Genomic DNA, 72089 nt, shown 5'->3' on the forward strand with positions numbered 1-72089 from the left:
TCTTTGAAGGTGGACAAGCAAGGTTTTCTCAAGTCATAACCAATGTCCTTGTTAACGTTTTGGGTGAACATTTCTACCATTTGTTTATGTGGAATTTCACAAGAGCATCTGCTAGCTAGATTCCTCCATCTTTGTAAAAATGATGAAAAAGATTCTCCATCCTTTTGCTTGGTGTTGTACAAGGTAGTGATTGATATGTTTGTCTCTATGTTATGAGAAATGTTGTATAAATGCCTCAGCTATGTCACCCCATGACTTAATTCCAGGTGGAAGTTGGGAGAACCATTCCATAGCTTGATCACCTAAGCTTTGTGGGAATAATCTCATCAAATATGTCTCTTCTGTTGCTACTTCAATGCAAGCTATGAAAAATTGTCTTATGTGTGCCTTAGGATCCCCTTTTCCTCTATACTTATCAAACTTAGGTGTCATGAAATGTGTATGAAAAGGAGGCATTGGAATGCTCTTGTCAAATGGATATGGACATATGTCTCTCATTGTGTAAGTTGGCTTCGGTGTATTTATGTCCTCCATTTTCTTTTGTAAGTCCTTGATTTGTTGTTCCAAATTGTTCTTAGGTGGAGACCGACTTCTTGTACCATACCCCATGCCTGAACCACCGGGTGGAGGAGGAGCATGTTGCATATATGGATGATATTGATCATACACATGTTCATATGGAGGAGGTCTATAGTGATGCTACGCATATGGATCACTTGGTATAGAGTCATGGTGAGGAATGGAATATCTGCTTTTTCCATGTATACTATACTCTATAGGCATGTCATGAGCTTGTTCTAGTGTGTTGCCCCCAAATTTGACACGGGGTTTCCTTGTGTCTAAATTTTGAGCATGCCTTTGAATATCCAATTGCTTTGGTGGTTGGTCCTTAGCATTGGTATGTGATTGAGTATATTTTTCTGCATAAGACTTCCATAATGGTCTGCGAAGGTGAGTATCATATGCTTGACCATGTGCATGTTGAACCTCCGGTTTTTGAAATAAAGATGATGGTGATTCAGGCACAAGATGTGGTCCTCTATTGCCTCCACTATTAGGCCTCCTTTGATCCATGTTGAGGTGAGGTTGTTGCAAAGGTCGATTTTCCATTATTTGAGTCATGTCAAAATCATGAGGGATCTTGACTCCACTTTGTGCCATCACTTGTAGAAAATATTGTCCATCTCTCCTCATTATTTCCTCAACCAATTGATTAAAATGGGGATCCATAATGGAGTCTTCCACTTCTACTGAATGTAAGAAAATGTTGTCCATATTGTCATTGTATGTATCATTGTTGTTTGTATTGTCCATGTTCTCAACATTTGGAATGTTTCTATAAGCATCCATGTCAGGTAATGTGTTATGATCAGAATTGAAAAAGATATCATTGTCATACTCATAGACACTCATGTTTGCGGACTCTTGAGCCTCTTTAGTTTCTCTCCTAGATTTTTGGGAACAGGTTTCAACCATGAACTAGGTATTGACCAAGATATGTGAAAGTAGATGAAAATGGAAAGAGTATGGAAGACTAAGATTTGGATGGAATGTAAATGAATCTGAGGTTTACTTGCAATGTCCAAAGTGTAAGACCAGGTATGTATGTAGTAGAGTAGGTGTGACTTCCAAAGAGATGATAGTTTCTCTTGATGAGGTAAGTTGACCTTGACTCTAAGTAAGACCAAATGAGACCCAAAGGCGAGTGACCTTGATGAGGGACCACTTAGCAAAATATTGTTGTATGTAGTGTTTTGACAAATTAAGATGAGGACAAGCAAGTGACCTTTTGACTCAAGTTTAGACAAATGTGAATGTAATGCAGGGTGTAAAAAAATGATGGATTTTGTGAGACCCAAAGACAGGTTGAATGCTAGATGAAAATCTAGAGAGATAACCTAGGAAGCTCAATAAGTCTGAAACTGATTGTTCTTGTTTGCTGAATTATGAAAGTTTTCAATCCTGAACACAGACGTGCCTGTATACTTCATAGACACGCCTAAATGACACAGACACTATTCTGTCAGACACAAACGCGTTTCTGAGATGTTGTAAATGCAATGTTTCTCAAAAGACACAGACACGTTTCTGCCCTTCACAGACATGGTTTTGTTAGACATAGACGCATTTCTGCAAACTGAGTGCGATTTTTCCAATCTGTGAAGTTGTTTGTTGTGACCAAATCTGAATGTTTGACTATTTTTCATGACAAGAGGACACAGTGTTGATGAAGACTCAATGTTTGCGAGTGTTTAGACTCAAAATGACTCAAAGAAAAGTGTGTTGTTTGATGTAAAATTGTTTTGCATACACTTGAAGACACAATGACACAATGTTTTGATGTTTGGTCTTGAATGTTTGATTGTTCATGATAAGTCAAGCACAATTCTTATGGCTAGCCAGGACAGTAGTTATTAACTCCCACATGAGGATACGCTATTTAGAGTGGATACTTAGATGCTTGACCCCACTGGCTCCACCCTCGGCACTCACTTCTTGGGGCAGCCAAGCATTAGTCTCCACGAAAACTCCTCATGGCAAACTTTGTATCTCTACTAAGAACCGTATGTGTGTGGGCCGCTCTAGAGGTCTGACCTCCTGCCCCAACAACTAGAAGGATTTTGGCTTCTAAAACAAAAGTGCTAGTAAGGGCATCCGCTCATGTGGCCATACATGCGACACTTTCAGCTCTGTAAATACAAAAGGCTCCCAACCAGTAGGGGTTACGCCCTACAAATGATCAAATAAATTTGATCAAATGGGTTTATGGGGAGACAAAGTGTCGGTACAAACTAATCAGCACACATTATCCATAGTTTTGACCATGGATATAGTTGCTTATAGTGGTTCGGAAGAGGTGGGTTTTTCTCGCTACCACTTGGGTCGTCCTCTCCTCACTAGTAGTCCTAATGACCACACGGGGAGATAGGCCACCCTCTAAAGATGAAACACAAAGAGCCTATTGCCCAAGACACAAAAGACAATGGTTCAATTTTAGTGCACCAATTGAAGTGTTTGCTAATTTATGAAAACAAGGCACACAATAAAGATCAAAAACCCTTGCCAAGGTCCTGCAATAAAGATCTATTAGTAGTTTGGATTGTTTCAACTGATCACCCCTTCCTGCAAGCACACAAGTTAGGTAAATTTTAGATCCAAAAGACTTTGTGAAAATAGGGGCCTTCAACAAAACAATTTTTCTTTCAAGACAAGCTGCACCAATTTCATTAGCTAGATCTGAAGATGTTAGCTCAAAATAAACTAGATCTGAAATCGAATGACGAAAAACCAAATCAAAGAAACCAAAATGTAATCACTACACACAGACACTGGTATCAAAAACACAAACGCTATATAGATTTGCAGGCGCGGTTAAATTTGACACAGACGCGGTTCCTGAACACAGATGCGTTTCCTGAACATAGATGTGTCTGAAGACTTCATAGATGCGACTAGGGAACACAGATGCGTTTCCTCAAATCTACAAAAAAAAATACAATGCTGTCGAAGGCACAAACGTGATTGCAGGTGTCACAGATGCGGCAGAAATTCAAAAACACGATCCGAGAGTTTGCAGACACGAGAATATCAAAATGTTGTCGGAAATGCCAGATCTGCAACTTAAAAACACAAAATCTACAACAAAAGATGTTAAATGCAAAAGGGACAAGGGTCCCACCGAGCATGCCAAAATGTATATGGTGAAAATGGATAACAACAATATTGAAAGACTAAATGAATTCAACCACAAAAACCCTAGCCTAGCAACAACAAAGATCCACCATAACATATGAAGATTACCTAAGACAATGCAAATCAAATGAAATCACAAAGATTATACCATCACATGTCCAATAGGGTTTGAATCTCCATTCTTCCTATCTCCATTGATCTTGCTTGATATATTTGCTCTCAGATTTTATATGCACAAGAGCTCAACAAAGAACGGAAATGTGGTTGCAAGTAGGATCGCATATGAAAATTCGAATGCTAGGATGCTTGATTAGAATGTATATGTCCAGGGGGGCTGAATAGATTGATTAGTTAGTTAGGGTTGATAATGAAGGAAGCATCTCCTTATATAGAAGACACTATAAGAAATGGAGGGATAAGATTGAGAGGTGTAAAAGATAAATGGTCGGCTATGATTAGAGGGTAGGTAGAGAAAATAAGAAAATAATGAAAGGGTAGGTAGTGTAGGAATTAAGAGATGAATGACATGTGTCATAGGTAGAAAAGGATAATGAATTAATTAAATAAATAAAGATTTATTTAATTAATAGAGGAAGTGGGATCAATTAAATAAATAAGAATATTTATTTAATTTAGAAAAATGATAATTTAAATAAATAAATGTATTTATTTAAATGAGAAATAAGGCTAGAAGAGGATAAATGAATTAATTAAATAAATAAAGATTTATTTAATTAATAGAAGAATTAGGCTAAAGTAATTAAATAAATAAAGATATTTATTTAATTAGACAAGACAATTTTAGGTGTCTACACTATCAACACCATCCAAATCCATTTGTGCATGTCGATAACACACATGCACCATAATAGTGATTTGCTTTGAAAAGTAGTACTCTGATTGAATCTCTTTTTGATGTGGAAAAGAGTAATTTTCTACGAAGTCCACTACGGATAGAATAGTTCCAAGTGGGAAAGTGTCTCTTAATATTTTAAATTATTCTGCTTGCCACTTAGCAAAAACCATGGCATATGTATGGTTTTATCAACTTACAAAATTTTTTCATAAATGTTCCAATAGGTATTTCCTCTTCTACATAATCTAACCTTGTAGATTCCTTTCCAAATTTTGTTTCAAATTTTTTGTACTTGTAACTCTTGCAATTTATCATCTTCCTCATATCAGTATCTTCATCTCTCAAAGGCAATTTAGCCAACTCCTCACATGTTCCACAAATTCCTTTTATGAAATTTATTTGACCGGTTGCATTATCATTTGATTTATCACCTAAGATGGATGCTATGAATTGACTTGTTTGTTTAGGAGGAGCTTTTTCATAACCATCACTATCTTCTCTAATCTTTCAAAACACCTCATAGTACAGATCGAATTCGATGTGATAACGACAACAACAAGTTTCAAAGACTTTGTTTACCTTCGCATAAAATGGCCTTAACCGTTGAAACTTGGTTTGTCCAATCTTTATATGAGGGTTTGTTTTAGTAAACAACACATACAATTCATGTTTTGTTGTGTCTAACCAATGCTTTACATGGAGATCATAATGATCAGGGCCAATCCTTTTCTTGATAACATCTCTACTGTTTGATGAAGGAATTGTATTATCATTCCAAAAACTTGTCATGAAGTTCCTAACAACATCTTCAATTCTATTAGAACGAGGGCCCTACACATAATTGCCCAATTCCCTTCTGAGGTAGTATCATCCAAACTCTTTCTCCTTTTCACATATTTTGATATTGTCCTTCTACTAAAACCAAACTCAGATGATAGTGAAGAGATTTATCTTTTTTGAGGCAATCTTTCATTTACTAAAGATGTCAACATCACTCTTCTTGAAATGGTCTTATCTACTATTTGAGATTTTTTACCAATGTTCACCAAACCTTTCTTAACATTATCAACATTAGATTTTTGTAGCTGAGAAGTTTTCCTCTTATGACTTGTTGTATCTATACCCAATAATTTCAGTGGATCTATTAAGTCTTTATGAGTAAGTACAATTGATAACAATTGAGCTTTCTCTAGTGTAGTATCAAGATTGTTGAAATGAGACATTGTTTCTTTTGCACTTTTATTCATTGACCTCCTTTTAGTATTTCTAGGTTCTTCATTGAGACGTTTCAACTCATCCACATCCATTTCAAGTAAATGATCTAAATTTTTATAAGAAACATTTCTCTTCACCTGTGTAGGTAGATCCACAATATGCTCATCCATACCGGTGGTACGAGGTAAGGAGCCTGACCCCTCTCCTTCAACTTCCATTGGTTCAACTTGGGCAAGCTCCTCCCTATGTTCATCAACTATATTGTGTTCTTCAACAGGTTTGTTTGCCTCGACTCCCGCTTGAGAACTCCCTTCTTCTCAAGCCCTTTCTGCACATAATTTAAGATGACAGAGAATATTTTTAATGCAATGAAATTCCAAGTTTAATTTGAAACCAAATTTTCAAGTCATTTAGTAATATGTCATAACAGGTGGACTATTATGTCATATTTAAGACCTATTATTTCATAATAGACCTCCTAATATCACGTGTAGTAGGTCCTAATATTTGCATAATATAGGTCTTAAGGGGACTCTTGAGTATAATGTGAAATGTTTTTGCATACGTCTAGTCATATAAATAGAACCTATTATGACATAATAGGTTCTAAATTTATGTCACATTTAAGACCTATAATCACATAATAAGTCCTAATATCACATAATAGGCTTTATTATTACTTAATATGACCACGTGTGGAAAAACATTTCACATTAATATACTTGACTCCCCTTAAGACAAATATATTATGTGATATTAAAGGACCTATCACATGCAATTAAGTAGGTCTTAAATATGATATAAGTTAGAACCTATTATGACTTAATACATGACCATGCATGCAAAAACATTTCACATTATACTTGACTCCCCTTAAGACCTATATTATGCAAATATTAGGACCTATTATGTATGTGATATTAGGACCTAAATTATGCGATAATAGGTCATTAATTTATCACATGTACATAATAGGCCCTAATATCTCATAAATATAGGTCTTAAGGCCTGGACTCAAGTATATAATGTGAAATGTTTTTGCATACGTGGTCATGTTATTAAGTCACAATAAGACCTATTATGTCAAATTTAAGATAGGTATTATCGCATATAATAGGTCTTAATATCACATAATAGGTCCTAGTATCACATAATATAGGTTTTAAAGGGACTCAAGTATAATGTGAAATATTTTTGCATAGACTTGAAAACAAAGAAGACCCAATGTTTGTTTGTTTGAAAGTGTTTGATTTTTTTGATCATGCAAGCACAAATCTTAGGGCTGGATGAGATAGTAGTTGCTGAATATCACTTGGGGGGTTACCCCGAGCTACACAATTTCGAGCGGATACATAGGTGATTGACCCCACTGGCTCCCCTCCATGACACTCACTTCTCTGGGGCAACGAAGCACTAGTCCCTACCAAAACTCTCCATTGTGAACTTTGTATCTCTACTAAAAACCGTAAGAATGTGAGCCGCTTCAGAGGTCCGACCTCCTACGCAAACAACTAGAAGGTTTCTAGCTTCTAACACAAGGTGTCTAGTAAGGGCATCTATTTGGGTGGCTATAATCAGCAGCATGTTATGCTTCATTAAATGGAAGGCCTCCTAACCTATAGAGGTTGCGCTCTATAGGGTTTATGGGGAGTCATAACGTCGTTATAGCAACATGTAACACCCGTTGCTTGCAACTTTCGTCACAAACACATTTATTTATAGTGGCTTGGAAGAGCTTGGCTTTAGCTTGTTACCACTTTGGGTCATTCCCTCTCACCGAGCCTTGAGGGCTACTCAGGAGGCAGGCTCCTTTATAAGGATAAAACAAAAAGAGCCTATTGTTGAAGACACAAAAGACAAGTTTGTTAATTTTAGAGCACCAATTGAAGTGTTTGCTAAACTATAAAGACACATGGTTTCAAAATCTAAATTAAATTATATATGTATGGACTATCTAAATTAAATTATAAATTATAAATAATAAATGGGAAAGAGAGGGGTCCTAAAGATCTAAATTTTAAATTAAAACCATGATCTATTATAAATGGAATTAAGGGGGGAGAGAAAATGTCAATTACACAACAAGCAAGTTAATGGAATTTGAAATTTGCAAATACACATATTATTTCAAATTAAAACATAATTATTTTTAATTCAAACGAGATTATTTTTAAGCCTACTATTTCCAATTAATTAAATAAAAATAACATCATTTAGAATTAATTAAGATAGAATTATTATCTAAGTTAAATTAATTTAATTTAATTAATATTATTTATGGCTCTCCAAATTTTCGGATCCACGAAAAGTGGATTACAGAAAAATGCGACTGGAAATTCAAAAGGATCAAGGCAGAATAATATTATTGGAATCACCAAGCACTCCCCATGGCAAGCGGGACAACCTCAAAAATTCGCCCACAGTAACATGGTGGGATCTACAAATAGATTCAAGGCCCTAAATACCTACGCCACAGGAGCAAATCCCATCCCGGTTTCTCTGAATCAAAGATGCAAGGAGGCGACTAGGGTTCCAAGGGGTCTTGGGACTGAGGATTCTGGCAGGGTTATATCTCAGACTCGCATCCAAGAAACCTTCTTTGCAAAAACTAAATACTCTATGGCTGATATGGTTAGGGCCCCCCCTCCTCTTTGTAAGGGCTAGGATGGGGATTGGCATTTGGTGAGCCACAGAAACAACAGAGCATCAGGGCAAACAAACTACCTTAAGCCGGATCCCAATCACTGCCGAGAGGAGGGTTTTGTAAAACCTAGCCAGTCAAAGATTTTCTCTGCTCCTCAGAGATTCGTGGGTAAATTACCAAAGATCATGATCTCCCCACACTATCACCCTTCCATGAATCATCACATTTTAGAGGAGGTTAAGCATCATAAGTTGATTTTACCCTCAAAGCCTCCAGCTAACCCTAATAGGTTGGTCATTGATATTGACACCCATACTCAGGTAAGATATCAAATGCATTGGAACGACCGAATGATCTTTGCTTGGTGGAAAGGCTGGGGGATCCCAGTGGATCAAATTACTATCTAGGTGTCGGCTTCTCTCAAGAACCAGGTAAAAATTGATATCCTTCATGACAATTTCTTAGCTATTGAATGTGGTAATCAGAGTTTGAGAAATTCTTTGCTTAATGGGGATATATTAGCATTCAAGGGCCTAGGGTTTGATTATCGAGAATGACAACCCCTCTTTCTGCCATCTCAATTCAATTCCTGCATGGTTAACAGAGCAATTTCACTTGATAATTTCCTTGTAGAATTGCGAAATAATGAGTTTTTAAGAATAATAAGAAACAAAATAGGCAAATTTGTAGAAGTTAAGAAATCAGCTCTAAGCTTCTTTAACTAGGTTTTGATTGTTAATATGAATATTAATATTAAATCTTTAGAGCCCATAATAGTGAAATGCGAAAAACTCTGCTTAACCCTAGAACTACCCTTTTATAATGGTTCTTTCAAAGATACTATGCCGAGGAAGATCCCCTCTGAGAAACCTTTCCCCGAACTGGTCCTCAAATCTAATAGCGCCCCATTCAGATTTGTGGAAGGAGGGGGTTTTACCTTCGAAGGCTATTTGCCTAATATTTCCCCCTAATCACCCTCCCACGGACCTATGCCCTCACAACTCTCCTGTTAAGATATCTAGCCCCCCTCCTCCTCCTTTGCCATCTATTAATCCACAGATAGTTGCCACATTTCTTGGGGATTGAGACCTAGAAGAAGGTGAAATTCGTGAGATGCTCCCTCAAAAAGAGCAGCTTGCATTGTCTTTTTTGCCTTCATCTTGCTCTCTCATCCCTCTAGAAAGGGTGAGCCCCTCGAGATCTTCCCCTTTAAGGGTACTCACCTCCTCCTCTACCCAATCAGAGAAAGATAGTCTTCCCCCGAATCCAGGTATGGTATCCATCCAGGGTCAACCAATCTCTCAAGTCTCAAGTATGGAGGCCTTAGAGGTGACAGATGTCTGCCCTCCATCTTTGAATGTTGTTTTAGAGTCATTTTCAGAATCTGAGAGTGATCGAGTTGCTAGGGAAGTTAACATCATTGCCAATTTTGTAGGGGGAGAAGTAGTTATCGATCTTATGGATCAATTGGTGGATGAAATTTGTGATGATGAGGAATTGGAAAGACAAAGGGATCTCTATGTCAAAAATCTAGTGGATATTGCCAGAGTCGACTTAGAAACAGATGAACTTTTTGTAGTAATAGACAACTTAGAAAATGATAACCCAAACACTTTAGGCATTTTTAGCTCTAATATAAGCAAAGATTCTCCTAACTATGCTAAAATCAGTAAGAAAAGGGGTAGGAGATCCCTTGCTAAACTAAGATCTAAGGCTGGAGAAGCTAGGGGTCAGTCTAAAATATCTAATCTTTTTAATGCAGGGGAGGGGAAGTTCCTCCCCACAGAGCCATGAAAATCATTACATGGAATGTTAAGGGTTTGAATGCCCCTAACAAACATCGCATCTTAAAGCGACACATCTCTGATTCTAGACCAGACATAATGTTAATCCAAGAAACCAAAATGAACTCCTCTGAGATTCTCATTTTTTAGAAAAAGCTAGGCGTTAGATAGCTAAAGAATTCCCCTGCCAGAGGGGCCTTGGGGGGTTTAGCTATCATTTGGGACTCTAGATTCATCTCTTTTACACCTTTAGAGATTAAGAAAAACTGGTTAGGAGGAGAAGTTGTAAGCTATAAATATAACCTTAGGTTCAAACTGATAAACGTTTATGGCCCTATCCAGAATAGGGATAGGCTAGGGTGTGGACGAAACTTGAGCTTTTCCTTAGAAGCTTCCCAAATGATGTATGCATCATTGGTGGAGACTTCAACGCTATCACTAAAATTGCAGACAAAAGGGGAGGGAGTAGCAAACTCCCTCCCGTGGCTATAGATTTCAATCATTGGATCAATAGGAATTCCCTGTTGGAAATCCAGACGGCAGATAATGCCTTCACCTGGAACAATAGAAGGCCTGGTTTCTATAACATCGCTGAGAAATTAGACAGGTTCTTTATCCATGGGGGGCTCGCAGAGCTTAATTACTCCTTGAATGCAGAGCCTCTCCCGTTATCAAGTTCTGATCATTTTCCACTCCAACTTAACTTATTATCTGACCACTCCCCTAATAAATACCCCTTTAAGTTTGAGAGCATGTGGTTCAGAGATGATAACCTTTTAAACTTAATTGAGAATTGGTGGAGAATCTCTGTCTTCTCTAGTTCGAAGATGTTTATTGTTGCAAGTAAGTTAAAGCTTATCAAAAGGAAGCTCCTAGAATGGAACTGGATTAATTTTGGAAATATTTTTGATAAAAAACTCTTAATTGAAAATGATCTTAAGATTGTTAACATGGAGGTTCTTGAGAAGGGAATGGATGAACCTCTCTTCCTTAAGGAAAAGGCTCTACTCTCTAAGTATGAAAAGATTTTGTCTAATGAAGAAATATTTTGGAAACAAAAATCAAGGGAGACCTGGTTGAGTGATGGGGACCGAAATACTAAGTTCTTCCACAATAGCACCAAGCAGAGGTGAGGGGTCAATTGTATTTCTAAAATCAAGAACTGCCAAGGCTCCATCCTGTCTGAACCAGATGATGTTGCCTCTGAGGCAGTAAGGTTCTTTGATAAAATCTTAAACAATCCTGAAGGCTCCAACCTTAGGGGCCAACTCAACATCATCAAGAATCTTCCAAAACTCATTAACAATGACCACAATCAAATACTGTTAAAAAAATTCTCTGTGGAGAAGGTTAAATCTATCCTTATGAAGATGAATCTGGACAAGGCTCCAGGTCCGGATGGCTTCCCCACCAGCTTTTTCCAAAAATGATGGGGTTTTATGGGGATAGAGATCATAGATGCCTTAGAAGGTGTTAGGAACTCTAGTATGATTCTCAAATAAATCAGCAACACCTTCCTAGTTCTCATTCCCAAAAGAGAAAATCCTGAAAACTTTAATGACTTCAGACCAATAGCCCTTTGCAATACTCTATATTAACTCCTTACCAAAACCCTAGCAGCTAGACTTCAAAATCTTCTCCCCATTATCATCAATGAAGAACAAACTGGCTTCGTAGTAGATAGATCAATCTATGATGGGGTTATTATCGCCGAAGAGGCCATTCATTCGGTCCAGCTCAACAGGGCTCCAAGCATGCTAGTCAAATTAGACATTAGTAAAGCTTATGACAAAGTTGATTGGTGCTTCCGATGTAAATGCTTGGAGGCCTTTGGATTTTCCAAATCCTGGATCAACCTAATCTTTGAATGTATTTCCACCCCTAAATTCTCTATTATGGTTAATGGTTCACCGGAAGGTTTCTTCAGCAACTCGAGAGGGCTCAGGCAAGGAGATCCAATGTCCCCCTTCCTCTTCATCATCATGGTTGAAGCTCTTGGCAGATCCATTTCTAAAGCCAAAGAGGAGGGTGGGATCCAAGGAATCCCCATCACCAGTGGCCTCCCTCCTTTCACCCATCAGCAATTTGTTGACAACATGATTCTTTTTGGGCAAGGAGGTGCGAGAGAAGCAAGTGCCTTCAAAGGCATCCTCGAGTCCTATATGTTAGCCTCGGGTCAAGAGGTGAATCTGGCTAAATCTGTAGTTTTTATGTTCAACATAGACCCAGCTTTAGGAAAGGAGATCTGTAATATCTTGGAGATTAGTCAAGGTACCCTCCCTTGTAAATATCTAGGCATCCCCCTTGACAAAGGGAGGAGACCCTCAAAATTATGGGACAACTTGGTGGATAAAATCAAGTCTAGGATTAACTCATGGAAAGGAAAATGACTCTCTTTTGTAGGTAGGGCAACCTTGGTAAGATCGGTCTTGTCAGCGATGCCCATCTACCAGCTCTCCTGTCAACATTTGTCTTCTTCCAAACTTGTTGAGCCCAACAAACATCATAGAACCTTCTTTTGGCAAGGTACTAATGTCAATCGGAAAATATCTCTCATATCTTGGGATAAGATATGCAGACCCAAGGAAGAAGGTGGAGTTGGCATTAAAAATCTCTGAGATCAGGGTAGAGCCTTGGGTGCCAAGTTGATCTAGAGATTATTCAGATCCCCCCACCTCAAATGGGCTTGCCTGCTGCACCTCAAATATGTCAATGGTGGGGATCCTATCCAAATCTTCAAAGAAAGCAACCCCCCTAGAGGGTCCTACCTATGGAATTTCATGCTAGACTGTAGGAGGATTATCTCTGACAAACTTATCTAGAACCTAGGATTTGGGGATAAAGCCCTTTTCTGGTCTGATTCATGGGGTGGGTTTAAGGCCATTGATAAAATCCATAACTTTGATGCTACTCATTTCCTTCTAGAATCTCACAGAGGCCCCCTATTAAACAGCTATATTTCCCCTTCAGAGGATGGGGTTTGTTGGCAGTGGATCGAGAAGGTTGATGAGAGGTTATCCCGGAAAGAGACAAACATATTCTTATGACCATTCTCAAATCAAGGAACATAGTCTTTAGTCATGAAGAGGATAAGTTCATATGGGATAGTTCCCTAATTGGGGAATACAACTCCAGGGATGGGTACTCTCACATCTCCAAAGCATTTTTAAGACCTACAACTGAGCTTCCCTTGAAACTGTGTTGGGATAAATATTGTCTATCAAAGGCAAACATCTTCTCTTGGCTTGCGATTCAAAATAAGCTCCTAACTGCGGACAAATTCAGGAGGATGGGGTATGAGGGCCCTAGTAGATGTCCTCTCTGCGAGGTAGAGGAGGAAGACACCAATCATATCCTCCTTAACTGCCCCTTTGCTCACAAATGCTGGATTTGGTTCACCAACAAACTTGAATGGTCTGTGGCCTTCCCCCACACCATCTTTGGAATGCTCAAGGCATGGCCTTTCCCCAGACGAGGCTGTCTCTTTGAAGGTTTATGGACAAATCTTCCTTCTTCCATTATGTGGGAACTATGGAAGGAGAGAAATAGACGTCTCTTTAAGAATGAAAAACTAGAGGTTCCCAGAATCATTAACAGGATAGAGTCAGCTATCACTGAGCTCATGAACAATGGACTGTCATCATGCACATTGAAGAATGCCTCTATCACTCATTGAGATGAAAAGATGAAAAAATGCTGGGAAGGCTTATCTTTTCCTCCCTTTGTAGGAGAGGGTCCTTTTGCAAGTCTATGATCAAGGGAAGCATGCAGATGGTAGCCCCTAGGTGAAGGGTGGTCGAAGCTAAACTTTGATGGGGCATCCCGTGGCAACCTAGGGCAAGCAGGGATAGGATGTGTTGTGCATAATTGGGAAGGAGAGGAACTAGCAACCCTTGCCTCTTTGGTTGGCATCAACACCAACAATTGGGCAAAACTTATGGCCCTGGTGGAGGGTCTGCATTTATGTAGGAAACTAGGAGCTAAGAACTTGGAAATTGAAGGAGATTCAGCTATAATTGTCAATGCTCTGAGGAAGGGTACTATGCCTAATTGGAAACTAAATACTTTGTTGTCAAAAGCTCTTGACTTCTGCAGAGATTTTGATAGGTTCACAGTCAATCATATCTATAGGGAGGGCAATAAGAGAGCAGATGAGTTGGCCAACTTGGGAGCCGATGGTATCAATCTCCTATCTGTGCCACCTTAAGGCAACCCCCTCTTTTGTTTTCATGTCCTCAGTGGTCGTTAGCATATTCCTCCTTTCATCCCCTTATGTTTCTCCTTCCCAGACTCTGTTTTAACCCCCTTATTTATTCCTCTTCCTACCCCCTGTATTTTCGTATAGATACTTAGGCAAGCATTCAATTTAAATATTGGCTTTTCAACACATAACCGTTAACTAACACTATTGTTTCGAATATCACTTCGATCAAGTATTTCCCTCATTCATCGAAATACTGTATTCGGTCGCTAGGGCTGCCTCCTCATCATTACCTATCTGATATCCATTGGGTTCTATGTCGAAGAAACCTTGGGCTTTGACGACCTCCTTTAGTTTTCCACCGAAATACTTCTTCCATCGATACTACTATGCCCCATCGATGAATGGATCTATTGTCTCACCGCAGCCTTTCTTTATCCTCTCTTGTCCCCTTCCACCAATAAAGTTGTATCAACGAAACAACGCATATCAGATACATGCCCTTTAGCCTCCTCGAAACCTATTTCCTCATCGATATCTTTTTTCTATGTAACTTCTTTTTGTCTGATCGACCTTTTCCTTTCAATGAGAGCATTTCTTTTGGTGAAGTCCCTTTGCACCGTTGGTATTATCTCCTCGAAGACCTTTTCCCATCGATGAAAACCATCTCCGCTTTCCTCGATATCTTTTGTCGATGGATTTAATGTCTTCGATAGTCCCCTCCGAAGTTCATCGGTGTTTGCTTTCTTTGATGGCCCTTCTATATCGATGAGACATCATTGGGTCTCATTGATAATATTTGAATCTGGATATCTTTATGTCGAAGAAACCTTGGGCTTCAGTGACCTCCTTTACTTTTCCACCAAAATACCTCTTCCATCGATATCACTATGCCCGTCAATGAATGGATCTATTGTCTCGCCGAAGCCTTTCCATCCTCTCCTATCGTCTTCCACCAATAAAGTGGTATCGGTGAAACAACACATATCGAAGATAGGCCTTTTAGCCTCCTTGAAACCTATCTCCTCATCGATATCTTTTGTCAATGTAACTTCTTTTTTGTCTGATCGACCTTTTTCTTTCAGTGAGAACGTTTCTTTCGATGAGTCCCTTAGTACCAATGGTATTATCTCCTTGATACACCTTTTCCCGATGATGAAAACCATCTCCACTGTCCTCGATATCTTTTGTCGATGAATTTACTGTCTTCGATGAGTCCCGTTTGAAGTTCATCGGCGTTTCCTTTCTTCGATGGCCCTTCTATATCGATGAGAGATCGTTAGGTCTCATCGATACTATTTGAATCTGGATATCTTTATCTCGTAGAAACCTTGGGCTTCGGTGACTCCCTTTATCCTTCCATTGAAACAACTTCTCTATTGACATCACTACACTCCTTCGATGAATGGGTCTATTGTTTCATCGAGGCCATATTTCTTTTGATGATTTCATTTTTTCATCAATGAGCTCATCAGTAATCCTCCTCGATAAAGTTGCATCGGTAAAACCACACATCGGTAACTTGCCTTTCAGCCTCCTCGAAACTCATATTCTTATCGATATCTTTTATCGATGTAGCCTCCTTCTGTTTGATCGATATCATTCTTTCGATAAGAACGCTTCTTTTGGTAAGCTTCCTTCATGTTGCGCTGATGGTATTATTTCCTCAGAAGCCTTTTCCCGTTGACGAAAACCGTCTCTTCTTTCTTCGATATCCTCTTTCGGGGGATTCATTGCTTTCGATGAGTCCCTTTAGAGTTCATCGATGTTCCCTTTCCCTAGATACCCTTTTCATATCGATGAAAATCTCTTATGTGTTTATTGATCCCTTGCCTTTCGATGAAACTGTCACCGTCGGCCAATATCCTTAGTATCTCTTTGACACCCTTCTTCTCTCAAATTGTCCTATCGATGAAACCTTCCCCAATTTCTTCGATCTCATCATTTCGATCGAACTATCTTCTTCGGTGACCGATATCGTAGTTTCTTCGGTAGCCTTGCTTCATTGACAAAACCTCCTTTGGTTTCCTTGATATCCCTTCTATCGATGAAAAATAACACTTTCAATAAGTCCTTTTAGAAGTTCATCGAGGCCCATGTCTATTCGATAAATCATCTTATCGATGAATCATCGACAAGTCTCTTCGATTCAACATGTGTACCATTTTGGTAAAACTAGATATTTTGAGGAGAGGTTAATGTGTACATCCGATGGCTTTGGTTTGGGCGATAACTTTTAGGTTTCTGATGTCGGTGGAAGTTTCAAGGATTTACCAAAATTCTTAAGGGCATGCTTGATATACTTAAAGCTTTCCCATTACACTCAATAAGGGCCTTGATGGCTCTTGAACCATTTTCTTAGGATGGTAGCTCCCTCTGCAAAAATATTTATGGAATCTGCCTCGTAAATATTTATTGAGTTTATGCTCTTCGATGGGTAATCACTCTCGCATTACGTATCTGGAGTTTTTTCTTTTTGAGACTAATATTTTGAGCTGTGTATCCTAACAGGGTGACCATCTAGGTAGGTATGATATATTGTATAAGTTTACCTGTTCGGTTTTCCTTGTCCTAACATTCTGGAGAAATATTTTCTCAAGATTTTGTGCAGCATAAGGAGCAGAGCATGCTTAACCATGTGTTTCAGGAATTGTAAGAATTGCCGCCCACAAATGGCAGCATCACCCCAAGAGATGGGCAATCGGTTGCTCAACTTCACACGAAGGATTTCTAAACACAATCTTCATTATTTGGGACAAGTTCCTTTTGTGATCTTGCATCTTCATTTTGTATTGCATTCTTAACTTTTCTGATCCTTGAAGGATCTGGGCTAGACCGGAGGTTTTCTTCCCTCCATTCTTTCCTACCGGTGCCCACATCGAATGGAGGTGTAAATGTAAATCTATCTATTTTAAAATTAATAAAATTCTTTGGCCTCGACCTTTTATCGATAAAAAAATAAAATTATTATTTAAAATAATTTTCATAAAAATATTAGATAAAAAATATTTAACTAATACTAACAAATAAACACATTTTTTGGTATGTAATACATATAAAATTAAATAGAAATAAAAATAAAAATACATACTTGCATCATGATATCTTTGCCTTCTTTGTTCTCGATATCTTTGTTCTGTTTTGAGAGAATAATTCCTTGAAGTCTTATTTTGCCTTCTCTTCTTGTTCCCCATGCTTTTAAAATAACCTTCAAATATCTTAAAATTATTGCCCTCAAAATAAATTTCAAATGTCTTCTTTCATCAAAAAATGTGAATTGTTTTAATCATTTGTGTGTAAAAAAATGAGAAAAATTATGTATATTTATATGATTGTACAAAAATGTGAAAAAAAATAAATTGAGTTGGTCAGGGTTCGAACGAACGCCGACAGTTACAAAAGGTTGGGTTCGTTCGAACCCGACGTTACATGAAAGTACGCGTCATTATTTTGCCCAGGGGGTTTGAGCGAAGGGGGGTTCGATCAAACCCCTTATTCGTTTGAATCCCCTTTTTAGAGATCTCTCCCCAAATTTTTCAGAGTTTTGAGAAGTTTTTGCCTTCAGACCTCTGGTTCAAGGCACAAATGAAAGAATCTTGATAACCCAAAAATATAAGATGGTAGTGCTTGGAGCAAGCTTTCCAATGAGTATAATTTTATTACATTATGAATTTATTATGTTCTTGTTTTTTATTTATTTTATGGAATATTGATTTTTCACCAAACATGGACTTCTCTATTCAACGCATTGGGAAAAATAGGAAACTAATTCAAATTTTTTTTGAAAAATATCTATGCCCCAGGTATTGATGTCTTCTTTCTAACAAAAAATAATAATTGAATTTCATTATATATAGAACAAGTTATGTGTTCAAACTTAAACCTACGTATGAATTATAACTAGTTGGACTTCAAAACTTAATAAAATGAAAAATATTCAACATATCACGATCAAACCAACAACAAGCCCTGGATATTGATGTTACAAACCAAAGTTTGAAAGAATTGAGTTTTTAATATTTATAGGAAAAAAGTTATGCATTTCGGGAGGCACATCACTCTTTAAAAATGTAGTTTGCTATAAAAAACTACTTTTTGAAGGAGATGGAATTTTTTTAAAAAGAATCTTCAAAAAAAATTGAAAAAAATATATTTAAAATCTACATACAAAATGCTACAAATCACTAATTTACATCATCTTCAAATTCTTAATAGTTTAAAAGTTATAGTTGTTGGAAGTTTAAGATTATTTTAAAAATGTTAATCTCATTGTCAAAAGTGGCTAAAAAGTGGGAACCATTATTGTGAGTTCACCCACTACTCAAAATACGAAAAATAACACTTAACTGAACAATTTTGGCCTTATTTGTTTTTGTCGTGATCTTTTCAAATTGAGCTTTAATTGAACCTCCAAATTCAACAAGCTTCTTTTGTCTTTGTGTATGCTCTTAACATTCCTCAACATAGTTAACATGAAGACTTCATTCCTTTGTTTTTATATCTAATAATTGATTGTTCCTTTATGTCTATGACTTTTTTCATAAACATTACCAATATGCATTTTTAATGGTGTCCATTTTTAGTTGCAACTTCTTGTCCCTATTATGTTTCTAGTTACCACAAATTGTACACTTGCATTTTGTTTGAGATTCATCTTTGTTTGCATTATCCACTAGTACAATGATAGATACTTTGACATCCAATCCTTGAAAATTACTTGTCAAGATCCCACCCACAACCTATTTTTTTGTTTTTCTTTTCCCCTTCTATGTACTTGCAACAACATCATTTGCGACATTGTCAACAACATCATCTGCAACATTGTCAACAACATCATCTGTGACATTCTCATCCAAGTCAATTAACTTATTCTAGCTACCCGGGTATCCCTTGGAACATAATCTATGGTATTGACATCTAACTTAGTTTATTCATTCCTATCTTTTGGTTCCCCTAAGGTATGCCCTTTACTTATATTTGCTGCACCACTTGTCTGATGGACAATCAACATTGCCAAAGTATGACATTATAGTTCTATGTTTTGATGACCTCCCTTCACTAGTTTAAGAAGTCTTACTGCTTGACATCTCTTATGAATAGAAGTTGGAAAAAAATGTCTTTTTTAAGAAGGAATCATAGAATATAGATCCTTGATTCCTTGGGTGCTAGCTATCTCCCTACTAAATAATTTGTAATTTAATGAGCTAAAAATGACAAAGAGATAAATAATCTTATAACACTATACAATAAATTGTCACTTATTGTTAGGTTTCCAATGAGTCCCTTATACAACAATGCATGTAGCTGCAACTTGCCTATGATCTAAATCAAGAGGTCAAAACCGAACAAAACATGTTAAAAAAATTAGACTTTCAATTCTATTTATATCAATCAATATTTGGCAAATTTCATGGGATTTTAAAATGGGATATTGAAAATTTGGTGAATTTTCGTAGGATTTTTACATGGTATAGTAAAATCTGGCAATTACCCCCTACTAATAAAATGATAAGTGTAATGATGCGTGAATCAAACCTCCACAAAACTCATATGTTTTAATTTCCAAGGCGATTATGGACCTATGACTATAGTAGACTTATAGCTGGATTGACAAAATGGGTCCTCCTACAAGATTATATTGTAATGTCATTGGCAAAATGAGTCCTCCAACGTATTGAACAGTTGTTGTTTTCGGCTAACGGGTCCTCATACATGATGAATTGTTTATGGTGTTGGTGCATAAATGGATGAAATAATGCATGCATCTGATATTTTAGGTGAAGATATTAATTACAACATTGGAACTGCGTACTTGCTATTGGCAAAAATATTAAAATTATGTATGACTGATCAAATAAATTGATGGCGAATTCACATCCATTGGGCCGATAATTCATAAAAATCGGGTGATTTGGCCACCCCACCATGAGGAATTTTTTTCCAATTTTGAATTTCCCAATACAAACTATTTGCCAATTGGATAAAAATAGGCATTGTGATAAAAGAGGGGGAGACGGGAGCTACTTTGAATGGTGAGTGTTGTTTATGTGTAGTTTATTGCTAGTCCTTCAAGAAAAAGGTCCAAGGTGAATCTCTTTGATGATGCTAAGTTGAGGCAAACATGGAAATCCTATTCTATTCACTATTATTCAAACTTTGTTTTTCATATCAATGCCTTCACAATTTTGTCTCTTACATTGTGTAACTATTTGGAGAAAACCAACAAAACTAAAAACTGAGTAGTGATAAGGGCTCTTGCTATTTGGCAAAGAGATTGGTAAGTGTTGATAAGGGCTCTTGCAATTTGTCACTAGTCCTTTGAGTTGAAGGCCCAAGGTAAACCTCTAAATGATAATGTTAAGTTGAAGGAAACATTGAAAATCATGTTTTGTTCATTGTTCTTCAAACTTTGTTTCACATTAAACCCACTAAGGGTTTGGAGCATGAATTCATCAATATGAGCATTAATAGCTTCAACACAAAGGTTCAAATCCGTAAGTACAATAGATAAGTAAAGGCACAATACCTGTGATCACAATGACCTAATGAAAGCTTGAACTTTGGTAGCTACAACAACAATGTTATGATTTGAGCTTCACACTATACCATAAATGACAAATTCTATGATCATTACTCTAATATTTAATTTAATTTAATAAAATTTAAAATATTGAAACATCCCCAATTAAAAATAGGTCACATAAGAAGAAAAAGTCGAGTGTATGCTTAAGAACTAAGCTTCTGAAAAGAGAAAGGCTACACTATACCCTTTTTCTCTTTATAAAAGAAGGGATTCTTCATCACTTTCGTTCTAACCCCGTATAAAATCGGCTCGTCAGACCCTCATCATATTTTTCAGCTGAGGAAGTTAGAATTCTGGAGACTCTCAGTTTGTAAGGTAAGCTTGCTCTTGTCCTGTAATTATTTTTCATGACAACTTTTGCCACACTGCTTAGAGTATGTAAGCTAGGTATAGTAGCATTGAGTTGCACTTGTTTGTAGCCTATACCATATCAACTGTGCTGACTTATTCCAACATGCTTGAAGTTTGCCTGAGCCTGCACAGTTGATGGATTGTAATTTTGCCCCTAGAAGTTGACTTGGCAATCATCCCTGCTGAAGCGACCTTCCCCTGTAACCCCTATTTCTCAAGACCTTCTAAAATGTGACCAAGAAAAATAAAAGACTTTCTTAAAACCTTTTAAAATGTGACCAAGAAAAATAGAAGACTCTTGAATTCCTTTTGTCACTTTGAAAAGGAGTGTGCCTTGGAATAAGTTTCTCTCTAATAATCAATACTACTGTATCTTGAGGATCTGGGACCTTTATGTTTTGCCCCAAGCCCAGAAAAGCAAAGCAACATTTAACAGTTGTGCCCTTTTTCCACAGTTCATCACACAAAGGATAGCTTAGGAGGCAGTGAGGCACTCCTATGCCCCTGTACTTCAGGTTCTGAAATCAAAGAGAGACAGGTTAAGGAGTAAACACATATTATAAGATCCATTTATAACTTCATAAAAACTTGAAAAAAATTTATTGAACGGGGTTGGAAAATTTTCCCATCAATTTAGGAATTTTCAATTGCATAATGTTATTAGAAGACGAGTTTTTTAAGATTTATGTGATTAAAATTTAAGAAATTTTTGAAAGGAATTTTTTTTGTATTGTAGTTTTCAAGATGAGACCATCCGTTTCTTCAAAATTTTTAGATAATCTCTAAATTCACTAAGAAATTTTAGATAACCCCTCATGAAACCATATTAACTTTATATCACATAAAAGTTAATTGTTAACCCTTCCATGGTAATGATGTCATATTCTGTTTCGAAAGGAAAATAATGCCAAGCCAAGAATCTAATCATTCATGTATTGTTTAGCAAGTATTAAAATATCAAAGTATTGTTTAGCAAGTATTATAATATCAACTTAAGCAATACTAAAGAGTTTTCTTACTGGTTCTTTCCCTTCAGTGCTTTTTGAATCAGACACTATAAAAAACTTTTAAAATTTAATATAATTCAGTGATTCTATCCACTTTTATCAAAAAAAATAAAATATTATAATATCAAAATCTTATCAATCAACAATGATAACCCTTCCGTCTGTTTTTGTAATTCTGTGGTTGGTGTGTGGTGTCTTCTTAAGTTTTTTAAAAAAATAAAAAAATTCAGAATCCTTTCTCTTCTTACCATCTTTTAAATCTTTCAGTTTTTATTAAGTTAATAGAAAATATCTACCGAAAACCAATTTTATCAAATCATAACCGCAGAAAACGAGCTTTCAGATAGGGACTAAAATTCACTCTACGAACAAAACTTTCTACAGTCCTTGGTTTGTTACATAATTCCTTCGGTGGACGATGGCAATTTTCTAGCAAGCGAGTCGAACTGCTTTCCTGTGATTACTTATTACAGAAATGTTCGTAGGTGCCCGAAATATCTTACATCCAGAAAGATACCGAATGAAATGATAAATATGTCAGTTAATTTCTTTTACCCATTGTATAATTAGTTTTCTTTAATTGTTTCGTCATACTATTGGAAATACTGTCTCAGCATTATGTGTGTTGAGAACTTAACTATTTTTTAGGACTGTTTATTTCTTTTTGTAGATGGTGGTTTAAATAGATGAAAAACTCTGCGGGTTTTTCAAAAACTCGTGAGTATTCGTGGATCAAAACACTAGCCGAGTCACTCGTCATTAAGCTTGGTTCCGAGTTTCTATAAAAACACGCAGCGTTTTTGAGGAAATACTCATGAAATCTTGCGTGTTAAATCTTATTTCTCGAGAAAAACTCTTCAGGAATTACAAATTTGATTCACAACTTCTATTTTTTGGCCATGAGACAGGATGCACCAAGGTTTTCATCTGGTTTTTGAGCGTAAATAAAAATGTAATATGATTATATGACTGAATAATTAGTTAAAATGTAATATGATTATATGAATGTATTTTCGAATGTTCGATAAAGTTACCGAGTTATTGCCGAATTTTTTCTCGAGTTTTTGCAAGTCCCGAGTTTTTAAAATTTTTTTGAGCTTGCCGAATCATTGCCGAGTCCAAGTTTTTCAACTATGGACTTTAAACTTTATAACTTTATAACTGATGTATTGTTGAATTTGAATTAGTTTTATAGTTGCCAGTTGGACTGTATTTTATATGTGAATTCTTTCTCTTTAAAAAGGTTTAGACTAAAGGAGACTGTTTATTTCTTTGCAGCTGGTGTATTGTTGAGTTTGCATTAGTTTATGGATATCAATTGAATTCTATTATTATATCTGAATCCCTCTTCTAAAATGATTTGGACCTTTTCAAAAACCCATCTTTCTTCATATGACAAGAAAATTTTGTGGACTTCAATTTTGTACCCCTGCCTCTTTTCTCAACCCATTTGTGCTGGGTGCCAAAGCTTATTTGAGAAACAAGCTATCCAGTATCCAGTGTCTTTCAGTAAACACAACACCAAAATGAAAAATCAGGATGAATATTCATAATTTATTTCCATGGAGTAAGAAGTTTTGAGTATATAACCTCTCTCTCTTTCTTTTTTTTTTAAAAATATATAACAATATTAGAATTAGAAGTCAGTTCCTTATTTAGTAGGAAGGTTTTAATTTGAATGTTGTTTGCTAATTGTTGGTGTTGGAAATAAGCCACACCTGGACCGACTATGGATTGGTCCAAGAGGGGTCAGTAGCTCAGTGGTAGAGCACTCCAACAGCGTATGGAAGGTCCTAGGTTCGAGTCTTAGCTGGTCCATGTCTCAACATGGTATCAGAGCCAGGTCCAGACTAGGAGCCCCAAGCACACGAGAGGTGTGGCTTAAGGGGGGTGCCGGGTGTTGGAAATAAGCCACACCCGGACCGACGATGGACTGGTCCAAGAGGGGCCAGTAGCTCAGTGGTAGAGCACTCCAGCAACGTATGGAAGGTCCTAGGTTCGAGTCCTAACTGATCCATGTCTCAACACTAATTAGCCCTGAACTGTTGACCTTGCTACTTGACTGAGTCCCGGGCAGTGGCCCTTTCTTGGCGTTTATGAAATGTCAACTTTATTTTTTTAAAGCTGTGACAGCGGGTCCCTTGCAGCTGCTTTAGGTTTGTTTTTTTAAGGAAGGATTGTTCAAAATTGGTTGGCCATTTTTAATTAACCAATGGTTTAATGTTTCTTTTCTTCTTATTTTAAGTGTGGTCTGATTTGGAAATAATGATTGCTCAGGGATGGAGGTACACTACTATTTGTTTTGAGAATTGGTATTACAATGGGGCACTAAACAATTATAGGACTCTATCACTTCTTGTTGCGGTATTTGGCTGGTCAGAAATGTTGTAATTTTTCAAAACAATGTGATCTTTTTCTTTCAGCACTCATCTCAGATTTTATCTATTTTTTATCCATTTTCAAAATATATCAAGGTGAAAATATGGAGTCTCATGACTCCCCTTTTGATTGAAATCTTATCTTTGGAGTTTTTTAAATGGGGCTTGTCAAGGCAATCCTGATTTTTGTGGGACAGGAAGCATGTTATTTTATAATCCAAAACATTATGTCTGCTTCAGTGCTGGTTTGGGCAGTGGTGCAAATAACTTTGCAGAGATTATAGCCTTAAACTACTGCTGACTTTGGCTATGGACAAAAATCTAAATAAAATTCAAGTCTTTCGAAATTCCGAAGTCATCATCAAATGGATAAATAAGATCTATCGGGTGGAAATTTTGATTCTCTCATCTATTAAAGATTTGATTGCATTTCATTTGCCCAAATATGTTTTATTCAGGTCTACAGAGAGCAAAATTTCGAGGCAGATACCCTTTTAGATGAAGGTTTACAATTGGCTGTGGATAGATGGGAAATTACGGAACAGTTAAAGGATTCTCATTTGCGGCAAACATCCTCCCCGTATTTAATCAATCTTGATCTCTTTGTACACTCTTTAGGCTTTGTTTCTTCGTGTTGGGAGCTTTGTCTCTCGTTGGGCTGCTCTTCTTTTGTTTGTTTTCTTGGCCTCTGTTTTTGTTTCTTTCCCAGCTGTTTGCTGTCCACTCTTTTCTTTGTGGCTGTGTTGCTGCTGTACTCGTTTCTTGTTGTTTTTCCTCTTGTAAAGTTTCTTCAGCTTTTACAAGATGTAATCTCATATAGAAATATATGATGTTATAAATTTCTTTCTGGAAAAAAGTAATCATCAATTTTAATTTTTTGAAATTATATAAATTATTAAAATATATAAGATAAATAAATGAAAAAAAAGAAAAAAGATATTATGTTGTTCAATTAACAATGAAGTGAACATGCAAGGATGTTCAGAAACCTCTATAAAGCTAAAGCTATAAGGTTTTAAATAGAGAAGACACGGGATCCTTGAAATTTTAAATGCAATATACTAACACTATATAACAATATTTTAGTGTAGGCAGATTAAAATTGGACTTTTATCTCTTTAGAAAAAGAAGGCCGTCAGGCGAACGGCTTCATTCAAACTTGTATCAGCTATTAATTATGTGAAGTCCAACAGGTTTTGCCCCTTCACATTCCAGGCCTCTTCTATTACGCTGTCTTTCAAATCACTTTTATATATTGGAGATTGTTAATTGTAATATGTTGAAAAACTTGTATTATCTGTTGTTCAATAATAAAGATATTGAGTCTGCCTTTTCTGTGGATGTAGTCATATTGACGAACCACATAATCTCTATATCATTTATTGTTTATGTGCTCTGTTTGCTCTGCTCTATTTGTACATTGAATTCATTTTAAATTTGTTCAATTATTTGACAAGGACAACTCTGTTTCCATTTGCTTTAGGGCTGTCTATTGAAAGGGCGGTCAAGAACAAGGAAAACTATCAACTTAAGGCCATCATTTTGTCAGCTATTTCATCAGACAAGCTATTTTCTGTAAGTATAATCACCACAAGCATGCTACATGCTTTTAGTGTTTATAGTTTGAAAGGAGTCTCTGTGTTTTAATAATACATTCTTATTTTTATGGATCAGTTACGATTTGAATTTGAGACCCCTTATGTACATTGTGAAGTGTTCCATTACTAAACTTTTGATCCTGTTTATGACTTGAACTTTTTTGGTGGACATCTTCATTAGAATTCAGTTGTTCCTTTTTCGAATATATACTATACTGTGTATAGTAATTTTTCTATATTAATTGATAAAAGTGGGATTTGAAAGAGGTCCAAATCTTTTTAGAAAGGCTACATTGCAAATAATGTATAATTTATTGAGTTCCATTCAATGGAGAATTGACAAAGGCTGTATATGTCACACAACCTCTTAGTTTTGTGTTATATGTTGATGATTTGCTCATTATTGGGAATAATCAATCACTAATACAAGATATGAATGAAGATATGAAGATCAATTTTGAGTATGTCTAATCTTGGATTACTTCATTACTTTATTGGAATTACTTTATTGGAATTGAAGTGTGGCAAACACATAGAAAAATAAATCTTTCTCAAATGAAGTACACCAAAGAAATTCTTACACGATTCAAAATTCAAGATTACAAAGCTTCTTTAAACAAGTGGAGATAAGAATTAAGTTGATTGAAGACCCAAATGAATGAAAATCTATATAGGAGTTTGATAGGAAATTAGCTTTAACTACTTGTCTAGACATATCCTCTGCAGGTTCTGCCTCAGCTTTGTTGGCCTGACACTAGTTATCGGATGGGGATCTTTTGGATTCGCAACAGGGAAAAAATAGAAATATGTTTATTGCTAAATTACCCTACACAAGCAAATCCTCCAAGGAGAATTTACCTTGACGAGCCCTATAAAAACCTCCTCACTGTATTTCCTGGATCTCCTTTTAATGCCACATTAGTGTTAAGTTTGTCCAGATATCTCGTGCTCTTTTATTTTAGTGTTGGAATCATTAATTAAAATAGAAAATGCGGTTTACTTAGATATGAGATACCTTAGCTGGCTTTTAGGTCATTTCTCTCTATTTTCTTCATTCACATCCATTATGGAATAGTTTTCATTTCTGGTTCTACCATGACATTTATTAATTATTGCCCCCAGTATCATGACGATTGCATTAGTTTATTCAATAAACAAAGATACCAGGTGGCGTTCACACAAATCAGGACCCAGTTTATGTTCAAAGACGATTCCAGCAATTAGGAAATTTAGATGAATGCTAAAGACTATTTGCCGTGAGCCTGCAAGCATCACTAGTTTGCACGTGTCGGTTGCAAGACGATTGAAATAATTTGCAATATAACTGCTTTAATGGCTACTGTTTCTATTCATGCAATGCTAAAAACTTGTCAAAAGTTTGATTAGGGCGGTTAGACTGTTGGCGTTTGATTGGAATGCTAGAGAGTGAGTGGGCCTAGGAGATAACTTTGAAAAAAACAAAGGATTATCTCGTGTTTGTATTAGAAGGCTTTTGCAATATGTTTATGGTTGCATTCTGTTCCTAAAATTTTAAGAATTGATAACAGCAGTTTCCTGTGGGTTATATAACTGAAAACTTTCCAAATATTTTCCTCACATTCATGCAGAATATAACATGGACAAAGAGGGCAAAGATAAGGCTATTGGCATTGATCTTGGAACAACTTACAGCTGTGTGGGAGTGGCAGCACGACAGAATTGAAATTATTGCTAATGACCAAGGAAACAGAACCACTCCTTCCGTGGTTGCTTTCACCCCCAATGAAAGAGTTGTTGGAGATGGTGCCAAGTTCCAGATTTCAACTAATCCTCGCAACACTGTGTTTGATGCCAAGAGACTCATTGGAAGGAGATATAATGATCCCTCTGTGCAGTCTGACAAACAATTATGGCCATTCACTATCCTGCCTGGTAAGAATGATAAGCCTATGATTGAAGTGGCTTATAAAGGTGAGAAAAAGCTATTTGCAGCTGAGGAAATCTCGTCCATGGTGCTGGTGAAAATGAAGATGGTTGCCGAACAATACCTCCAGTGTGATGTGAAGAATGCTGTGATTACTGTGCCTGCTTATTTTAATGATTCGCAGAAGCGAGCAACAAAAGATGCTGGTAAAATTGCAAGGCTAAATGTCATGCGGATCATCAATGAACCCACGGTTGCAGCAATAACTTATAGCTTTGCTTTATTGGGGGAAGAGAAAAGAAATATTCTAGTTTTTGACCTTGGAGGAGGTACCTTTGAGGTATCTATTCTTACAGTTGAAAGAGGTATGATTGAGGTAAAAGCTGTTGGAGGGGACATGCATATGGGAGGCGAGGATTTTGACAATAACATGCTCAATTACTGTGTTCAGCAGTTCAACAAAAAATATAAAATCGATATGAGTACTAGTCCCAAAGCTCTTCGCAGACTACGCTCAGAGTGCTAGAGGGCGAAAAGAAGTTTGTCTTCGGCAGTAGAGACTGTAATTGACATAGATTGCCTCTATGAAGGGCAAGATTTCCACACAAAGATCAGGAGAGCCAAGTTCGAGGAGATTAACGCAGACCTATTTGACAAATGCATGCAATTAGGGAAGCAATGCATAGAAGACTCCAAGATGAGCAAAAACCAAATGAACGACATTATATTAGTAGGAGGTTCTTCACGTATACCCAAGATCCAGGAATTGCTAAGTCAATTTTTGGGGGGAAAGGAGCTCTGCAAAAATGTAAATCCAGACGAGGCAGTTGCTTACGGTGCAGCTTTGCAGGCAGCTGTACTGAACAATGAAAACATCCAGTTAGTCTTGATGGATGTGACTCCTTTAAGTCTTGGAATTTCAGCCGATAATGGTGTCAGGCATGTAGTAGTTCCCCGCAATACTCCCATTCCTACTCTGAAAGAGTCGTCTGTCACCACAAGGTTTGACAACCAGACAAATGCAAATTTTCTAATTTATGAAGGCGAGAGACCTTTGGTTGCACAAAACAATTTGCTGGGTGAGTTTGTCGTCAGTGGGATTCTACCTGCTCGGTGTGAGGTGCCAGATATAAGAGTTCGCTTTCAAGTGGATATAGAGGGAATTCTCACAGCCTCTGCCCAGGACATGGGAACAGGGAGAAACAATCAGATTACTGTTACAAATGAGAGTGAGAGACTGAGCAACGAGGAGATAAATAGAATGGTGGCTGATGCAGACATATTTCGAAAAGAGGACGAAGAAGCAGCAAAGAAGCATCTTGCTAAAAACAATCTGGAGAGTTATGTTTGTAACATGAAAGGTAGGGTGAGAGAGGCCAGGGAGAAAGGGATGGTGCAGGAAAGTCTTGTTGAAGGGATCATGGGGGCCCTGAATAATGCTGAGCAATGGTTAGACAGTCATGACTCTGCAGAAACTTATGAATTGCAAGCCAAATTGAACGAATTGACGTTGGAATGCAAGCCCCTGACATAAATGGAATTATGCAATTTGAAGAAATAAGGTTTGCTATTTTGTGTTTATAACTTTGGTGAAGTACCGTGCTTTCCATTTTCGTGAATTAGCATAGTAGAAGCTGGTTTAGCAGCGCAATTTTGTTTCTTCATGCTATCAAAGGAAATAACTTTAAATGCTACTCGTTATTACATTTGTACTTATCATATTAATGTTTACAGTACATTAGATTTTTTTATTTTATTTAATTTTTTTTATTCCACTAAACTTTTTTATTAATATTTTTTATTTCACAGTACATTAGATTGAATGTCATGAAATTGTCTTTAAAAATTGATATTCCTGAAAAGTCCTATCTGTTACTAATGATTTTACAGAGGATAGTTCTAGGGTAATCCACTCAATTAATAACACCATAATTTTTCTGCCTATTTAATTATTTAACCTTCATTTAAATTCAAAACAAAAGGGGTTTTATTGAGATAGCCCATATTAATACGAGATTAAACATGAATTATAGTGTTACTGAATTTTGGCTTTCAATTCAAATTAATGCAAATTACGAAATGATTAGTATGTAAGATGTGTAGGCGAATAGATGGGTTTCCTTGTAAGTTTGCTTTAATAATAAAAATTGCTACAAGTTTATTTGTAGTTGCAAAAAGACAGTTCAATCTCTACATGTAATGAACAATAAGCACCGAAGTGAAGTGGTGAAGAGATTTAAAAAACCTCAGCGGTGATAACAAATAAGTTTAAGGAAATCTTACAATGGATGAGATAAGGATGAATTTTTGCAATGGATAGGAGGGTTTGGAAGAGGAGATTGGATGGAGCAGACATTTTTTTAAGAGTTATCAATCTCCTTCTTGATGCTTATTGTAGTAGCTATTAATAAGTGTCTTATCTTTGCAAAATTTTCTTTTGACATGCTTTTGTAATTAAATTAATCAAAAAAATCATTAGTTCTACAAAGTTTCATTTTAACTCTTTTCTTTGTCACAAGATTTCTAATAAATGATGTTCGATATCTATAGATTTATCTGACTATGAAAAAATAGATTTGTTTTGTTACAATTGTAAAGCTATTATCACAATAAATTATTATTGAACTATCATGAACATGCATTTTTATTTTCATTAACTATTAAATGAATAAATTATTGCTAGTGTATAGACCTTGAATCCTAAACATTTGACATTTTTGTAATTTTTTTTTAAAAAAATGAACATATGTTAAATAACAAATTACTTATTTAAAGTAGAAAATAAATTAAGAAACCAAAAATATGAAATAAAAATAGATCTAATTAACATATGAAGATAATTATGACCAAACAAAATCTTAATCCATGAACTAAGATAAATTGAGATGTGACATTAATCAAACCGTGCCAATAACTTATAGAATTAATTAAGATTATTTCTTCCACATAGTAGCTGAACTCCACTTCAGCTGATTACTTCTTATGCTCTCTTGAAGATGTGGTGACTAAAAGGGTACAAGACTTAGGGTGTGGTTTCATGGAGGGGTTTAAACTTCTATTTTTTTAAGAAGAGGAGATCTCATAAAGAAAAAAATAATGCGCTATGAGTATTTGAAATCTTTTCTTAGGAAATAGAAGCTCTTACTTTTTAAGCTTGCATATTTAGGCGGGTGAAAATGGGGTGAAGCTAAAAACAAACATCTAAGTTTATATTTCCATTTGGACGAAAAACAAATTTTTTAGACTGATTTTCTGAACTGCATCACAAAATTCATGGGACCAACAGATTTAAAATATTCCTAAAAAATCTCAACAGCTCCAACTCTATTTTTTAGAAGCCCCTTCCATGAAACCTCAATCTTACTAACTTATGTCACACGGCTTAGTTAATAACTTCAACACACCACTTTGACGCTCTCAAGTTCGTGGAAAACTTGAGACATTGAGAAATCTACCATAACGGAAAAACGTGGCGACTTCAGCATTCTCCTGCAACTCTATTCTGCTCTCATAAAGGGACCAGATTTCCAATAGAAACGATAGGAAGGGGACCCTTCATCTACCTCTATTCATTTACCTGTTCCTGAAATAATACCTGACCAGAAGAAGGAATTCGTATCATTTCCTGGAAGTGGAAAGGTGTCTAATACATTTCAGAATTATTCTTGGAGGCACAGAGTCCAGACGTGGGCCATTGGTGAAGGTTGAGACAAGCAAGTCGTCGCCAATCTGCGAAAGGAACCAGGTACACAAGCTTATACCTTCTCAATGTAGAACTAATAAATAATAGAAGCAATCGTAGGTTGAACAGTTAAATCTGGGTATTGCAAATGAATTTTTTATTCTTTCTATCGTTGATCAGCAAGTAATGATCAGATTATAAATTTCAACGATAAGATAGTAATCATGAGTATCATTAGGTAAGTTCCCTTCTATATCTCCTCTACCCTTATTCTTTATGGATGTCCATAGCCATATACGAAGCTCCTTACTAGTTTGACTTTATGCATGTGGATATGGTTGCTTGAAGGTGTAAAGATTAGAAAGAGCAGAGAAAACAATAACAGAAACAAAAAAGCAATAAAAAGAGACCACACGATTTATCTTGGTTCGACAAATATGCCTACATCCACACTCAAAGCAAGGAATAACTTCTATTAATCAACTCAAATACATGGGCTGCACACAGCCATTATATAATCATATTCAGATATGAAATGAACAGTTGGGAGAACGTGAAAGGTCATGTGACCGTTGGACTTCACATTCCCAACAATCTCCCTTGTGAAGGCCAACTGGCACAGCCATGCATTGGCATCCCTGCTTTCATTTTCAAAATTCACATGAAAACCAGTCTGCTAGATTTTAGCTTCGCGAACTCTTGTTCACATACGCTTCGAATCAGCTTTTTCCAAATCAAAGCAAAGTTAAAAACTCTATCAGGCACAAACTCACCCATTATGCCAAAAACCGAAACACCACTTTGTCCTAATTTAAAATACATTTCTTCATCACCATCACCTAAACTCCCCCGTAACAGAATATCTACAGATTCACAATTACTGGATTCTAATATCCAAACATAAAACTCAGACCTTACAAGGAACAAAACAATGGCATTATTTTCATCATCAAACAACTCCATCAGATTGTTATCACGAGTTCGAGTTCTTTCACCCTCAGGTTGTTCATTATTGACATTGGCACTATCATCCACATCCATCCAATCAGGTTGGTGAATGTCAATGCATTTTGGTCGAGATAAAACATCTCCTCCTCCATTAGAATAAGCATTAACAGATTCAATAACATTTTCATTCACTCCATGTGACACCTGAAACCGCTTGGAGCGATGCCCATTGTCCTCTGCTCCTGTCCATGGTCGCTTTCACTTCAAACCAGAAAACTGACTTTTATCATTTACTATGTCATCTAAATCCATAGGCTCATAGGCTTCTATGAAATTATCTGCACAAAGGTTGTCATCATTATGGGAGTGCCTCTTTATTTTCACCAAGGCCATGCCATCCACATAACTCTCCGAAGCCAAAATTTCTCCCAGGCCTCCTTGCCCTGCTACCTCACTCCAATCTGCACCCTCCTCATCCTGGGAGTCAACAGCAGATTCAGCTTGGGTTTCCAATGACATACACTCTTCCTCCCGCAATCTCTTGAGTTCATCCTCTTCAACAACAACCACTTTTTCAACATCTTTCAGCTTAGAAATTCCAGCATCTATACAGGGACTATCATGGCGTTCAACCTTCACCACACGAATGCCAACAACTTTCCGACCATTAACAATTTGGCCAATAAGTGCCAAGGCTAGCTCAAGGGGAGAGCAAATAAGAATCCCAACATCCTTTTCTTTCGCTGGATTATCCTCTTCAATTGAGTTCCCCTCTTTCTTCCAGCCATCCCACCAATGTATGCGGCGCTTGAAACATAGTTTTACATGGAACGTAAAACTGCCATAGAAGTTATAAATTTTACCTACTCCTTCTTCCTCCATCTCTGCTCAAGCCAACATGGCTCTGATACCAATTGTAAAGATTAGAAAGAGCAGAGAAAACAATAACACAAACAGAAAAGCAATAAAAAGAGACAACACATGATTTATCGTGGTTCGGCAAATATGCCTACATCCACACTCAAAGCAGGGAATAACTTCTATTAATCAACTCAAATACATGGGCTCCACACAGCCATTATATAATCATATTCAGATATGAAATGAACAGTTGGGAGAACGTGAAGGGTCATGTGACCGTTGGACTTCACATTCCCAACAGAAGGATTCAAAACGAGTTATTTTTTTTCCTCCTAGTCGTCTTGTTTCTTTAGACCTCCTAGCCACTCTTTTTGATCGCCTTCCCATCTTCACCATTCTGTCCCTCTCGAATTCCACTCTTCTTTCCAATGACCTGCCCTACAAGTTGAATGTTTCTCATCTCAAGAATCAAGATTGCATAGATGGCCTTGTGGCCATTTGGAATGTTAAACCTAAACCATTTCAAGACAGTTGGATTAACTGATGGGGGAGAATTATTGTCAGATGTACTTCCTTCCATGACTATGGATGGAGAACTACTACAAAATGTCGCAGACTTGAGAATCCATTGAAGGACAGCTGGAACATGGGAGGTCACCTTTGGCTTATGACACATGCAACATCTCTCTACAACAAAATGTGGCCAATGTTGAAAATCTACTTCGAAAAATGGTTGCTTACAGAGGCAAAGGTGCCCAAATTTGTGCTCGTCTTCAATGGATTGAAATAGTGACTATGGGTCCAAATTTTTCTTTCAATATCTTAATCACAAGTATAAAATCCAGAGCAAATCTCTACGGTTAAATCTACTAATGGTTCCTTGTATAGTAGTCATTTTGATAATATCAATACCTTATATGAACACTTCAGAAACCTTTTTACTGATTGCATGCTTGAGGAGAGTGTGGCTGGTTGTATTCCTAAGAAAATAGATCCCGAATATAGTAAATTTCTCGACCACCTCCTTTCCACAGAATAATTTCATGTTGCTCTTCAATGCATGGCCTTAGAAAAAAGCCCAAAAATTGACTGACTTTTGGTGTAATTTTATAGAGCTCTTTGGCCTCACATTTTAGAAGATTTTTACAATGTCTACCATAAGGGAATTGAAACTGGCTTTCTATGAAATGTGATTAATCAAGGGATGATTAAACTTATTCCCAAAGGCAAAGAGGAAGACATTGTTATTATGAGGAAATAATGCTTTAAACCCACATTCTAATAATCCATTTCCTACATAATCCATGAGAGAAAAGCATGCATACAAGCTTACGAAATCACCATAATGCATAGATCAAAATAGACAAGCTGCAAGATAACACGATATATCCTGTGAAAACCCTCATGAGGGAAAAACCTAGCCTCCAAAAGCATCCATACTATATCATATTAATGAGCCATAAAGCAACGAAGTTACAATGAATGCCTTTGAATGATCAAGCCCTCTAATGCATTCTCATGTGTCCAAGCATGAATCCACACATCCCATGCTATGCTTCACAAATGCAATCCTCCAAAGGACTCAATACAATGACAACCCAAAACCATCAGCCAACTTTAACCACTAAACATGTGCTTGCTTTTATAGACAAAATATCATACAAAAAGAACTAGTGGTAAAGTAAAACCATGTGCTAACCAATTGTTAAATATCCACACAATTGAGAGGGGTGGGGGGCGGAAGTGGGGTCGTGGAGTGAATCAGTTGACAATAAAATCCTCTTTTAAACTTTATTCATAGATTCAGAACAATTAATAGAATTAATAAAACAAATAAACATGAAAACATATGCACATAATGTTAGGTCCCAGAGACAACTGAGAGGGGGGGTGAATCAGTTGTCAACTAAATTCAAACCAAAAACAACTTAACCAACTTAATGTTTAATGCCGGTAAACTAATTAAGTATGCCGGTAGACAGTGTTAACAGTTAATTACTATACCGGTAAAGATTAATGCATGAAACATAAACACAAAGTCATCCACAACACATAACACCAATATTTGTATGTGGGAAACCTTATCCATAATCAAATGATACTACTGCAGATAGTAAGTGTACATAAATGGGGTCTGCACATGCAAAAAGGCCAACAGCCTAGAGCTCACTGCTCAATCACAAAATGGGAGTCACACTCACTACAGTTGGATGGTTAAATCCAATAAGAATGTACTGCACAAAATAGCATCTTCATATGCTGGATTCAGTACCGGTGTAATGTTGATATGCTTCCACAAAAACCTAGCTTCACCTTCAAATGATGTCTTCATGTATAGCTCTGCTTAATTTCGCATATACCTTCACACAATTCTTTTTCGCATTCCACATTCGATCTTACAAATAAGATCTTACATTTATACCATAACCTAAGACCAATTTTAGTAGGTCGGCTCTACAAGATATTACAATAAAAATATTTTACAAACAATATAATATTCGATGCAATAACCGATTAAACATGTCGGCTTAATGCATTTACAACAATAATTAATCATTTCCATAGCATGCCATACTGATCTGGAAAAGATAAACTTGCCGGTGAAACCCTAGGTAACCTTGGACCTATTTGTCGGTAAAAGCAAATATGCAAATATGAATATACCAATGAACAAAACTCTAGGACAAGATGTCCAAACGATGTCTTCAACATTACCAAGTGTTTTCATATAATTCCGAGTGTCGGTGATCATTATATCCTGCCGGTGAACCATATACCACTAACTGTGCAATGGTTACTTGCTTGCTGATGAATGCTGTTGGATCTCCAAAGTGCTAGTGTTTTAGTAGGTGTTGACATCAATGACAAAACCATACCAAAATACCAACAATCTCCCCCTTTGGCATTGATGGCAACGCAAGATGGAAAAACCATCAAAGTGCCAAAATAGAAATGCCAAATACCAAAAACCAACAATCTCTCCCCCTGGGAGCAACATGTGTTATCCAAAGGTTTTTCAATACCAATCTCTCCTTAAAAGATAATGTGTTTTTCCATATATATCTCTCCCCCTTTGACATCAAATGTCAAAGTTACAATAATACCAATTTCATATACAAAATACCAACTACTCCCCCTGAGAAGTAGCTTCCTCATCAAAGACCGGAGTAAAAGTTTTGTCTTTTAATTTTGACGGTTGATGACAATCATCAACTGTCTAAGTCTCTATCGGTGGTGGTATGACTCCAAGCCGATCTCTGAGATATTCAAAAGTCTCCTTAGGCAAAGGTTTTGTGAAAATATCTGCAAGTTGTTCTTTAATGTTCACATAAACCAGTTTTATCTCCTTTTCTTCAACTTTTTCCCTTAGAAAATTCAGTTTGATAGAAACATGTTTTGTTTTAGAATGTAATACCGGATTCTTAGATATATCAATTGCTGCAGTGTTATCACAATACATAGTAATAGGTTCCTTGCATTTTACCTTTATGTCTTTCAACATTTGCTTAAGGCATAGTACCTGTGTACAGTTAGTTGCTGCTGCAACATATTCTAATTCTCCTGTTGATCAAGATGTACAACTCTATTTCTTACTCAACCAAGAAACTAATCTCTTTCTAAGAAAGAATGCTCCGCTGATGGTGCTTTTTCTATCATCCACATCTCCTGCCCAATTTGCATCTGTGTATGCACATAGATCAAAATTTTCATCTCTAGGATACCATAATCCAAGATTTGCAGTCCCTTGTAAGTACCGGAAAATATTTTTTACTGCTGATTCATGATTTTCTCTAGGATTACTTTGAAATCTTGAAACAATACATACTGCATTCATAATATCAGGTCTGGTTTGTGTCAAATACAGTAAACCTCCTATCATAGATTTGTATCTAGTTGGATTAACAGGTGTAGATTCATCTCTTTGAGATAATTTGTCATTTGTAGTTATAGGTGTGCTTACCGGTTTAGAGTTCTCCATCCCAATTTTCTTTAGTAACTCTTTTAAGTATTTGGATTGACTCAAGAATATACCTTTATCAGTTTGTGAAATCTGCAATCCTAAAAAGAATTTTATTTCTCCAATCATAGACATTTCAAATTCTTGCTACATTTTAATAGAAAATTCTTTACATAATCCATCTTCTCCTCCAAAGATTATATCATCAACGAATACTTCTATAATCAAGATGTCATCATTAGTTATTTTGTAATATAAATTGTTATCTACATTTTCTTTAGTAAAACCAATCTTTAAAAGATACTTATCCAATCTTGCATACCAAGCTCTTGGGGCTTGTTTCAGTCCATACAGAGTTTTTCTTAACTTGCAAACCATATTGTTGTCATCTGTCAAAAAAAATCCATCAGGTTGTTCAATATAGACTTCCTTTTCAAGATCTTCATTCAAAAATGCACATTTAATATCCATTTGATAAACTTTGTAGTTTTTGTGAGCTGCAAAAGCCAAGAATAGTCTAACTGCCTCAATTCTGGCTACCGGTGCAAAGGTTTCATTGTAATCAACTCCTTCTTTTTGAGAATATCTCTTACATGCTAGTCTTGCTTTATTTCTGACAACCTTATCATCTTCATTAAGTTTGTTTCTAAAAACCCATTTTGTTCCAATTACATTTTTATTTTTAGGTCGAGGAACTAATGTCCAAGTATTATTTTTCTCAATTTGTTCTAATTCTTCTTCCATAGCTTTAATCCAAAATTTATCTTCACATGCCTCATTAATAGATGATGGTTCAATTTGAGAAATAAGACAGACTCCTTTAAATTTGTTTCCAATTATTTGATCTTCAGAATGATTCAATCTTACATACCGGGGTGTCTTAGTTTGCCGTTGTTCTTCAATTACTGTGGAATCCTCAGATGGTACCGGGGTAATTGGATCTTTATTCTGTACCGGTGGATTTGGTGTAGGTTCATTTGTCACAATTCCTGTTGCTGGTTCAGAGTCTATATACCTTGAAGTTCCTCTAAATTGTTCATCAATCTTTATATTTGTACTCTCAACAATTTTTTGCAATCTCTTGTTAAAACATCTATATGCCTTGCTCTTAGATGAATAACCAAGAAATATTCTTTCATCACTTCTAGGATCAAATTTGCTAATATACTCATCTCTTCTGATATAACATTTACTTCCAAAAATTTTGAAATACTTAAGAGTAGGAGTATTACCAAACCATAGTTCATGAGGGGTCTTACCGGTTTTACCTTTGATGTGAACTTTGTTGAATGTATAGACCACTGTGCTGACTGCTTCTCTCTAATATACATGTGGTAGGTTTGCTTCAGATAACATACTTCTTGCTGCATCCAAGATAGTTTTGTTTTTCCTTTCAACAACTCCATTCTGTTGTGGTGTTCGAGGTGCTGATAGTTGTCTTTTGATTCCATTTACTTCACAGAATGTATTAAACTCTTTAGATGTGAATTCACCTCCTTGATCTGATCTTAAACATTTGATTTTCTTACCAGATTCATATTCAACCATTGCTTTGAACAGTTTAAACTTTCCAAGTGCTTATGATTTTTCTCTGAGAAAAGTAACCCAACACATTCTAGAATAATCATCAATAATTAGCATGAAATATCTATCACCTTGTAGGCTTTTAGTTCTAGCTGGACCACATAAATCAGTGTGAATCAAATCAAGAGCATTATTGGATTTTTCTAGAATACTTTTGAAACTAGCTCTAACTTGTTTTCCAAATTGACATTCCCTACATATTGTATTCTGAGGTTTCACAATTTTAGGTAGATCTCTAACTGCCTTAGAAGTACTAATCTTTACCATGCAATCAAGGTTTACATGACAAAGTCTCTTATGCCATAACCAAATTTCATCTATATGTGCAATCAAGCATGTCTTTTCACTGTTATTCAAATGAAAGATATTACCTCTAGTCTGATTACCGGTTGCAATTTCCAAACTAGTTCTATTCATGATTTTGTATTTTTCATTTTTAAATTGTAACTAAAATCCTTTCTCAACCAATTGACTAACACTCAAAAGATTATGCTATAATCCTTCAACATAGTAGACATTGTCAGTGTTATGCTTACTATCAAGAGATATTGTACCCTTACCTTTGATTGAACAAGGTTTGTCATCTCTAAATCTTACTAAACCTCCATTATATTCTTGAAAGTTCAAGAATTTACCTTTGTCTCCTGTCATATGATGTGAGCATCCTGAGTCAATGATCCATTCATCCTTTACTTCAACTTTAGCTGCTAGGGCTTGTTCTACTGGTTGAGTAGTAGGTGTCAGTTGATCTTCTATTATAGCAACAAAAACCCATCCATTGTTTGCTGGATCCTCATCAAAATCATCAGTCACACCTTCATCAGCAATGTAACAAGATTTGTCTTTATTCTTCTTAAATTTGTATCTCTGATATTCAGGATTAGGCTTGTATGTTCTTCTAGCTTCTTCTCTTAGTCTAGCATGTCTATTAGGGCATCTCGAAGCCATATGACCAATCTTATTGCAGTTAAAACATTTAGAGGGTGCTTTACCTTCATATTTACTTCCAACTGGACCTTTAGACATTTTCCTTGCAAATAGTGCTTCAAGTTCTTCAAGTTCTTCATTCTCCTTCCTAGTTTCTTCAAGTTCTCTTGCATAAAAGGCTTTCCAATCTAATTTGTCAAATGATGGAGCAGATGATGTTGATGCTTTAAAGGCCAAATCTATCTTTATAGTAGCAACAAGACCAAATTCTTCAATTTCAAAAGCTGAAAGTTTTCCAATCAATGTATCCCTAGTTACTGATGTATTAGGCATTGTTCTCAACTCATTTATAGCAGTAACCTTCATTTTATATGCTGGTGGCAATCCTCTTAAAATTTTTGAAACAATTTCATCCTCACTTAAGGTTCCTCCACAACATTTAATACCCAAAACAATTTCATTTACTCTTTCCATAAAAGCAGAAATCCTTTCATCTTCTTCCATTTTCAGATGTTCATACCTGACTCGGAAGCTTTCAAGTTTTGCAATTTTGACTGTGGAATCTCCTTCATTCAGTGTTTCCAAATGATCCCAAATAGCTTTAGCAGTAGACCTATCTAATAGTCCCATGACTTGTTGATCTGATAATGCGCTCAAAAGTGCTTCTCTTGCTTTGCAATCATTTTCCTCATCTTTAGTCAAGGTAGTTGGACTGGGCTGACCAGGTATAGCAGTAGTATAACCTTTCTTTGTAACTTCCTAGACATCTTTACCAATGCAATTCAGATGTGTCTCTATTATGATCTTCCATATGCCATAGTTGGTTCCATCAAGTTTAGGACTGTCCTTCCTGAAATAATTAGTAGACATTGGATATCCTCAAGCTGTTAAACTTCTGTAAAAGAGGACTAAGCTCTAATACCAATTGTTAGGTCCCAGAGACAACTGAGAGGGGGCAGTGAATCAGTTGTCAACTAAATTCAAACCAAAAACAACTTAACCAACTTAATACTTAATATCGGTAAACTAATTAAGTATGTCGATAGATAGTGTTAACAATTAATTGCTATACCAGTAAAGATTAATGCATGAAACATAAACACAAAGTCATCCACAACACATAACACCAATATTTGTACGTGGAAACCCTGTAAGGGGAAAAACCACGGTGGGAAACCTTACCCACAATCAGATGATACTACTACAGATAGTAAGTGTACATAAATGGGGTCTGCACATGTAGAAAGGCCAACAACCTAGAGCTCACTGCTCAATCACAAAATGAGAGTCACACTAACTACAGTTGGATGGTTAAATCCAATAAGAATGTATTGCACAAAATAACATCTCCATATGCTGGATTCAGTACCGGTGTAATGTTTATATGGTTCCACAAAAACCTAGCTTCACCTTCAAATGATGTCTTCATGTATAGCTCTACTTAATCTTGCATATACCTTCACACAATTCTTTTTCGCATTCCACATTCGATCTTACAAATAAGATCTTACATTTATACCATAACCTAAGACCAATTTTAGTAGGTTGGCTCTACAAGATATTACAATAAAAATATTTTACAAACAATATAATATCCAATGCAATAACTGATTAAATATGTCAGCTTAATGCATTTACAACAATAATTAATCATTTCCATAGCATGCCATACTGATCTGGAAAAGATAAACTTGCCGGTGAAACCCTAGGTAACCCTGGACCTATTTGTCGGTAAAAGAAAATATGCAAATATGAATATACCAATGAACAAAACTCCAGGACAAGATGTCCAAATGATGCCTTCGACATTACCAAGTGTATTCATACAATTCCGAGTGCCAGTGATCATTATATCTTGCTGATGAACCATATACCAGTAACTGTGCAATAGTTACTTGCTTGCTAGTGAATGCTGCTGGATCTCCAAAGTGCTAGTGTTTTAGTAGGTGTTGATATAAATGACAAAACCATACCAAAATACCAACACATAACAAATCAAACACAAGAAACACCAAAATTTACATGGAAAACCCAAGAAGGGAAAAACCACGGAGAATACTAATTCTCAATATATAAACACCAGTTAAGGTGATTTTTGTTGGCATTATGAGAACCGGTATGAGGACATAATGATATTGTATGTTGTCATTGATGTCAATATGTTATATGAAGAGAGAACTGAAATATGTGAGAACCGGTATATATGCCAAAGTAAAGCGGTATATTTGTTCAAAGTGAACCGACATGTAGTCATGGGAACCGGCACATGGAAGCATTGTATGACTACCGGTTGGTAGGTAGTTTCCACTTCAGGATTTCTGGTTGGAGTATCTTAAACCTGTGTAACTCAATCGATGATCTTTATGTGATGAAGTTAGCAAGATAACGAAGAACATATAGTGTTGCCATGTAAGCCTTGTGCGCGTGAAAGATCTTGCATAAAGAAGAGTGTTCCTATCTACCTCGGGAATGTGTGAAGTCTGTAAACGGTGATAATGTGTGATGGGTTATCAGCTGCCATGAAATTGGTGGAAAATGAACGATGGAGAATGTCTTGAGATTGGATCAAGACTGTTGCATTCAATACAGTATGATCAACGGTTAGGAATGAACTGTTTGAATTTCTTAACCTATTAGGTTTAGGGTTTAGGGTTTATGCTTCCGACCTAACTGTTTTCTATAAGGTCAATGTTGTGATTCTTTCAGAGTTTGTTGGCAAAAGTTGTGTGTGTGTATCTAAGAGAAGAGATACGTGATTCTTGCCAGACCAGAGGAGAGAAGTCATATTTGCAGAGTGTAAGTGCAAAAGGTGAAGAGGAGCTTAAGCGGATCTGCATTGGCATTGAGTGCTATTATCAGGTCATTGATATACTTGTTGATCTTTAACTACTTCAATAGTTGTGAAATCCCCTAATAGGGTAGCTTTAACCGGCTTGTTGAAAATCCTCTAACAAGGTAACTCAAAGTACCGAGTCATTGATATCCTTTAGCTATTGAGTTCTTGAAATCCTCTAACAAGGTACCTTTAACAGGGTTTAACCCTTAACCAGGTGTTGTAGCCATCCCTTAACCAGGTGATCCCTAACAGGATCGGTTCCTAACAGAACCTATTGTATCTGTCTTTAACTGGACAAGGCTCCTAATAGAGCGGATTTCCAAAGAGTTCAAAAACAAGCTTGTGGGTATTCATCCCCACAGTGGTTTTTCCCAGTTGGGTTTCCACGTGAAAAATATGTGTGTCATGTGTGATGTTATGATTGTTTTCTGATTAAGTGGTGATGCATGTTGATCTTGTTGTAATATGTACATCTTTGATGGTAGATTGTCTGTTCATGCATTAGAGTGAAATGGGAATGAAGAGTTAGATTATATGAGAAGATAAGTGTCAACCGGTCTTTGCTCGTCTTAGTTACACTGGGTTCTGCCGGTTGAACTCTGTTGAAGGACCGGTGCTGCTGTTTGTCTGTCAGTGCATAAGTGTTAGTTGACAAACCGGTTTAAGGTTGAGCTTTTACCTGTACTGATTCACCCCCCCTCTCAGTACCGGTTTGGTACTATTCATTCATCGTTAAGTTATCAATTGGTATCAGAGCGTCTTCCAGGTCCTCTGTGTTATAAGCTTAACCGCTTGAGGGAAAGATCATGTTGTAATGATGAAGAGGGAAGGTCCAAAGTCTAACAAAGAAAATTTCAGTATATGGAAAGACAGAATGAAGATTTACATCAGAAGCATGGGTGCTCAACACTGGAGCTATGTTGAGAACGCCTATGTTGCCCCTACCGATACTCTCACCAATGATCAAAAGAGAGAGATACAGGAGAATGGGCAAGTCACAGAAGCCCTAATCATTAGTTTATCTGATATTGAGTTCATTGATGTCCAAGATAAGGTAAATCCCAAAGAGGTATGGGATGCTCTTGAAAATATCTATGGAGGTGATGATCATGTAAAACAAGCTAAGGAAGAAAGCCTTAGAGGAAAGTTTGAAGACATGTGAATGGTTGAAGGTGAAACCATTCAATAGTATGGTATTAGAATCAAAACTGTTGTCAGAGATATCAACAGTGTAGGTGGTAAAATGGAAGATTCCATTGTGGTAAGCAAAGTCCTAAGATCTCTATTGTTGGTCTATGCAATAAGGGTTGCTGCTATTCAGGAGCTGAGATCAATAGACAAGACTAAGGTATCCTTGGACTCCATCATAGCAAAGTTGACAACCTATGAGCTAAATAGTTTTGATGGCAGTGTTCAAAAGACTGAATCAACTTTTAGACCTTTTGATGTACCATCCAAGAAAGGAAAAGAATCAAGCACTAGTGGTGAACCAAGACAGAGCAGAGTAATGGATGATGAGGAGTTTCTGATGAAATTTGAAGCTCTTCTTGCTAGGAAATTTCCAAAAGGAACCGGTAAATACAGAGGTAAGCTCCCTTTGAAATGTTTTTCGTGTAACCGGATAGGACATATTGCTATGAACTATCCTAATAGTGACAAGAAGGATAAACCGGAAAGATTCAGGAAATTCAAAGGAGGAAACCGAAGAAACTGTTTTGTTGCAGTTGATGAAGGTGTGATAGATGAGGAATCAGAAGATGAAGAGAATGAAGACATTGTGTTTGTTGTTGTAAAGGAAGATGTGTCAGACAAGAAGGCTCTTGTCTCTCGCTTTGATAATTCCAATGAGTGGATTATTGACAGTGGTTGCTCACACCATATGACTGGTGACCGGAGTAAGTTTCTATCCTTGGAAGAGTATGATGGTGGTGTGGTTCATTTTGGAAATGATGCACCATGCATGGTCAAAGGTAGAGGGTCCATCTCTCTGAATGGAAAGAGTAGTGCTGACAATGTGTACTGGGTTGATGGTCTCAGACACAACCTTCTGAGTGTTGCCCAACTGAATGATAGTTGCCTCACTCTAGAATTCAAGAATGGAGTTTGCAGAATCAAAGGAAAAGATGGTGAATTGGTGGCCACTGGCATGCAAACCAAAGGTAACCTATTTCATCTGAATGAAAATATAAGTACATGTCTTATGGCTAAGTTTGATGATAGCTGGATATGGCATAAGACTCTGCCATGTAAACTTTGATAACATTGTGAAGGCTAGTAAGATCAAGGCAGTTAGAGGGTTGTCAGTGCTAAGCAAATCGGATAATATCTTGTGCAGAGAGTGTCAATTGGGGAAAATGTCTTCCTCAACCTTTAAAGGTAAATCTTTCACTGCTGACAACTTGCTTGATCTTGTGCATACTGATTTGTGTGGTCCTATGAAAACTAGAAGTGTGCAGGGTGATAGGTACTTCATGATTCTCATTGATGACTACTCAAGAATGATGTGGGTCACATTCTTGAAAGACAAGTCTAAAGCCTTTGTGAAGTTCAAAGCTTTCAGAGCATTAGTGGAGAAGGAAAGTGGTAAAAGGATCAAGTGTCTTAGAACTGATCAAGGAGGGGAATTCACTTCCGGTGAATTCAACAAGTATTATGAAGAATTTGGCATCAAGAGGCAACTGTCTGCCCCCCGGACTCCACAGCAGAATGGCCTAGCAGAGAGGAATAACCAAACTGTGGTTGAAGCAGCTAGAACCATGTTGAATCAAGGAAAAGTAGCTCACACCTTTTGGAGAGAAGCGATAAGCACTGCAGTCTACACAATGAATCGGGTACTCATCAAGAAAGGTAAGGATAAAACTTCTTATATGTATTGGACTAGTAAGACACCTTTGGTTAGCTACTTTAGGGTATTTGGTAGAAAATGTTACATCAAGAGGAGTGAACATCAGGGCAAGTTTGAAGCTAAATGTGATGAGGGAATATTCCTAGGATATTCCACCAAGAGTAAAGCTCTCAAGTGTTTCAACAATAGGACTTAGAGAATTATGGAAAGTATCAATGTGAGAATTGATGAAACCTCTGAGAAATCGGAAGAAATAGGCAGTGAGCAAGCTGTAAATGAACCGGTTGCAACCTTCTAGGAATCGGTTGTCAATCAACCAAGTACCAGTAACAGTGTTCCTAAACCAGTGAATGTTGATACTGATGAAGATGAGGATGAAAAGGAAAAGCAAGAAGAACCAGTGAAGACTATTCCTTGGTATGTAAGGCTGAATCATGATCCTAAGCAGATCATAGGAGATAAGGATGCAGGAATCCTTACAAGAAGAAAGATTAGAGAAAACTCATGTTTGATCTCTAAATTTGAGCCTAAGTCATTCCAAGAGGCTCATAAAGATGAAGACTGGATCAAGGCAATGGAAGAGGAACTTGACCAGATAGAGAAAAATGGCACATGGTCCTTGGTATCCAGATCAGAACATAAAAATGTCATTGGCACCAAATGGGTGTTCAGAAACAAGCTGAATGAGGATGGCACAGTGATTAGAAACAAAGCCAGACTGGTGTGCAAAGGATATGCCCAAGAAGAAGGAGAAGACTATGGTGAAACCTTTGCTCCTGTAGCCAGATTGGAAGGAATTCGTATGCTTCTAGCATATGCAGTCTTTAAAGGCTTCAAAGTATATCAAATGGATATAAAATCTGCATTTCTAAATGGTGTACTTGAAGAGAAGGTGTATATAGAGCAACCAGATGGGTTTGCCCTATCTGAAGACAATGACATGGTGTGTAGGCTACATAAAGCCTTATATGGTCTAAAGCAGGCACCTAGAGCATGGTATGAACGCCTGCATTCCCATCTTGTGAAGATTGGATTTGAGAGAACAAGTGAAGATAGCAATATCTACTTGAAGTCTGAAGGAGATTAGATCCTGATCTGTGAGGTATTTGTTGATGACATTATCTTTGGTGGAGATGACAAGATGAGCCATGAGTTTGCAGATGAGATGAAAAAAGAGTTTGAGATGTCACTCATAGGGGAGATTAAGTTTTTCATTAGACTGCAGATCCAACAGATGAGAGATGAAATCTTTATCACTCAGTCCAAGTATGTCAAAGAGGTGTTGAAGACTTTTGGCATGGAAGATAGCAAACCGGTTGGTACACCGATGGTGACCAATTGTAAACTATCCAAAGAGGATGACTCAACATTGGTTGATGAGAAGGAATATCGATCAATGATTGGTAAATTGCATTATGTAGTGCGTAGCAGACCGGATATTGCACATGTAGTTGGCATTACTGCAAGGTTCCAAAAAAGTCCAAGGGAATCCCACTTGGTTGCAGTCAAGCGGATTCTTAGGTATCTAAAGGGAACTGTTGACTATGGATTGTGGTATCCATATAGCAAGGATTTCAACTTGAAAGTGTTCACAAATGCTGATTGGGCTGGTAATGTAGATGACCGAAAGAGCACAACCGGTGGTGCATTCTTCCTTGGTGGTAGACTAGTTTCCTAGAAGAGTAAGAAGCGGAGTTGTATCTCTCAGTCTACAGTGGAAATGGAGTATGTTGAAGCTTTCATGAACTGCACTCAGACAATTTAGATAAAGCATGTATTGAATGGCTTCAAAATTCTTATATCTGAACTGGTAAGCATATTTTGTGACAATACTAATGCAATTAATATCTCCAAGAACTCAGTTTTACATTCTAGAACCAAGCACTTTGAGCTTAAGTATCATTTCTTGAGGGAAAAGGTTCAGAACAAAGAGATTGTACTGGAGCATGTTTCCAGTAAGGAGCAGTTAGCAGACATATTTTCACCAAGCCCCTCCCAAAGACTACATTTACATACTTAAGAGGTGAATTAGGGGTACTGCCCCTTCAGGAGGTGAACTAAAAGCATATGCTCCACATCAGTTAGGTACTGCACAGTCAATTTTTTTTGATTGATGTGTTCAAGGATGCTACTCCTCAGGGGAAGCAGCATAATGGAACAGGGATGTTTGTGCCTCCACTTTGGCATTGTTGTCAAAGGGGGAGAAGAAGTGTAGCGGAGAAGATATCTGCAGAAATTGGGGAGAAGATGAGTTTGCAGAAAGATATCTTTGTATATTGCTATCAATGCCAAACGGGGAGATTGTTGGCATTATGAGAACTGGTATGAGGACATAATGATATTGTATGTTGTCATTGATGTCAATATGTGATATGAAGAGAGAACCGGTATATATGCCAAAGTAAAGCGGTATATTTGTTCAAGGTGAACCAACATGTTAAGGTGAACCGACATGTAGTTATGGGAACTGGCACATGGAAGCATTGTATGACTACTGGTTGGTAGGTAGTTTCCACTTTAGGATTTCCGGTTGGAGTATCTTAAGCCTGTGTGACTCAATCGGTGATCTTTATGTGATGAAGTTAGCATGATAACGAAGAACAGATAGTGTTGCCACGTAAGATTTGTGTGCGTGAAGGATCTTGCATAAAGAAGAGTGTTCTTATCTACCTCGGGAATGTGCGAAGTCTGTAAATGGTGATAACATGTGATGGGTTATCAGCCGCCATGAAATCGGTGGAAAACAAACGATGGAGAATGTCTTGAGATTGGATCAAGACTGTTGCATTCAATACAGTATGATCAACGGTCAGGAATGAACCATTTGAATTCCTTAACCTATTAGGTTTAGGGTTTAGGGTTTATGCTTCCGACCTAACTTTTTTCTATAAGGTTGATGTTGTGATTCTTTCAGAGTTTGTTGGCAAAAGTTGTGTGTGTGTATCTAAGAGAAGAGATACGTGATTCTTGCCAGACCAGAGGAGAGAAGTCATATTTGCAGAGTGTAAGTGCAGAAGGTGAAGAGGAGCTTAAGCAGATCTGCATTAGCATTAAGTGCTATTATTAGGTCATTGATATACCTGTTGATCTTTAACTACTTCAATAGTTGTGAAATCCCCTAACAGGGTAGCCTTAACCGGCTTGTTGAAAATCCTCTAACAAGGTAACTCAAAGCTAGTAAGTCATTGATATCCTTTATCTATTGAGTTCTTAAAATCCTCTAACAAGGTACTGTTGGCATTATGTGAACTAACATGAGCCTTATGTGAATTGGCATGAAGATATAATGATATTGTATGTTGTCATTGATGTCAATATGAGACATAGTGTGAACCGGCACATGTGATAAGTGAAGAGAGAGGAACCGACATATGTGTGAACCGGTTTATATGCCAAAGTGAAGCGGCATATTTGTTCAAAGTGAACCAGCATGTAGTTATGGGAATCGGCACATGGAAGCATTGTATGACTACTAGTTGGTAGGCAACTTCCACTTCGGGGTTCCGGTTGGAGTACCTCAAGTCTGTGTGTTTCAATTGGTGATCTTTGTATGGTGAGTTAGCAGTATGATGGAGGATAGATCGTGTTGCCATGTAAGCTCTGTGTGCGTGAAGGATCTTGCATGAAGATGACTATTCCTATCTACCTCAGGAATGTGCGAAGTCTGTTAAATGGTGATAACGCGTGAAGGGTTGTCAGCCGCCCTGAAAATGGTGGATAATGGATGATGGAGAATGTCTTGAGATCGATTCAAGATTGTTGCATTTAATGCAGTATGATTCAACGGTCAGGATTGAACCGTTTGAATTGCTTAACCTAATTGGTTTAGGGTTTAGGGTTTAGGGTTTTTGCTCGCGACCTGTATGTTTCCTATAAGGTCGATGTTGGGTTTCTGTCTGAGGTTGTTGGCAAAAGTTGTGAGTGTGTATCCAAGGAAAGTGATACATGATTCTTGCCAGACCAAAGGAGAGAAGAGATACCTACAAAGTGAATGTGCAGAAGGAAAAGAGGAGCCTAAATGGATCTACATTAGCATTAAGTGCTGTTAATAGATCATTGTAATACCTGTTGATCTCTAACCACTTCAACAGTTGTAAAATCCCCTAACAGGGTAGCCTTAACTGACTTGATTCAAAATCCCTTAAATCGGGTGGTCTTAACTGGCTTGTTTCAAATCCCTTAAATCGGGTGGTCTTAACTGGCTTGTTTCAAATCCCTTAACTGAGTAACTCAAGGCTAATGAGTTCTGAGAAGGTAGAGAAGCTTAGGAGATCCTTTTAGCTATTGAGTTCTTAAAATCCTCTAACAAGGTGACCCTACCGGGTTTAACCCTTAATCGGGTATCCCTTAACTGGGTATCCCTTAACCGGGTGATCCTTAACAGGATCGGTTCCTACCAGAACCTATTGTAATGTCCTTAACCGGACAAGGCTCCTAACAGAGCAGACTTCTAAAGAGTTTAAAAAGTAGCTTGTGGGTATTCATCCCCACCGTGGTTTTTCCCAGTTGGGTTTCCACGTGAAAAATATGTGTGTCATGTGGAATGCTTTTGTCTTGTGATGCTTTGTTTTATCTGTTATGCACATGAAGGTTCTATGTTTTATACCTGTCTATAAAACATATTGAACTCACTATTGTGAAGATTTGATGGTTAAGTTTACTAGTTTATGGATGAGAATATAATGATAATGTGGTATTGAGCTAAGAGAAAAGCTTATTGAGTGACCAGTTCATGACTGATTGAGCTATACTAGATGTTACCGGTTGCACTTTGTTTTACCAGTATCTCTATTTATCAGTCATTTAGAGTATTTGTTGTCAAACCGGTTTTGGACTATATTTGTGCCTGTACTGATTCATTCCCCCCCTTTTAGTACCGGTTCATTACTAGTGGTTCATCATTGAGTTATCAGGTACCCTTAACAGGGTTTAACCCTTAATCGGGTGTTGTAGCCATCCCTTAATCGGGTGATCCCTAACAGGATCGGTTCCTAACAAAACCTATTGTATCTATCTTTAACTGGACAAGGCTCCTAACAGAGTAGACTTCCAAAGAGTTCAAAAACAAGCTTGTGGGTATTCATCCCCACCATGGTTTTTCCCAGTTGGGTTTCCATGTGAAAAATATGTGTGTCATGTGTGATGTTATGATTGTTTTTTGATTAAGTGGTGATGCATGTTGATCTTGCTGTAATATGTACATCTTTGATGGTAGATTTCCTGTTCATGCATTAGAGTGAAATGGGAATGAAGAGTTAGATTATATGAGAAGATAAGTGTCAACCGGTCTTTGCTCGTCTTAGTTACACTGGGTTTTGCCGGTTGAACTCTGTTGAAGGACTGGTGCTACCGTTTGTCTGTCAATGCATAAGTGTTAGTTGACAAACCAGTTTAAGGTTTAGCTTTTGCTTGTACTAATTCACCCCCCCTCTCAGTACCAGTTTGGTACTCTTCATTCATCATTGTTATCAATTTTTACAAATAATGGTTCACTACCAAGATGCTCACTGTGGAAGAACTCACTACCCAGAAAGGCTTATTGTCGAAGGGCTCATTGCTCAGATAGGCTAACTGTCAAAGAGAGTGTAGAAGTGGGAATTTGTTACCTCTAAGATGATGAATCTTAGAGAACAAACTATCCACCGCTACCTCACTTGAACTGGCGCTAAGGTGAGCTAGAGGATAAAAATAATAGAGTTAAGCAGTTAACCGCAATTCGAGGCTCTAGGACGACTCTGTTGAGCCTCTATCCAAAGGATGAGTGCGTAGGTCTGGGACACCAGCGTGATGCGTCGTTGTCCTATACAAATGAGTTACAACGTTCGTATAGAAAGTTCCAAGTGCAATTATAATGCAATAAAACATGGGAAATAATGAAGCTAAGCTAGTAAATGTGATATACGAAATAACCAAGATAAAATAGAAAGAGAAAAGGGAAGAGAATAGGCAAAAAATAGGTCCACGCTATGAAGCCTCCAGCCAGATAAATCTTCTCTAATGTGACCTGCACACAAAATGGAAAGGAAAAATGTTTGGGGTTGCTTGGGGACTTGCCTCAGTCAAGTCTCTGTTTTGGTGTTTCCACCTCCATAGACAACTAGATTGATAGATAGACAAATAAACTAAATGCAAGATGAGATAAATGATAAATGATTTGATGGGTAAGGGATGTGATGAATCCCAAGATGCTCAAAGATAAGATAAATAGAATGATGAAAAGATATTACCAACAAGGCTTGAGAAAGCCAAGAGAGTTGCAAGAGATTATTGTGAGAGCTTGAGAGTGTTGTAGCAAAATAGAGACTTCTGTAGCAAGCGAGAGATAGCCGGAGAAAGTTGTGAGAGCCCAAAGAATAAGAGAGATTATATGGAGGATCAAGAGAGCTTCAATGAAGAGAGAAGATGGATTTAAAAGAAAGAAGAGGAGGGAAAAGAGGGATGGCAAGTCATTTGAAAGGTTTGGAGCCGTTTCCATCAACATATGCAGGTGACAAGTGGAAAGGTGTGCTTAGAACCAACCTTCAAACGTTAAGATGTCATGGATGAATGTGTGATACACTAGTGTCCGTACAAATCATGCTGAGAAATGACAAGTGATAAGAGAAACACACTGTTGACATGACACAAAAGCTAAAGGATAGCTGCTGAAAGGTGTCATGAGCATCGTAAGAGGGAAAAGGTTGATGCAAAGGTTGAGTGAGCCTAGTCAGGTGCTAGGGGAATGGACACCAAAGTGGTTACGTAAGATGTAGGTCAAATTACAAAGGAGTATGCAATTTTTGACACTAGAGAGAAAGATACAAGAGAATCCACCACTGAAATATAGCTTGCACAACTGGAACTGCTTCTAGTATCAATCCACAACACAACTCAACACAACAACTGGACTCTTTCAATCTCGCATGTCTTCAACACAAAAGCCATACCCAAACTCATCCAGATCAAATTCTTTTATATGTTGTCTCAGGAAAAACATAATCCTTAATGTTGACCAAGACAGAGATCTAAAATAGGTCTCTAGTAAACATTCTGATTGTGGGAAGGAATGAGAAGTAGACCTCATTACAATGTTCCTCATTGAACACATCAACATGTTATATACATTGCCAAAGTCAGACCCAAAGTATTATTCACACGCTATACAACTATCATTACACAACTTCAATGTTTAGACCAAAAACCTCGACTTGCAAACCAATCCGGACCCAAAAGTAGCATTGAGTAGTATCATCAACACATCTTTTGAAAAGCCAAGACATCTGAGAAATTCGAGAAACCTTCAAACACTCAAAAAATCTTATACAGACATCGCTGGTTAACATACCACATCCAGACCTAATCCAGACCACACTATTTGACATCAATGACAACATATAACATAATGCTAACAATCTCTCCCTTTGTCATTGATGGTAGCATCCATCAACAACATCAACAAAACATCATGCAAACTCTCTCTCCCCCTTTGACAACAATTACAAAAGTGGGCAAAAATCCCCTATGAAATTCACTCCATCTCCCCCTAAGAGGAAGCACCCAAGCATCAATTCAGATAAAAATATGTAGGCAGCTCACTGGACCAATGCACATGAGTTCAAATTGGAAAGGTGTAATACCCCTAACTTCTTCCGGAGATACTCAAAAGTATCTTTGCACAATGCCTTAGTGAATATATCTGAAATTTGCTCTTTTGTGGGTACATATTCAAGTCTGACTTCATTGGCCAACACTTTTTTCCTCAAGAAATGATACCTGATAGATATATGCTTTTTTCTGGAATGTTGTACTAGATTCTATGAAATATTTATTGCACTAGTATTATCACACATGATTGAGATAGGATCATCAAACTTTACACCAGTGTCTTTCAAAGTCTGTTTCATCCATAAGATCTGTGTGCAACATGAAGATGTTGCAATTTATTCTGCTTCTGCTATAGATAGTGACACATAGTCTTTCTTCTCACTCGACCAAGCAAGCAACTGAAAGACAAGAAAGAATGTTCCTCCACTTGTACTTTTTTTGTCATCAAAACTTCCAGCCCAGTCTGTATCTGTATAAGTTGTTAGGGTAAAATCTAAGCTCCTGAGATACCACAAACCAAACTATTTTGTGCCTTTCAGATATCTGAAAATCCTCTTTACTGCCACAACATGTGATTCTTTTGGTTCTTGCTGAAATCTGGCTGAAAAATATACTGCATACATGATATCCGTTCTGGTAGCAGTCAAATATAACAATCCTCCAATCATTAATCTGTACTAACTTGCATATGCCTTAGAAGATTTATCATCTTTGGTTAACTTACATCAGGTGGTTATAAGTGTATACACCGATTTGGAATTCTCCAACCCAAATTTTTTTAACAATTCTTTGATGTACTTAGACTGAGAAATGAAAATTCCTTTGTCATTCTGATTAACTTACAAACCAAGGAAGAAATTTAACTTATAATAAAATTATCTTTTAAACTTTATTCATAGATCCAAAACAACTAGCATAATTAATAAAACAGCTAAACACGAAAACATATGCACATAACAGATTAGACTCAAGAAACATAGGAATTTACATGGAAAACCCAATAAGGAAAAAACCACAGAGAATGCTAATTCTCAATATATAAACATCGGTTAAAGTGATTTTTACAAAGGATGGCTCACTGTCGGGATGCTCATTGTCCAAAAAGACGCACTGTTGGAGGGCTCACTTCCTAGAAAGATTCATTGTCGAAGTGAGAAAGATACAAGAGAATCCACCACTGAAATACAATCGACACAACCAAAACTGCTTCCGGTATCAATCCGCAACACAACTCAACACAACAACTGGATTCTTTCAATCTCATATGTCTTCAACACAAAAGTCATACCCAAATTCATCTAGATCGAATTCTTTTATATGTTGTCTTCGGAAAAACATAATCCTCCATGTCGGCCAAGACATAGATCTAAAATAGGTCTCTACTAAACATTTTGGTGGTGGGAAGGAGTGAGAAGTAGACCTCATTACAACGTTCCTCATCGAACACATCAACGCATTACATACATTGCCAAAGATAGACCCAAAATATTATCCACACGATATACAACTGCTATTACACAACTTCAACGTCCAGACCAAAAACCTCAACTTCCAGACCAATCTAGACCCAAAAATAGCACTGAGTACTATCATCAACACATCTTTTGAAAAGACAAGACATCTAGGAAATCCTGGAAACCTCCAAATGCTCAACACATCTCATTCAAACACTGTTGCTTAACATTCTACATTTGGACCTAATTTGAACCACAAGATATGACATCAATGACAACATATAACATAATGCTAACACTAACCCCTTGACGTCATATTTAATATTGGGTATGATTTTTTCTCTTTTAAAATATCTTTCCCCAATATTAAATAAATACAATATCAGATTACAATGTTGCAATACAACTCATCAAGTGGCCTTAAGAATATTCTAAAAAAACCTCTACATGTTACATGTCCATGTGTAACATCACATAATAAATAAATGTTATAATTATTAACATTATTATTCAAGGTGTAGAACACCTATTTCCCAACATTCTCCCACTTGTATATGTTGCATAAGGGTCAAGCAATGAAATACATCATCATAGCCATACATGTAATCACATGAATCTCCAACATGCTCGCATGTTACAAGATACTTGCAATAAAACCAAGTGACCGCCATCTCAAGCAAGAACTCCTCTCATCCTCCAACATGCCACCTATGGAAGAAAAGGAACAAGCAAAGGTGAAGATACACCAAACCATGAACACAATCATACTCTCCAATGTGATAACAAAGGCTCCAAGTTGCTATCATAAAATAAAAACCCTCCTAATCAGAAATGACATCCACAACACATGCCAATATATCCAACCATCCATACCTCCTAGTTATAATCAACATCGATAAACTCATACGAATATCATATCAACCCACAAACCACAATCAAGCTCCTTGTATCAAAACCTATCAATGAAGTACATACATGTCTAGGAACTCCCACTATATGGGTAATACCAAATATAAAATGAAACTCAAAGCATATCAAGACTACCAATAACCACTCATATCAAGGTGTGATAAGTAAATCAAAAGGTGTGAGGTGCTTCCCTTTTCATACGATAAGAGTAGATTTTTGAACATCGTATGATTGACATTTGAGATTTTAGTATTGCTACTATCAACATCTATCTCTCCTTGATCAATAAGGTCTTGGATGACAATTTTCAAGCTGTGATAGTTGTTTGTTCTATGTCTCTTTCCTTTGTGGTATTCACAATATTCATCATCCTTCCACCAAGGAGGTTTTACTTGAGGCTCGTAGTTGGATGTTGTTGGAAGTGTGATAAGTATGATATGAACTTCCTTAATATTGTTTCAATGGGTTCCCCAAAAGGTCTGTAGTTCTAGTTTGGTTTGCATGTAGCATACCTGTTCTAAGGTACATCTTGTTGTGTGTTGTTTACTTGGTTGTTTGATGAGTTGTTTTTTTTTGTTGTTTGGTCCCGACACTTTCACAATGGGTTGTGCAATCTTTATTGTTCTAGCATCAATAATTCCATCATTGCCAATGTTCTTGTTCTTAGACCAATACTTCAGTTTATCGTTGTTGTAAGTCAGGTTAGACCATCCTTGTGTTCTTTGAAGATTTTCACCAAACCCTTTTTGATAAGAGCCTTCTCAAACTTGAGTCCTTTGTTTATCACCTTCTCAATAGATTCTGAACATTGAACTGGCAAGTGGGATTCCATCTCTTGATTTAAGCTTTGAATGAAGATTTAGATTGATTGTTCCTCGGGAATATGGAAGGGACATTTGTTGGCAAGGTGTCTCCACAAATTTGCAAGAAAGTTCAGAATAATTATCCATTTTTTTGTTTATCATTGCATAAATCAGTCAGTGAGACTTCATGTCCTATGTTGTATGCATGATGTTGTATCCATTTTTTTGTTTATCATTGCATAAATCAGTCAGTGAGACTTCATGTCCTATGTTGTATTCCATCTCTTGATTTAAGCTTTGCATGAAGATTTAGATTGATTCTTCCTCGGGAATATGGAAGGGACATTTGTTGGCAAGGTGTCTCCACAAATTTGCAAGAAAGTTCAGAATAATTATCCATTTTTTTGTTTATCATTGCATAAATCAGTCAGTGAGACTTCATGTCCTATGTTGTATGCATGATGAGTAACAAATTTTTGAACTAACTCATTTCCAACTAGCAATCGTGAAAACCACTCCATAGTTGATCCCCCTAGACTTCAAGGAAAGAGACACATTAAATATGTTTCATCATGAGCAATCTCTAAGAAAGTCATGTAAAATTCATGAACATGATCCCTAGAATCACCCTTTCCTTTATATTTGTCTAACTTGGGAACCTCAAAGTTCCTAGAAAAGGTGGCATGATTGTGTTCTTGTCAAAGGGATAATGACATATGTCCTCTAAAGAATACCTTCACTATGACCTCCTTTGATTTGTTATATGTTCTATGAGATCATGTATGTGTAAGATATCCATTTATGTGTTGGGAGGTAGGATATAACCATGGTTGTCATGTTGGTATTGATTATTGCCATAGTTATTGGTATTTTGTTACCTATGATCGTTTTGATCCCTGTTTTGATGATTACTAGCTTCCGCTTGATCAATTTTCTCTTTTATTTGGGTCACATCAAAGTGAGAAGGAAGTTTTGCACTGTCTTGTGTTAGTCTGTGGAAGTGGGCATTTGCATTCCCTTTGAGTACTAAGTCAAAGAGCTTGTTAAACCTAGGATTACCCATTGCTTCTTCTATTTCCTCTTGTGTGGGAGTTTGTGGATCTTCTTCTGTATATGGTCTGTTGGTAAATGGATTAAGTTCTATTTTATCCTCCGAATTATGTTGTGACTCTTCTTGCCTATGCCTTTGGGATCTAGTCTCAACTATGTGAACATCTGCTTATGAAAGCGGGGCTGTGAAGAATGTGACAATCTATCTCTTTCTATATCTCCAATGTTTGGCTAAAATGGGATGAATGAGTTGTTGTGGATGAATGATTCTTAACACTAAAGGTTCATCAACAAAGTACTCTTTAGATCTTTAGTTTTCCTAGGGTGCAATAGTTTTGGGTAAGGTATAGTGAGTGTTATGATTGACATCCACAAGCTATCTAACTATGAGAGGGTGAATTCATGAGTTAGTTTTACCTAACGTAGATAATAGTATGACCTCTTAGTATGATTTATCCTAGATGCTAGAGATATACTAATAGGTTGATCTATTGGTGAGATGTGCAAGATCTAAAAAGACTAAGGAAAAAAACTTGTTAATGTTGAAAGTTGAATGGATTCTCACAATAAGCACAAACTCTGGAGTGTCTAATAGGAGATTTCTGGTTGTGGAATATGGGATGGTGAAATACAATGGTTCTTGTTCATTCATTGCAACAATGATCTTCTTTGTGCAAAAACTTGTGGTCTTTAAGGTTCTAGCTGAAAGTTAGTCGCAAAAGAGTTGTGGAAGTCTTGGAAACAGTGTATGAACAATCGATGTTACAATAAAATTCTAGGATTTTTGTACAAAAAGCTTCTCCTTTTCTGGATATCCTTTTGACTACGTTGTTTCTTCCTAAAATGACGGTATGGATTGGTTTATATATTTGAGAGATTTCCAAACATGAAGCATTGATGTTTTTGCAATATTGTTGTTTGGTTGAGGATTTGTTTTGATTGTTTTGATTTGATCTTCGAGTTTGACAAGAAGACACAACAATCAGATAGAATACATCTTCTTTTGGTAAAGCAATCTTGAAATGAACTCAATGAAGTGTGTATGTTCTTAGGCCAAATTCAACCCAAATTTCCACTAGTCTAAACAAATGAAAACAAATCAGTCACTTTTTACCCTTAAGGATATCCAATTGTAGTAATTTCAATCCACACTTGGTGCTTCTTTGAATCCAATACGCAACACCTTAAAGAGTGTCTTGTATTTTCATTGTGAGAGATGGAAAGCTAGACCTTTAAGAATAGAAGAATGGCCCAATCACCATCTTTTCGAGAGTTGAAAACAACTTGTACAACCCAAATTTTTTTATCTCATCCCAAGAAAATACATATGGTGAGTATCTTGGGGGCAAAACGAGCTATGCCCTTGCACCGAGACTACCATAAAACTCAATCACTAGATCAGATGAACCTCTAGATTAAAAAGGTTGTTGTAATGTTTGATGGTTTTAGATGTAAGTTCATTCTGCAATGACTCACTTAAGATCCTAGTAACTCACGATGGGGCCCGTATGTCCTTTTAGTAAGTTACACTGTAGGAACAAATACACCTAAGGCTACAATTTTCACTCTCACCTAATTTCCATAACAACTCAAAGGATTTACCACTTAAGGTCATCCCAAGAGTGATGTGTCCCTTGGTAGGACTTGTTTAAAAATGAAAATGGTTTTTTTATGCTAACAGAACGCACAAATGCACCAATCATAATATACACGTTTTATTTATTTTTTCATTGCAAAATGTGAGTTTGTAGTTTTCAATCACACATGAAGATTCTTTTTATGCCATCACAAAATGTGTTATTTTTTTGACTGTTTGTAAGAAAGCATCATTTTTTTGAAATAAAGAATGAAAAAGTGTTGGGTTCTTTTTACCACTTTCCAAACAAAATATGCTTTTTTTGTTTTAACCTATTTGTAACTAAAAATAAAAATAGCTTGTTTATTTTAACATTTGCAAAATAAAAGTTTGAGTTCTTTTAAAACCAAAAAAATAGCAAAACGATTGTTCTTTTTAAAATCCGATTGTTGTAAAATATAGAAAAACCTGCAAAAGATTTGTTAGAAATCCTCCTCGATATGCTGCAACTGCATCCTTGTTAGATGATGGTTAGCAAAAATCAAAGGAATTTAGAAATTGACTTAAAAAAATGATTTGAAGAGATACGTCAAAAATTACAAAATATCATGCATCATTTTTGCAAGTTTCCTTGACACCTCCAACCAGATTGAACAAACCCGCTGTAATGGAACACCACATAGTCATCGACTGTGATGTTGTAGACGAGCCCCTGATTGGGGGCTTTCTTTGAGTATGTAGACAGTCTCCATCACATTGCCCAACCGAAACACCGAGCCGATATTTAACTTTCCTTCTCAACATAGGGTCAAGGACGAGTTCCAAGGAGCCCAAGTATGGTGGACGCACATCGACCACATTTCAGAGGTTGCCCACTATCTACAGATGTGCAGTCGGGATACGAAGCTCTTCAGTAATGCCAGTGGAGGATGTTGTGCAGGTTGGAGCTCATGTTATCCTTCACAATCTTATTCTATTTAGGAAAGATAGTTTTGACACTTCAATTCAAGATTGCAGCTTACACGATAATAGTTCACAGTACTACAGGGATGCCAATAGGGATCGAACACAAAGTGTCCCTCGTAAGGAATGCTTTGGCTCTGTACAATGATTCTCTTTGAGAAATTCTAGATCGTTTATTTGTGATTCACTTTTTATGACTCAAACTTCCTCATGATGCTAAGCCTTCAATTCTTTTTACAGGAACAAAAATAGCTTGTCAAGTTGGCCCATAAGTTGGTCTTGTTGGACTTACGCCCACACTACCTTTCATGGAGGCAACAACACATTTGGAACTATGGGTGGGGCGTGTGGTTATGGGAATCTTTATAGCGAAGGATATGGCACCAAAATGACAGCTAAGAACATTGTGTTCTTCAACAACAGGCTCAGTTGTAGAGCGTGCTACGAGATAAAGTGCAACGATGACTAGCAATGGTGCTGGCCCTCCGCAATCTCATCGGCCGAAGTGAAGATACAATTCATAGGCTATGTAAGACACAAATCTACAAGACAACCCTCCTTCAAGCAATAGGAATCACAACACATCGGAGTTTGCTAAAACACAGGTCACAGGTGGTTGCAATGCCGAGGGAAAAACTCTTGATTATTTTGAGCCCAAGTTGCAGCGAGTTGTTTACCGAATTCTACTAAATTTCCCCTTGATAACCAAATTGAGAAGAGGGACTCTGAAAATCAGTCAGGCAGTCTTGTTAAACCTAAATGTTTTGAAGCTGAAACAAATTTAAATTATGGAAATACAATAACAAGATCATTGGGGGGTTCAGAACATCAAATTGATGAAACTATATCCAAAAAGCCATGCATTCAAAATATGGGGGGTTCAAAACATCATATTGATGCATCTATATTCCAAAAGACACATATTAAACATCTTTTTGCTTTGTGGTAATTCTAGAGAACTTTCTCAGCAAGCAAGAAATAGGCTTCCCAATAAGAAAGAAACATCAAAAGGAACTAGAGTAGGGTCTAGCTGGAATAGCACCACCTCTTCTGAGGAACTAATTGAAAATATTAGCCCAGAGGTTGCAGGCTTAGTAACTCCAAGTTGCAAGAGCTCCTCCCCTTAATATGTTAAGTTGACCTTGTGGAGCCCTTCCTTGGCATAGGTGAATCAAGAAGCGTCAATATGAAGGATGACTCAAGCATCATCATTTCAAGACTACAATCATTACATGGTGGGTGCCAAAAATGATGATATCTAAAGTGGACACGTCAATAATCAATAGAATTCTCTCATATTAGAGCCCAATTTATAAGTGATGAGACAAGAATCCAACATACATTTCCAAATACCAATCGAGAAAGATTAACAAAGAAGCAAGTGACAAAAACAAACAACCAAATGAATATTACTTCCTCGTGTGCTCCAATGCCTTTGCTCTCCCTTGTTCTCCTCCTCCTCAAGACCTTGTTGTTATTTGAAGTGTGCTCCTAGTATTGGTACAAGCACAAGATGACAATTGAGAGATTTGAAGTGGTTGATTATGCAATGGTTTGTTGAATGTCCATAGTAACACCAAAGATAGTGGTACTACTATGACAGTTGAATACAAATTGCTTAAGATATGCAAAGTCTTCACAATATACTTGCTCTAACTCTATCCTTCCTAACAAAAAACCTCTTTAACAATGGAAATGGGAGCTCCTTTTTATACAAAGAATGGGCTAATGAATGGTCAAGATTGAATGTCTTAAGAAGGGTTACAACTGACTCCCATAGGCTTGGTTGTATCAAAGGCTTCTCAACCCATGAGGTGTTGACAAGTGTCAACATGGGAAAGCTTGAGATGAAGATGGAGTGTAAGGAGGATCAAGCCATAAAGGCTTTCTTTTTCCTCACACTCCAAAGAGAATGGAAGAAAATAATAAAACTAGCAATTGCACCTTGGTGTGCAATAGGTACGCCGAATAGATGTGGAATGATTATTAAAAAAAAATTGATCTATTTTTTCATGCATTTGAAAAACACATGAGATCAATTAGCAAACTATTTAGTAAATGATATTATTTATTCAACAAAGGTCTGAACATTTGGAAAAGTTATAGATTCAGGTCCACTATTAATCTGCTTAAATGGACAATTACAATCAAACAAAACCTTTAAACTGGGAAGATAATCAAGCTTCATTACCAATACAATAAAACAAAAGCTTTAAACTGGGAAGATAATCAAGCTCCATTACAAAATAGGCTTATGTTTTGTTTGCAACAAGGAGAGAATGAGAGAAGGAGATATAGGGATATAAAGAGAGATAGAGTTAGGAGATAAAGATAGAGATCGAGATGGATATGAATATGGAGAATAATAGTGTAAAGCGGAAAATCGCAATCAAACCCTAAGTGTTCCCCCCCACCACTCCGAGGAGAGGGGAAGGAGGATCACTAGGGTTGACGGTTTTCACTTAGGGGAGACTTTACATTCAAAAGAGGGGTTGAAACCCACAAGATCCAATCCCACACAATGCAAGATTGGATTCTAAATGAGTTTCAAGGGTTAAGACAGCAAGGCTACCCTCTTTTGTAAAGAATGTAGATAGGAGGATTAAGCTAGGAATGCATGAAAAGTGAGAAAGATTCACTTATAAACTGAGATAGGGATATAGGATGAAGCTGCGGACCAGGATTTAGTAGTAAAATGTCGAGACGACGCCGTCCTGTAAATTTGAGCGAAAGTTGACGAGACGATGGCGCCCGTCGTGCACACGGTCCTCCGAAAAATCCGCGAAACGAAGGGGGATCTGTTCGTCTCTGCACAAGGATTCCAGATCTTCAATTACAGCCGCGTACCTGCAACCTTGTTGTAAGAATGTTTGTATTCCTACATGCGAAGGTGTAAATGTTGTTGTATGTTGTATGTTGTATGTGGTATGTGATCTCCTCTTCAATGGTTGAATCCTTGTCTTGAATGCAACACTTAGCCTTGAATGGAGACTTAGAATGATCAATTGCTTGAAGGAATGCTTGAATGCTTGAATGTTTGAATGTCGCTTCTGCTTTTTTTCCATCTACCCTTTTTGAGAGGGGAAATGTAGTTTATATACTTGTCAATTAGGGTTAAAAGACTGATTTTTCCGACCTTAGGCCGACCAGGAAACATTATTTTCCAATTTGCAAACATAAAGACCCGAGACCCAAAAGAGACCGGGCCCAAAAATAGGGCTAGGGACTAGGGTGCTGGGCACCATGGTCCCACCTCCAGGGACAACAGGGTGCAAGGAGGATCAGGCCAGGGTGCTGAAAAATGCAGTTTTTGGTGTCATGGACAAGTTTCGGGGTCTCCATTCAGGTTCAGTGTTGCGTCGCCATCGTGAAGACCCAAATGCAGTCAAAATTGCAAGTGTCGCAATTTTAGGACGCTACATTTAGCCCCCACTTTAGCGGGAGTATAAGTGTACACCAATACTTTCGGTAAAGTACAAGGAAACAACATTGAAAGACTTTCACCACGTCAAGGAGGCAAGACACACCAAGCCGCCAGTGGACTAAGGATCTTACGACTTCTATTGACAAAGTAAAAGGGAAGATCACGAGGGAGAACCATGACTGTCAGTAGTAAGGTTCCCTCACTATGAGTCATGCAAGAAAAATACCAAAAATTTTCAAGGCAAAGCTAAGTTCGCCAAGAAATTTTCAAGTATCCTGAAGGGATAGATGGGGTGTATGCCCCCCTACGTTAAAGCGATCGCACACGCCTCAACGGGGGTGATTGCTTTAAGCTAGTGATACACATAAGAAATGAGAAGGGAAAGGAGCACGTTATCACAAAGATTTAGCCCCCAAGTGTGAGATAAACCCAAGGATAATAGACACAAAGCACGAGGTGACTTCACTTTCCTTAGGGTCAGTATGTAGATAATTCATGTATATCATATGTATGTATGCATAATTGTTCTTCATTCCCCAATCAAGGAAGGTCACCTAGAAGAAGGGAACACATGTGTCTTTTGAGTCAACATAAGAGAGACCAAAAGAGATCTCAATGCTTTGCATCGTCCTCAAGTAGACAACACTAAGGACAACAAATAGAAGAATGAGAATAACACATAGAAGAAGTAACAAAAGAAAGAGAGGAGGAGAGAATCTGCTATGCTAATGAAACTAGTCTAGCATGTCATCTACCCCCCGATCTTGCTGATCAATATTTCGGGAAGGCAGGGAACACGCTAGAGGAGGAACATCCAACATAGCAGATGGAGCTATCACAAGATCCAAACAAGGGCTATGTTCATGTTCCAAGCCACGTTGTTCTTGTCTAGGAGCTAGGATAAGTGCTTTAGAAAATTCATTAGATAAATGGTTATCAATATCAACAAGTTCATATTCACTATCAGAAGCAAGAGGAGTAACATTTTCATCATGAATAACATTTTCATCTATATCATCAAGATTTATAAAAATAGGATCTTTAACTCGCATAGGATCAAGACCATCATGCATCTTATGTTTAGGAGATTTTGGAGAAAATGAAATAATGCTTGGTGAAGGTGTTTTTGGGGATTGCAAAGTTTGAGAAGCAGCTACACGAGCTCTAAGACGACGCTTTCGTCGGCGTTCACGTGCAGAACGATTTCATCTAGTCTTAGTAGGAAGTGGAGAAGATTGAGGAGGAGGAATATTCTCATCCTTATCACTTGGGTGTTTAGGTTGTGGTCTCTTAGGTTGAATAATAGGAGAAGAGGAAGATCTCTTCTCTCCATAAGAGGAAGGAGGAGGAACTGCTCCGTATAAAGGAGGAATATTTGGTTTAGGAAGAAGACCAAATCCATCATGACGAGGAGGTATAGGTCTGCTTTTAGACATAGACATAATCACATTCATAGGAATGGGTTGGGAATCTTCTTGAGGAAAAACATTAGTTTTATCTTTCAAAGGAATAACTTCCTTCTCAAGAACGATAGGAATATCAAGTTTGGGTGTTCTAGGTTCACTTAGAGATAGGATCATATCTGTTTTCCACTTTTGATAAGATTTGAAAAGATGATCACTTCGCGTTGGAAGAGGTTGGAATTGTTTAGGCCAAAAATAATCAATAGGAACGCTAGAAGTTCTTTCAGCTGGTTTAAAGAGACTATGATTGACAGTAACAACTTCACCATTATGGGGAAATTTCAAACACTTATGAATAGGAGAAGCAATAGCTTTCATGGAAGACAGCCAAGGATAGCCTAGCTTCACACAAAATTGTTCGGATGAAGGAATAATAGCAAAGTTCACATCAAGGGATTTGTTATGGACCTCAATAGGTAATGTAATAGAACCAATTGCAGGAGAAGAAAATGCATCAAATAATTTCACAATCACATCTGTTTTGTCATAGATCACTTGATTCAATTGTAAAGTAAAAATAAATTCTTCAGTAATAACATTAACCATGCAAGAAGGATCAATAAGCACTCCACGGCAAGGTGTATTCTTGACTTTTGCAACTATGTATAAAGGACCATCAGGTGCCCTAATAGTTTCACTAGAATCAAATGTGATGCAAGGTTCTTTAGGGTTTTCTTACTGCTCTACAAAGTTAATCACATTCAAAGTCATAGACACAAGACCATTAGATGAGAAAGAGGAATCATTAGCCTCAATCGCATTAGAGGTATGAGAAGGTAATGGATAAGTAAAAATCTTAAGATTTTGGTTAGGAGGAGCTACAGATGTATTGCCTTTATCATTTACACCAGAAATAGAGATAGTATTATTATCAATCAAATCTTGAATTTTACCCTTTAAAGCAAAACATTTTTCAGTATCATGCCCAGGTTGACAATGAAATTGACAAAAAGATTTGTTATCAAAATAGGGTGAATTAATCTTTGTAGGATCGATTTTCTTTATAGGAGGGAGAGTAAGCACATTTGTTCCAATAATTTATTCATAATACTATGCAATGATTCATTCAAAGGAGTAAACTTTCTTTCTTTCTTGAAAAACTTAGAAATAGGAGGCACACCTGATGCTGCACTCACATTGTTGTTGATGATGTTTTCATTGAATTTAATGGACTCTCTGTTCGGTTTAAACTTCCCAAATGGTTGTTGACTACTATCACCCTTATCACTTGGAGCCATAGGATTTGCTTGTTCCATTTGACTCACAGTCAGTTGATAATTGTGAAGAGTTGCACACAACTGTTGGAAAGAAGTAAACTCAGAAAACAGAAGTTTGTCTCGAATATCTTTTTGTAGATTAGAAATAAAGATTCTTTGAATATCATTGTCAGGTACTGGAAAAGAAATTTGAGCATACAAATGCTTATATCTACCAATGAAATCAGTCACTTTTTCTTTAACACCTTGTTTACAATGCATTAAATCAATCAAAGTAACTTTAGGACTTATATTGTTTTGAAATTGTTGAATAAAAGCATTTGCAAGTTGTTCGAAAGAAGTAATAGAATAAGAAGGCAATGAGCAATACCATTGTAGGGCTTTATCTCTTAATGTTCTAGTAAACAGTTTTGCAAGCAACCTTTGGTCATAAGCAAAATCGGTACATATTGTTTGAAAAGTCTTAACATGTGTTAGAGGATCACCTTTACCATTATAAAGCTCCGAATGCGGGATTTCAACATGTTTAGGAGGAATAGCTCGAACAATGTCAAGAGAAAGTGGGCTCGCAACATCAAATGTGGGCACACTAAACTTAGATTGATTCATAGAGGCAATTTGTTGCTGTAAAGAAGAGACAGTTTGTGCAAGATTGTTAATGGTCGCTTCAGTCGAAGAATTCATATTAGACGTGTTAGATTGTGATGGAGGTATTATGTTATTGAAAGAAGGTATTGATTGAGAGTAAGGTGGCGGGACACTATGATAGTTAGTCATAGGAGATGATTGGAAAAGAGGAGCACTACAAGGAGGAATGGAATGGTTAAATGAATTGCCCCCTTGCGTTATGTTCATTTGTGGAGATGTAATAGGAACACTCATTGAAGGAATGAATGAAGAAGTCGGATTGAATGAAGGCAGAGGGTTGATTGAAGAGGAAGGATTGCCCCCATGATTGGTGCTCATAGGCGGAATGTCTTGTATAGAAGTAGCCATTATGTTTGAAGTAAAGGTAGGTATGCTAGGAATAGAAGTTGTCAAAGGAATAGAATGATTGACTTGAGTAGGAGGTTGTGTATAACCTAAAGTTTCAGCACAACTCTTCATAGGCATCACATTCGAATCCACAATGTGTGCAATACCATGCAAAATATCAATTCCATTCTTATCACTTTGAACCATACGTTTTAGACCCTCAATTAATGAAAGAGATTGATTATCAGGATACTCTTGAGACATCCATTGCTGAAAATCATCAAATTGGTTATCCAATTTTGAAAGTTGTTCTACAGAAACCTCATGGAGAGCTTCTTCATCATTAGGAGGATTAGAGGAATTACCCGTGTCCTCATTAAAAAGGTCATTCAAATTAGGTTCCATCTCCTCAGTAATTAAACCTTGGAAAGACTTAATTCTAAGGCTTCGTCTAACGGGAATAGTGTAAGTAGGGCTTGTTGTTGTAAAACTCATGCACTAGAGAGGGAGAGAAAATTTTGAATTTAGAGGTAGCAAATTTCAATAAAATCAGCCAATCTCCTAGATTTAAGCTGTTAAATGCAATCATGACAATCTCCCGAAATTTCAGAAAAAATGTCAGGGACCGTGGCGCTCGGAGTGCACACGGTCCTCGCAATTTTTTTCGAAATTTGCAGGGATGAAAGTTATGATGATTTTAAAGCTAATCTGAAAAAATTGAGTGATTTTACGATCTGTAGATAGGTCAAATTAAAGTTGCAATCTCAAAATTGAACCCTACCAAGATTGTTGAAAAATGCAAAATTTGAATTTTGAAAAAGAGATGGAAATTGAAATTTTGAATTTTATGATTTTAGAGGGAATACTAAGAGCAATGCAAGTTTTGAAATTTAAAAGTTGACTCAATTTCACGCAAAATTCAATTTTGAAAGTGGAAATCAAAGTTGTTGTAATTAAGCACTTAATTTTAAAAGTCACAAATTGCAAGAATTTGAATAAAGCACTGAAATTTCGAATGAACGCCAATACACCTTTCAGATTTAGGACAGTAAGAACACAATTTTGCCACAAAATTTCAATTTCAATAATTTTTGAATGATTAGAAGCCTTAATCCAAGTAATCACTAGACCAACTTTGACTTTAATTTTGAAAGTGTTAGAATTGATAAAATCAGCCAAAATTCTGGATTTTAGTAGAAAAATACAGTAAGATCTAACTCCCGAAATTTCGAAAAAAATGTCGGGGACGATGGCGCTCGGGGTGCACACGGTCCTCGCAACTTTTTTCCAAATTTTCAGGGATGAAAGATATTATGATTTTGTTGCGGAATCCAAAGTTACAGCCGATTTGGAGATGTTTTGATTAGTGAAATTGTCGGTCAAAGGTTGAATCAAGAGGGTTTTAAAAATTAGGGTTTTGACACTTAACCACTTAATTTTTAGAATTAAATCACAAATATGAATTGACAATTTGTAATAGAAGGGTAGATCTGAAACAAGCATTAATAATTAAACATTTCACAAGCTCAATTACTAAAAAGAAAATTTAGGGTTTTTATGCAATTAACCTCTAAAATTTGCAAAAGATCAAACATGGAAATGTAATCAAGGCACCCAATTTTCAGATCTAACCATGAATAATCAGAAAGGATGTTCATGTCGGGTTCACCAAAATGTAAAGCAGAAAATCGCGATCGAACCCTAAGTGTTCCCCCCCACCACTCCGAGGAGAGGGGAAGGAGGATCACTAGGGTTGACGGTTTTCACTTAGGGGAGACTTTACATTCAAAAGAGGGGTTGAAACCCACAAGATCCAATCCCACACAATGCAAGATTGGATTCTAAATGAGTTTCAAGGGTTAAGACAACAAGGCTACCCTCTTTTGTAAAGAATGTAGATAGGAGGATTAAGCTAGGAATGCATGAAAAGTGAGAAAGATTCACTTATAAACTGAGATAGGGATATAGGATGAAGCCGCGGACCAGGATTTAGCAGTAAAATGTCGAGACGACGCTGTCCTGTAAATTTGAGCGAAAGTTGACGGGATGATGGTGCCCATTGTGCACACGGTCCTCCGAAAAATCCGCGAAACGAAGGGGGATCTGTTCGTCTCTGCACAAGGATTCCAGATCTTCAATTACAGCCGCGTACCTGCAACCTTGTTGTAAGAATGTTTGTATTCCTACATGCGAAGGTGTAAATGTTGTTGTATGTTGTATGTTGTCTGTGGTATGTGATCTCCTCTTCAATGGTTGAATCCTTGTCTTGAATGCAACACTTAGCCTTGAATGGAGACTTAGAATGATCAATTGCTTGAAGGAATGCTTGAATGCTTGAATGCTTGAATGTTTGAATGTCGCTTCTGCCTTTTTTCCATCTACCCTTTTTAAGAGGGGAAATGTAGTTTATATACTTGTCAATTAGGGTTAAAAGATTGATTTTTCCGACCTTAGGCCAACCAAGAAACATTATTTTCCAATTTGCAAACATAAAGACCCGAGACCCAAAAGAGACCGGGCCCAAAAATAGGGCCAGGGACCAGGGCCCTGGGTGCCATGGTCCTGGGGGACCAGGGTGCTGGGCGCCATGGTCCCACCTCCAGGGACAACAGGGTGCAAGGAGGATCAGGCCAGGGTGCTGAAAAATGCAGTTTTTGATGTCATGGACAAGTTTCGGGGTCTCCATTCAGGTTTAGTGTTGTGTCGCCATCGTGAAGACCCAAATGCGGTCGAAATTGCAAGTGTCGCAATTTTAGGACACTACAAATAGAAATATGGAGATGAGAGGGAGAGATAAAGAGAGAGGAGAGAGGATTAGATAGAGATAGAAGAGATAAATATATAGAGAGGCAGAGAGAGAATGAGTGATGGATAGAAAGATAAATATAGAGGTAAGAAACGATATACAAAGGTAGGGAGGAGAGAGAGAGAGAGAGAGAGAGAGAGAGAGAGAGAGAGAGAGAGAGAGAGAGAGAGAGAGAGAGAGAGAGAGAGAGAGAGAGAGAGAGAGAGAGAGAGAGAGAGAGAGAGAGAGATAAATACAAATGAAAGAGATAAATATATAAAGAGGGAGAGAATGTGATAGGGAGAGGCAGAAAGATATATAGAGATAGAGAGGGTGAGATATATAGAGGTAGAGAGATATGGAGAGATATTGAATTAGAGATAGAGGGAGAGATGGAACAATAAATATGGAGAAATAGAGAGGTAAATATATAATAGATATAGAGGTCTAGGAAGAGAGATAGAGTGAGAGAATGTTCGCTACAATCCAGGTAGCATGTGTTTGCTTTAAAATCAGCAATGTTAATTTATTTTCATTTACTTTTACAAATCAAAGAAATACATTAGAAAAAGATAGTTTTTCACTTTTCCCATTCTATGTGGTTGGATGAAGTTTTACTTCTATTTTACAATATGATAACTAAAATCATCTTACCTTTAAAAGTTTCTGAAATTAAAAAATTTAAAAAATATAAAGGAAACCTTTCAAAAAAGGAAAAATTAGAAGTGCACGATAATTTTCCAAATAGAAATTTTAATATCTATTTATTATTAATATTTTTTTAAAAATATCTGTTTTAAAATCAACTTTACAACTTCACTTTTATATTATTAAAATATGAAAAGAAAAGCCACACACACACACACACACACACTTCCCCTCTTTATCTCTCCCTCTTTCTATTCTCTATCTCATCCCCTCTCCCTATTCCAAACATATCATGAACGTATTCGTAGTGGAATCTTATCATTTTCCCAGTTTAAATATTTTAATTAATATTAGATGTAAAAATATATTTAATATATTAATTATACATTATAATTTTTTGATATTATTAAAAAATATAAATTATATATAAAACACCAATAAATGTTAAAAATATTTTACTTAATATTTAATTAAAAATAAATGCAATAACTAAAAACTATAAATCAAATGTTTTGTTTTGAGAATATGATTCCTACTTTAGTCATTAAAATTTCATATATATAATTTTTTGTTTTCATTGGTGAATGAGAAAAATCTTAATAAAAAAAAATTATATATGAAATTTTAATGACTAAAATAGGAATCATATTGTCAAAACAAGTGATTTATTTATAGTTTTTAATCAACAATGTTTGCATTAGAAAACAATCAAGATTATTTGTAAAAGTAAATAATTATTCTCATAGCGTATACATCATGATTTAAATATTATGCTTACATGTCAAATAAGTGAAAATGGAAATGTAGCCAGTATTGAACAAAGAAAAATATTTTAGTCAATTATAATATACTTGCTCAAAAAACATCCCTCTTGGACAAAGAGCTCAAAATGCCTACGAAACCCTTGTCTAATTTTGTGTTTGATTGTTTGGTCATTTAGTCATTACCCATCTCTATTTCCACCATTGGTTGTAGCAAAAATCCATGTTGATGAAAACTGTATTTGTGGGTCCATTTCGTAAATGTAATAGAGAACCGTATGACTGAATAGATTGAATGCCACTCTTCATAAATTTAAACGTTGTTTCCGTTGCAATTGTCAGAGCAAGATTTGATTAAATGGGGAACTTCGCTTGTAATTGAACGTTGTTTAGTACTCTCTATGCAAAGGAAATGGTGGAGCCCAGGCGAGTTACACAATACGCGAAATTTGTCCTTTCATTTCGTAACTCTTTTTATTTCTTTCTCGAAATCAACATGACAATCAAATTCTTAAGGAAAATAAAGATGATGCACAAGGTCCGAGGTACGCACAAATGAGTGGATGGCGGAAATGGAAAGTGCAATGATTCGGTAAAATGATCTATGGTGCTCGACGTTGCAA

General features: G+C 36.8%; 1 pseudogene; it reads left to right on the forward strand.

Annotated features, from left to right (window-relative positions):
* The first annotated feature begins 25747 nt into the window (after window positions 1-25747).
* LOC131057697 (heat shock cognate 70 kDa protein-like) lies at window positions 25748-29969 on the forward strand (annotated as a pseudogene).
* The last annotated feature ends 42120 nt before the right edge of the window (window positions 29970-72089 follow it).

This window comes from Cryptomeria japonica, chromosome 10, assembly GCF_030272615.1.
Source record: "Cryptomeria japonica chromosome 10, Sugi_1.0, whole genome shotgun sequence".
Classification (NCBI taxonomy): domain Eukaryota; kingdom Viridiplantae; phylum Streptophyta; class Pinopsida; order Cupressales; family Cupressaceae; genus Cryptomeria; species Cryptomeria japonica.